This window comes from Homalodisca vitripennis, chromosome 5 (assembly GCF_021130785.1).
Source record: "Homalodisca vitripennis isolate AUS2020 chromosome 5, UT_GWSS_2.1, whole genome shotgun sequence".
NCBI classification, from domain to species: Eukaryota; Metazoa; Arthropoda; class Insecta; order Hemiptera; family Cicadellidae; genus Homalodisca; species Homalodisca vitripennis.
The window spans coordinates 61439674-61511762 of NC_060211.1; the positions used below are offsets into that span (position 1 = coordinate 61439674).

Here is a 72089-nt window from a genome sequence, read left to right on the forward strand (position 1 = left end):
TTGTAAACAAGCTTGGACGTATCCTAACCCGCTCACCATCCTAGGTAAGCGACGGAAAATCTGTCAGCGATACGACCGATTGAAACAGTGTATACGTAGACAAACACGACGCATCACCAAACAGCCAAGGTTTGTAAAATCAAATAGTGAATTGCTATAGAGTAATTTATGGACACTGTAAATTATGCTTCATGTAAAACTTCATGGCTATAGGTCGGTTTGTTTCGAAGATATCATGCAGACAGACATATATACAGATACAAAAATTAAATCTTTCCAGCCCCTGGAGTGATAGGCTTTAATAACGCTCACCCTACAATTGGCCTTGATATACTTCTTTTTCCTACTAACTGTCAGTGCTTCTGAGACTTTCAAAAACAATTATAGTTTATATGAGGAATAAAACTTCTATGTAAAGAAGGGAACGTTTCATAGACCCTGAGAGTTTCTTAACTACTTGAGTTCTTAACTATCGAGTCAAAAGGATGTGTTTTCCTTAAATGAAGCTGTTCAAACTAGTGTTGCAAATTGGAGTTTACATCACAAAATATTAAAAAACAAACAAAAGGTGTTACAGAAGAATAAAATAACTTGGTTTTACAATACAATATTTTAATTGACTATATTGGCAACTAGTGTATAGAAATGTCGGGTCTATCTCGGTTTCCAATTCAGCAATTCATTTGGTAACAAACAACATTTACTGTCTGTGTTCAAAGTCCCCCAAAAATACACTCATGGTTTCTCAGTTGTAAAGAAGAGAAGTCAAACAGATCTGGAATGTTTTAAAATAAAAATAATTTTAACAATTTTAATTTGTTTTCAATATTTTAGTTTAGCTTTGAGTTGCGCAGTTGATTAGAGATATTTTGTTGCATGCAGGAGACAATTCTCAATGGAAAAGAAAAAGAATGAAAGAATAAAGTGTATTTTTTTTATAACGTGCAAAAAATGTTCTTGTGGAAAACGAAATCCTGTTTTAAGCCTGTGGCTTTAATTTTCAAATCTCGGAACACCAACTGTTGCGTTGACGTACAAGACCTGTTACTATAGAGTCCTTTACTCTTGAGTGACTATATTATATCTCCAACTGGACGGACGATCAACTCGTTAACCTGTGAACACAAGAGAGTAATTAATTACTGTGGTTTTTACTACACTTATTTACTATTATTGTAGTAACTAATAAAACATTATATTATCCCACTGTTGTTTCTGGTGTACAGTAACTGAGATCAATTGAATGTATCTACTGTATTATAAATTACAAAATATTTTTGAAGTTAGGTTTGATACTATGTTATATCCGACGTATTAAATTGTTACCAGGGCCGTGCGCAGAATTTTATTTAGGGGGGGGGGGGTTCTATACTTATTTTATGAAATAAAAAAGAAGAAACTTAAATAAGTAATAGATTAAAAATTAATACGTATGGAAAATGAGTTTATTATAAAATTGTAAAACTACATACTTTTAATACATTTGTAACTCATTCTTTAAACAAAGTAAAAACTTTTTCAAATAAAAACATATGTGATCTACTCTTTCAATAAGTTGATGCGTCGAGGTACAGAAAAAAATTCATCTAATACTGAGTTCACATCTACTTCAATGTCTCGATGAATGTTCAGTGATGCCAATCCGTTCAATCGATTTTCACTCATGGTAGAACGCAAATAATTTTTCAACCTGCGTAATGTTGAGAAAGAGCGTTCGTTTGTCGAAGTTGTTACTGGTAGTACAGCCATTACCCTCAAGATTTTATGGACATTAGGAAAAGCATCCTCATTGCAGACATCAAGAGCATCGAGAGAATTTTTGATATTTTTGTCCAAAATTCGTCTTCGCCAAATCCGCACTTCACTGATCCATACTTCAGGAGAATCAGCATTCAAAATCGTAGCGTACTTAGAAAAGAGTTGTTTGCAGGCTTCTTTATCTAGGGTTGAAGTTTTCGATGGAAAAAGACATCCAAAATTTGTTAGTATCTCGCGATGTTTGAGAAAACGGTCTTCAAGATGAGTGATGAATAAATCAAGGTATGGTAAATACGTAGACATTCTATAGTAATCTTCAATATCATTGCAACGTTGAGTTTGACGGGAAGCAAGTCTCGGCTTTTTTACTTCAATATCGTGCTTTCCACATGTCTGGCGAACTTCTTCAAAAATCGTACTGAAATTTTCTTCTGCGTGCTTTCTCATATTCATTAATTCTTCTTTTACAGCATCGGCCAACTTTATAGCTTCAACTAAATCCTGATTCTCAGTTTGAAGTACTCGACTTAATGATAAAGCCAACGAATGAACTGATTGAAGAATTTTTAATGAAATTTGAAAATCCAAGGTTCCTATTGCAGATAGAAGTTGAAAAGCGTTGGCCGTCGTTTTTGAATCAGTCCAAGAACTTGAGATGACTTCCAAGGCGTCTATAACTGCTGGTTGTAGATGAAAATATATTCCAACTGACTCGGGCTGTTCCACCCATCTCGTCGTACATGATTGTTTCAATTTCTTTTTTTTATCATCACGAAGGTAATCATTTCTAGCAATGGCGTCTTGAAGTGCAAGCAGGCGTTTGGGGTAGTTGAAAAAATTATATACGCTCTGAATAGTGCTTAAACAATGTCTGGTCGGAACAACTTTGCACGCGTCACTAACAACCAAATTCAAACTGTGAGCTGCACAATGTGAATACAGAGCTAAATTGTATTTTTCCTGAATATAAGCTTGAGCTCCGTGAAATTCTCCACTCATATTTCTTGCTCCGTCGTAGCACTGACCGAAGCAGTACGTACAATCAATCTGTGAATTTTCCAGGAACGATAAAATCACATCCGCCAGTCCTTTCCCAGTAAGTTGTGTCGTTGGAATAAAACTCAAGAAATCTTCGCAAATTTTAAATTTACCGTGATCTTCGCTTACGTACCGGATGCAAATCGAAATTTGTTCGACCCCCGAAATGTCCGCTAACTCATCTGCCATAAGCGTAAAGGCCTTAGAATCATTAATCTTATTGATGAGCTGTTTTTGTATAATTTGATTACAAATGGAAATTATGTCATTTTGAATACGGTTGCTAATGTACATCGCATTCTTCGGAGAATGCTCTAAATGAAGTTTTAATTTCACATCAGTTGCCGCACGATATCTCAAAAGAGCTCGAAAATTCCCGTCATTATAATCAGGTCCTTGCAGAACGATTCGACCAGTATCATTATTTTCTCGGAGTGCCAATCCTTGTCGACCACAAAGAATCACTGTTTGAACTATAGTTTCCATATATTCTCTGCTTTCGGCTAAGAAATCTTGTTTCTGCTTCAATAGTAATAAATCGATCGACAACGTAGCTTGATTATCAATATCACCTCTTAATTCTGATTTTAATAAAGATGTTTTGTGGTATTCCAGTGACGAATGGTTGTTAAAGCTTTCTATAGCTTTCTTCCAATTGGTGAAAGGTTTTGATACTAGGTTACCTACTTGTTGTCCATGAACTCCTGCCTTCGTGACACCAAACAATACACAGCATTTGCAGAATGCTCCGTTTTTTTACCGCCGAATATGCCAACCACTTATACTTCGTTAACCAAGACCTCTGGAATTTTAAATTTCTTGGGCCCGATGCTGGAAATTGATAGGTGTCTGGTGGAACCCAAATATTTTCTTGAAGTTTCTTCGTAGAATCAATGCTCGAAGCTGCAGGCTTGTCAACGAACAGTCCAATATCGTTTGGGTTTACTACTTGTATTTCAGTTATAGTTGTCGAGGCAGATTCTTCATTTGCATTAATTTTTTCTAAACGAGCCAAAGGTTGATTATTTATCTGTAAATACCAAATAAGAATAAATACTCGAAAATTATATTCTAATTTCGCATAATTATATCTGCATGCGCGACGAGAAAACCTTTAGTGCCAAAGAAATAAGCATTTTATACTTACATTTACTTCATCATTCTCAAGTCGTGGTTTTTTACTCAGAAATTTCCGAATGTCCATTTTGTTCCAGTAGAACGATATGTTAACGTCGTAACGTGCGTCTATGAAAACAAACACTGCAGCTTTCTGGTGTAATTAGTTCAGTCTGCGCCACTCAGTATACAAAACAAAGCTTGTCGTTAAAACGGCGACTTGACAACGACAACAGCGACGACAAAAACTTAGGGCCGGCCGCCCGTTATCGCTCGCAACAACGCACCTATTCACATCTATTCGTGGCTGCAGGAGGACTGAGCGCTGCACGCTCCGTCGCTCTATCGCTCTGTCCGCGCATGCGCGCTCCGTTTTTGGTTCCGCGCGACCAATTGTGTAGCGCGTCGGAGCTCCAATTTTTAAACAGTATATAACACAAATCAGGCGGAAAGCGCGCGCAATCAAACGATTGGAAATATTTGCGCGCGCATGCGCGTAAACTGACGGCGCAATAGAGCACAATTAAACTGATATATGGAAACAATATGATATATCCCAATCTTCAAGGGGGGGGGGGGGGTTGAACCCCCAAAACCCCCCCCCATGCGCAAGGGCCTGATTGTTACGATTTGGCATGGTGGCAAGACGACGTAATTTTTCATTCAACACTCTTTTAATATATAATAAGTTTATTTAAAGATTTTATTTGCTTTATGTTCCACTACAGTGCATAAAGAAAAAAAAAATTATGGTTGCCTGTAAAGTCGGTTTTACGGGCGAAGATTTTACGTGACAACGTCTTTTTCTCGGTAGAATATTTATTGATATGAATATTATTAAATTGCACAATAGGAACAAGGAATTGAATGAAAATAAGAATTGCACAAATTTTAACTATAGAAATATATTTTGTTTACTAAAACATTGTACATAATTTGAAATTAATTAAAATTTGTTATTGTAAATGGTAAAGTTGAATAAAACATTTACTAAAATTGGAATTTGAAATTCTTGCTAAACACAGTTAAATTCTAACTCCGCGCGTGGTGATTGGTCGGTTTAGTTCGTTTGTTTGGTCGCACTGTTATGACAGGTTAGAGGTTATAATTTGTTATTTTAAATGTTTGACTAGCAATACGCGCTGTTTCTTCTCAATCGACTGAATTACGATTGATTGCAGAGTGATTTAAACTAATAATTTACTTAACACTATCAACATTTGTCAATAGTATGACATAACCTATAAACTCAGTTTCTCAACTTTTGTGTCAATCTAACAATTAATCAATCAATCATAGTTTACGATAATGAAATATCAGTGTACAATTATTTACCTTTATTGTTGTAGTTGTTGTAAATGACGAATCTAAGCACTCCACATTTTCACGAATAAACATAGTTATCTGCTTTATCCCGTGCGGCGGACCCACAGTTTATCTGCTTTATCCCGTGCGGATCCCGTGCGGCGGACCCACTGGACGGGCATCGTAACGTTACCGGGCGTTACACTTTTTCATGAGTGACTCCGAGCCGCAACCTAATTTAAGACGTTGTCACGTCAATAATGTATCGCCGATAAAGAGGGAGCTGAGGACGTTCGTAAATTACAAAATCTAAAAATAAGGTTGTTGTCCCGTATCAAAAATTACGGATAGATGTTGTTACGTTATCAAAACGCACTTTTGTACTTATGAATATTTTCTGATTAGAAATGAAAACAGCGCATTTGCGTTAGTTTATCCCCGAGATTAAAACAATGTCCTTTATTGATGTAAAACTAACAAAGTAAACAACAGGTTAAATAAAAATCATATATATATATATATATATATACATATATGTTTAAATATATAAGTTTAAATGTTTGAACAAAATAAATGACATGAATAAATTCAAAATGCTGTTGCATTACATAATCAAGATTTCAGTTTTAAGTTGGGGAGTGGAATTTCCGAATTATAACGATAAGATAATTGAAGCAAATAAGTAATCTGAAAATTAGAAAATACTGATAATTCTTTAATTCCTTACCAGAAATTGAGGAACTTGTCCAGTATTTAAACTATTCGTTAACTTCAAACTAACAATACTTGTAGATTGCCTTAATGCTATATTTGTCCGTAGACTGTGAATTAGCATTTAATAGTGACTATTTTTATTCGGAGTTCACATAATACGCTTTAGGCATCTTTACATTTTAAATTTACTTGAATAAGACTTCAATTCAACCATTATTATCAAAGAAAGAACAATAAACGATGAATAATACACTAAATAGAAATATGGTAGTGCAAAGACTGAGTTCCTCTGTAAAGTGTTTTAATAGTTTGAAATAATATGACAATTCTTTAAATATTAAACGTTAAAGCACTTACATTTCATTTTGTTTGTTAGAACATGACAATAAATTGATCTTTTTGTATGTTGTGTTTAGCTCCAGTTCACCTTCCTTTCATAGAGATCGTGTCAGAAAAATCGTGAGACAATGAGACTGCCACTTAACCTATTTATAGGGGACTTTGATGTCAAAATGACGTAAAAGTTCGTTTTGATCTTCACGTCGCCGACTTTCTTTGGGTCTCTTCAGACGAAAATGACTCCAGACTCCAGGATTGAAGTCTGAGACAGCGTCAGATTCCATATGCTGCTATAAAAGGAAGGTGAAATGGAGGTACTAAACTAAAAAAATATAAAAATATACTAAAAATAAATATACAAGTTGAATCAACCCTTCCTACCATAGCTATGTTATGTATTGATTGATCTTCTTATCAAAATAATGAGGTGATGATGCCGTCGTAAAATTTTCGGGCAACCTAATGGCGGAAGGTCTTATTGCCAACTGATAAAATAATACAAAAGAAAGTAATACCACATACTACAAAAAATCATGATTTTTTCATTACTGAACGATGACAAATGTCCGGAAAAATCCTGTTTCCTTCACAGTCCTTCCATCGTCAAAAACAAACTTCAAACAAAGGACCACATACTAATCGGTTTTTTCTAAATATGATTTTAAAATATTAAAGATTATTGGTGAATCTCCTTTTCTCTTATAGAGCGTATCATATATCGTGGACACACCCCACGGAAAACACTGAGGTGATGTGTAATGTTGTAACTAACCCGACAAAGATATTAATTTCTTTTAATTAAATCTGCAGGCAGTATAGAGAGTGTTTACATGCTGTACTGCTTCTGAGACAGTTTTACGAACCTGGACGTTGGGCGGTGTTGCCAGAACATAATGCACAGCATCAGCAATATCCTTGGGCAGAATGTGGGGCAAGTGGGAGATGTCCATGGGTTTACTAGAAGTAGAGTTAGCACTAAACAGCTCTGTTGAGACGAGTCCTGGACTAACGCTCTAGGGGATAAAAATACGAGTAGTAATAAATTCACTAAATATCTAGTACTGACATAGTGATTTAAAGACTTAAACGTAATCAATAGTAATGTTCCATTCCAATGGAAAATCATTCTACTTTTGTACTTCACAGGTGGAAAATAATTATGATCGTAAGAATTTAAAAAAGTTTAATCATAACTTACTGATACTTTTATTTTTGACTTTTGTCCAGCGAGCTCTCTTCTAAGACCTTCTGTGATGGCCTTAGACGCGAATTTGCTTGATGAGTAGGGAATAGAACCGGGAGCCACGGGAAGTCGATGGGAGGCGACACTAAAACAAACATATACATGAATTTAACGAATTAATAAAAGTTTACATAAATAAAATATAGATCTCATTCACAGTTTGATGGACCAAATTCTTGAACAAAAATTTAATATTTTTTGTTTCAAAGAAAAGAAAGAATATCATAAATCACAAGCCGGTCTCTTATATTGAAGACTTATTAAGAGTTGAATTAAATTTATTCTTTGGAAAAGCCTTTCAAGTTTTTCAATTATTCAAGGAAAAATTAATGGCATAAAATAAAATAAAAATACCTTTATTAAGCCAGCATATTTCAACTTAAAATTTCTTTTCAAATCAACTCTTGTCCATTAAATTAAAAATAATTACACATAAATAAAACAATACTTAAACTAAAAGATAAAGAAATTGTTGTGGTATTATAAAGTGAAAATACTAATCACAAATTAATTGTTTGAACTTAAGGCGTGTTAATTTCATGCGCGTGTACTTTTCAACTTACGTTTAAAGTTTTCATAAGAAACTACGCTTTTGATTTGCAAAGGGAGGTCATTAATCAATTTGGGGCCAAAGTACGAAAAGCCCTTCCTCCAGATCTCAAGCTTCACTTTGGGAAATTGGAGGTTACGGTTCTGTCGTGTGATATGTTCGGGGACCTCCTGCAGTTATAGGAGCCTCTCGCTTAAGTATTGTGGCTCTTTAAGAATATGAACTTTGTGAATCATGTAGCATATCAGCATTCCGCATACCACTTATATGGACAGCATTTTGGAAGTTTCTCGAAAGCGAATACATGATCAAAGCGTTTTAAAATTGACTTTACCGCTGAGTTTTGCCTGAAAAGTCCGGAATATCGCTGAATATTGCAGGCATTGTGAATGCCTGCAGTAATTGAGATTCAATGTCCTAAAGCTATAATTTATATCACACTAATCATAGCTACACTATAGTTCTACACTATCAATATTGTTTATTAATCTTGCCTGTTAATGTTAATAATATGGCCATCATCAACTTGTCGTTCCTTCATTGAGTTGATGGCCTCCCGGGAACAAGCCCCGAGAGCAAACACGTTTACGTCATACATCTTACGCCAGTCCTCAATATTACCGTCTGAAACATCAACCACAAGATTGTATTTCTATTATGGGAACACCCTTACATGAACATGGTGAACTCAGATTAAGATCAATAATCTGTGCATAAAAAGAAATGTCCTGACTGACTGATCCAAGCCCAGCAATAACCATGAAAGATAGTCATAAAATATGGTATATACATTTATCTTCTATTTTTATATATTTAGGGATTGGGGTATACTAAATAACGGAATATTTGCTTGGGGGAAATTACACACAAAAAGTGTTTATTTTTATCATTAAATTGAAAAAAACAGTTACCTTGCTGTGATATGTTAAAGTACTCATGCATGTTGGAAAAGCTCCTTCTAAAGGACAAGTCTCAGATTCTTTTAAAAATTAGTGTGGAACAAAATGTTCTACTACTAAGCAAGACTAATAAATTTGGCCTTAAATATAAAACTTATTCTCAAACATCGAAAGGTTTTTTTAGTAATACTGCATTCGGTTTTATTTCTGGTATCATATTGGTGAGTTCGTTTTGCTGTGACTAAATTTTCAAATGGTAATTTGTAATATTTGGTATTTATTTTTAAATTGAGGTAGCTTAAAGGTTGTTTATTGATTTACTTATTAGTTAATACAATAATTATTGATTTCATTAAAATTCGAATGAATTATAATTGCAGACTATTAATATAATATAGTTAGTACATTATAATGATTATTTCCGGTATACCTACGGTATAAGTGATCAAATTAAATGTTTACCGTAGAATAATTTTAAATCAAGCAAACTTATATAAACATTTGTTTCTATGTGAATGCAATACGTATGCTTATACACAAATAAGTGTACACTATAATAATCTATTGAACAGCTAATGTAATTAACTAAAAAAAGTGTTATATGCTCTAGTTTCAGAGTTTACTTTTATTGTAAACAAATTATAAATATTTCACTTACCGGGTGTAAATGTATTTACCAAGACACCTGCATTATTTATTAATACATCCACTCCACCCACATTGTCTTTGATCCATTTAAACGCCTTTTTCAAATCTTCTTCTTTTGAAATGTCAACCTTTACAGCATGTAAAGTACCCTTATTCTTAAGTTGATTTTTCATTTCCTGAAAGAAAACATTTACATTTATTAAACTCTTGTTTTGTACTATTCATTTTTGTCAGTTATGAGTTAAATATAAAATACTGGAGGGCAATAGTATTGTTGAAATGGTAATTGCCACCGTGAGACCATCAAATGAAAGAATATCAAGGAAATTTAGAATTATTTAAATGTAGCTCGTATGTGTTTTGCCTCTATGCAAATTATAATTGGATTAAATTTAAAAGATTAACTATTGAGTTCAACAAAAAGGTCCTCCTCTACACAAGCAAATTTGGAATTCAGAGTTATAAGCTTCTCTATATTCGTTACATCACTAGATCTATTATTGTATTGTATAAATGGAACTTCCATTTTATACGGTTTAAAAAATTTTCCCAATGTAATTAAGTAGTTAAAAAAGTAGAATATGCATTTTTCGGACAAGGTGGGGAATTTTGTCAAAAACCATGATAAAATGTCTATATTTATGATAGACGAGTGTAAACCATCATGATGAAATAATGTAATTTCGGTTAGTGGACTGATAGAAGAAATGCCTGACCAACACGTGTGATTTAATAAGCTTTTTTTTTTAAAATGACACTGGAGCTTTTGAAACCGGAAGGATTGATTCCTCTGTAGTCGAATGTATTTCAAACCCACAAATGGCACATTTATAGTGTAAGAGCTTCCAATTAGAACCAAGTATCTACGTAAAATTAATTATTTGAGATACCCAAAATCATCATACAGAAATGAAGAAATTCTTTTATAATATAGAGGATAAAGTTGTAAAATTTAAGTATGCAGGATTCAGTGTTTACGATGTGTAACTTTCTCATAGTAAACTATGAAATTGTTTTTAGGGATTCAATTTCTGTTAATAATTTGAAAACTCTGAATTTTAATTGCTCATATTTTGAGAAAAGGCCAAAAATAGCCGCTATTGCTAACTATTTATGGCATGACCCGGAGATTACGGTTAACACGGTAGGCCTACGCTTTTTACATGCTGTGAATTAAGAGCCCTCTTGCTAGTTTTCACAATGTATTGGTTTGTGATTGGTAAATGGTAGAAGTCATGGTAGAAGTTCATCTCGGATCATGCAAGCAGTTTTCCTTTGTGGGTTGGTTCAGTTCGACTGATTACGGCATCACGACTAGAGTTTTTCTGATGCAGCCATACGACATTTATTAGGCGTAAGATGATCATTACTTCCGGTTTGGTAATCGGTATAAAGTTGATGTGCAATCCTCTACTGGCTTATTCCGGACAAGGTTCTCTCAATAAAACATAATTGCTGATTACACCAGTAATTTTTATAGTAACCAAACAATATGTAATAGTAACCAAACAATCTAACTATAATTTAAGACTTAATTAAAACCCGAGAGCCAAATTGCAATGTATAAGCAAACAACCTGGTTTTTCTAAAAATTGATAGATGCACTTTTCCAAAAAATAAATCGAAAATTAGCCGAGCTGGTTTTTTAAAGAGCTCGAAATTGAAGGATATCAAAAGGGTTAAAACCATGAAACGATCGTTTTCATTTAATCTATCTTTCTACCCTGATAGATTAACAAACAACCATCAGAGATATAAATAATACTTATAATAATATCAGATAACTTGAAAAAGAGGTTTAAAATAACCACTTTAAAGGTTTTTATATAGTTAACTGACGCTGATGTAAGGATTAAATTAATAGGGTTGAATGAGTAAAACATGTGTCCTTTTGTGTTCTTTCAAATCAGTGGATCCCAGAAGGAAAGCATGCTGATTTCTCAATCAACCAGTAACAATGACGCTGGTATAACATTTCTTTACGTGTGTAAACGTCGGGTTTAAGTGTATCACGCTAAAAACATATGACAAGAGAAAAAAATTATCGTTTCATAGTTTAAAACACATCTGATACCCTCGAATTCTGACCTTCACCAAAACTAACGCGCATGATCATCTATTTCATTCTTAGGGGGGAATTTCTATCTCGATTTCAAGATAAATCAGAACGTGTGCTTCTATGCAAATTTGCTCTCGGCTTCTGGACTATTGTTTTAATTCAATCCAGAACAATACCAGAACAATAGCCCCGCAAATGTACAAAAAATTGAAATGTAATTGCTAAAAAAGTTCTTTGACAGGAGAGAAAAATTATCGTTTCACAGTTTTAACACATCTGATACCCTCGCAATAATGGAAATGTTTAAATAATTAAATGTTTAAATCAAACAAAGTGAGATAAAACATATATGAACACATCTGATACCCTCGCCAAAATGGAAATTTTTTAATAATTAATTGTTTAAACAAACATTGTGAGATAAAACATAATTATATGAACACATCTGATACCCTCGCAAAAATGGAAATGTTTTAATAATTAAATGTTTAAATCAAACAAAGTGAGATAAAACATATATGACCACATCTGATACCCTCGCAAAAATGGAAATGTTTTAATAATTAATTGTTTAAACAAACATAGTGAGATAAAACATATATGAACACATCTGATACCCTCGCAAAAATGGAAATGTTTAAATAATTAAATGTTTAAACAAATAAAGTGAGATAAAACATATATGAAAACATCTGATACCTTCGCAAAAATGGAAATGTTTTAATAATTAAATGTTTAAATCAAACAAAGTGATATAAAACATATATGAACACATCTGATACCCTCGCAAAAATGGAAATGTTTTAATAATTAAATGTTTAAATCAAACAAAGTGAGATAAAACAAATATGAACACATCTGGTACCCTCGCAAAAATGGAAATGTTTAAATAATTAAATGTTTAAATCAAACAAAGTGAGATAAAACATATATGAAAACATCTGATACCCTCGCAAAAATGGAAATGTTTAAATAATTAAATGTTTAAATCAAACAAAGTGATATAAAACATATATGAACACATCTGATACCCTCGCAAAAATGGAAATGTTTAAATAATTAAATATTTAAATCAAACAAAGTGAGATAAAACATATATGAACACATCTGATACCCTCGCAAAAATGGAAATGTTTAAATAATTAAATGTTTAAATCAAACAAAGTGAGATAAAACATATATGAAAACATCTGATACCCTCGCAAAAATGGAAATGTTTAAATAATTAAATGTTTAAATCAAACAAAGTGATATAAAACATATATGAACACATCTGATACCCTCGCAAAAATGGAAATGTTTAAAATAATTAAATGTTTAAATCAAACAAAGTGAGATAAAAACATATATGAAAACATCTGATACCCTCGCAAAAATGGAAATGTTTAAATAATTAAATGTTTAAATCAAACAAAGTGATATAAAACATATATGAACACATCTGATACCCTCGCAAAAATGGAAATGTTTAAATAATTAAATGTTTAAATCAAACAAAGTGAGATAAAACAAATATGAACACATCTGGTACCCTCGCAAAAATGGAAATGTTTAAATAATTAAATATTTAAATCAAACAATGTGAGATAAAACATATATGAACACATCTGATACCCTCGCAAAAATGGAAATGTTTAAATAATTAAATGTTTAAATCAAACAAAGTGATATAAAACATATATGAACACATCTGATACCCTCGCAAAAATGGAAATGTTTTAATAATTAAATGTTTAAATCAAACAAAGTGAGATAAAACAAATATGAACACATCTGGTACCCTCGCAAAAATGGAAATGTTTAAATAATTAAATATTTAAATCAAACAAAGTGAGATAAAACATATATGAACACATCTGATACCCTCGCAAAAATGGAAATGTTTAAATAATTAAATGTTTAAATCAAACAAAGTGAGATAAAACATATATGAACACATCTGATACCCTCGCAAAAATGGAAATGTTTAAATAATTAAATGTTTAAATCAAACAAAGTGATATAAAACATATATGAACACATCTGATACCCTCGCAAAAATGGAAATGTTTAAATAATTAAATATTTAAATCAAACAATGTGAGATAAAACATATATGAACACATCTGATACCCTCGCAAAAATGGAAATGTTTTAATAATTAAATGTTAAAATCAAACAAAGTGAGATAAAACATATATGAACAAATCTGATACCCTTGCAAATATGTAAATGTTTTAATAATTAAATGTTTAAATGAAACAAAGTGAGATAAAACATATATGAACACATCTGATACCCTCGCAAAAATGGAAATGTTTAAATAATTAAATATTTAAATCAAACAAAGTGAGATAAAACATATATGAACACATCTGATACCCTCGCCAAAATGGAAATTTTTTTAATAATTAATTGTTTAAACAAACATTGTGAGATAAAACATAATTATATGAACACATCTGATACCCTCGCAAAAATGGAAATGTTTTAATAATTAAATGTTTAAATCAAACAAAGTGAGATAAAACATATATGACCACATCTGATACCCTCGCAAAAATGGAAATGTTTTAATAATTAATTGTTTAAACAAACATAGTGAGATAAAACATATATGAACACATCTGATACCCTCGCAAAAATGGAAATGTTTTAATAATTAAATGTTTAAACAAATAAAGTGAGATAAAACATATATGAAAACATCTGATACCTTCGCAAAAATGGAAATGTTTTAATAATTAAATGTTTAAATCAAACAAAGTGATATAAAACATATATGAACACATCTGATACCCTCGCAAAAATGGAAATGTTTAAATAATTAAATATTTAAATCAAACAATGTGAGATAAAACATATATGAACACATCTGATACCCTCGCAAAAATGAAAATGTTTTAATAATTAAATGTTAAAATCAAACAAAGTGAGATAAAACATATATGAACAAATCTGATACCCTTGCAAATATGTAAATGTTTTAATAATTAAATGTTTAAATGAAACAAAGTGAGATAAAACATATATGAACACATCTGATACCCTCGCAAAAATGGAAATGTTTTAATAATTAAATGTTTAAATCAAACAAAGTGAGATAAAACATATATGAACACATCTGATACCCTCGCCAAAATGGAAATTTTTTAATAATTAATTGTTTAAACAAACATTGTGAGATAAAACATAATTATATGAACACATCTGATACCCTCGCAAAAATGGAAATGTTTTAATAATTAAATGTTTAAATCAAACAAAGTGAGATAAAACAAATATGAACACATCTGGTACCCTCGCAAAAATGGAAATGTTTAAATAATTAAATATTTAAATCAAACAAAGTGAGATAAAACATATATGAACACATCTGATACCCTCGCAAAAATGGAAATGTTTAAATAATTAAATGTTTAAATCAAACAAAGTGAGATAAAACATATATGAACACATCTGATACCCTCGCAAAAATGGAAATGTTTAAATAATTAAATGTTTAAATCAAACAAAGTGAGATAAAACATATATGAACACATCTGATACCCTCGCAAAAATGGAAATGTTTAAATAATTAAATATTTAAATCAAACAATGTGAGATAAAACATATATGAACACATCTGATACCCTCGCAAAAATGGAAATGTTTTAATAATTAAATGTTAAAATCAAACAAAGTGAGATAAAACATATATGAACAAATCTGATACCCTTGCAAATATGTAAATGTTTTAATAATTAAATGTTTAAATGAAACAAAGTGAGATAAAACATATATGAACACATCTGATACCCTCGCAAAAATGGAAATGTTTTAATAATTAAATGTTTAAATCAAACAAAGTGAGATAAAACATATATGAACACATCTGATACCCTCGCCAAAATGGAAATGTTTTAATAATTAAATGTTTAAATCAAACAAAGTGAGATAAAACATATATGAACACATCTGATACCCTCGCAAAAATGGAAATGTTTTAATAATTAAATGTTTAAATCAGACAAAGTGAGATAAAACATATATGAACACATCCGATACCCTCGCAAAAATGGAAATGTTTTAATAATTAAATGTTTAAATTAAACATAGTGAGATGATAGGACAGACTTACCCAAATTCAAATAGTCAATATGCTGTACAATAAAAGAGTGTAGAGATTGAGAGATCCGTATCAACGGAAAAAGAAAGGCCACATCTTCAGGGGATAAAAGTTCCTATAGATCGGTTAAAGTCCCGTAAGCTTAACTTTTATATATAGTGTTAAAAAAAGGGTTTAAGGTACTGCATACCAGTAATCGGTCCTCCCTCCTGGCCAGACCCACCACTACCATGCCACTCTCCACCAAGTCCTCCACTATGGCAGCTCCTATACCAGCACTGGCTCCGGTCACAACAGCAACTCGTCCCTGCCACCTCTTCATCTTGCCTAGTGATTCTAGAAGACACGGAGGTATATTACTTCAATTAACATGACACAGAAAACAGCTAAACGTATACCTCAAGTCATTATAAAATAACCCATTGCTTCTGAGCACACTTAAATAAAATATTTAAACTTATACGAACCATCTAGCTGATATTTTTGGATTTGTTCTCCGGGCCACCGAAAACAAATAATGTAATATAAACATGGGTTGTAGATTCATACTTTACCGTCTGTCTGTCTGTGTTTTGTTTTAGAATCAGAACAGATAAAACATTCAATTTTACACAATTATTCGTTTTTTAATCTAAAATCAAGATAAAGGTTAGTATTATATTATTATATCACGTTCCAAGATGGTAGAAAGTTGAAATTTTTCAACACGACTAAGAAGATAATGAAACTTTTAAGAAATAATAATAGTTTACTAGCGGACCCGGCGCGCTTCGCTGCGCATTTCAATAAGTTTCCCGCGGCTTCGCACGCAATTTCCCGTTGAAAACAGTACACTATATTCACTTATTCATTTTCTATCACATTCTAAACATTGCTGAGATAATTGATAGTCGTTCCTTCGTGAGCTTCTTGGGCGCATTATGAAGGTATGTACCACATTCCTGATACTTCTGTCAAAAAAAAACAACTAAGGTTGATTTTATAACATTCTTTATATTTGTAGCCAACGTAAGATAGTAATTATGATATCTGCATTGCTCTTCTGATCAAGCATGAGCATGGTTTATATTAAATAAATATTGCAGTTAAAGGTGAATTTTTACGTCAAATTTGAATTGTATTATCTGGATAGTAAAGTCTATGTTTAACAGTGATTGCAGAAACAGTTTAAACAAAATTTGTCGTTTCTCTTAAGCTTACTCTATGCTTTAAAACTATAAGTGTAGTAATTAAATTATATATAAATATATTTTTGTCGCATTATATATGTTTACAAAGAACAGCTGATTAAAAATTTGAAAAGACTCTTTCACTTAATAACATATGTTTGCTGCAATGCATTTTCTTACGGGTATTTCTGTAACCAGTGGGGCGGAATCCTGAATCGGGAAAGGGATAAAAAGTATCCTATAACCTTCTACAGATCAAGACGAACAAATTAAAAAAAAATTAGGCGAATCCGTCCAGCCGTTTGTGAGTGATGCTGTTACACACGAACAGTTTCATTTTTATATAATAAGATAAATATTAATAATTCATACAAATGTATTTGTAAATAATGTAGATGCACGGTTAATGGTGCCGTAAACATGTAGACAATGATAAGTTCACGTGCATTACAACAATTACATCTACATTTTTTTCCTGTCCGATTTTAAAATTCCTACCATTAGCTTGCAAACTTTCTCTATGTGTATATCGTCATACATTGCTAAAATGAATCCATTTTTCTTCATTCAGTCGAGCATAAATTTTGCTTATAAATTCAAATCCCGTGACATGTTATATAAAATAAAAATTTGAACAATTAAATTATCCGGGCTGCACCCCAGTGGCCTCTAAAGCTGAAGACAGTGGTCACATGTTAAAATTAAACTTTGCTTCACTAGAGTGCTTTTATTAATAATCTGTTTTAGATTTACCAGCTGAAACATTGCGTATATTAGTCTATATAATTTACTATTCTGCTTGAAATGTATGTAAGGCGAGTTCGTGTATTTTTATATTTTCATCACAAATAAACATGAAACCGTATACATGTATTGTGTATACAAGCCATTTGTTATATTATTAACTCGCTTCTCTCTATTCTGAGCTAAACCTACATGCAGTTCTATCACAATTAACTTCCTTTTTAACTTCCTTAGGCTAAAACCTAAACCTAAAATCACCCTCTGAATTACATGGAAAGGATGATGACATCTTAAAATTCTTAGCTTTTTACGTGTGATTTTCAAAGCGCCAATCCACGCATCAAATTACCTAACTTTAACGAGAGCTAACATGATTCGAATGAGCCAATAAGAATTTAAACGGAGATGTTTATTTTCTATATGCACGAGTTTTTCACCTTCACTGGGTTTCTGAAGGTCACAGGCTAGTGACCAGCATTACTATTTTGAAATTCTTGCTCAACTCCATGAAAGACTAAGAAAATATCCGTACATGTAGAAAGCTGAAAACTTACTCACCGAAACTTGTACCATATAAATGTTATTTGTTCCCAAGGTCAACCCTCTATTAAAGGGAACCTAACGGACATGGCTATTAAATTCAATTACGAAACAATTATTTTTGATAATAATAAGATTTATATTAATTTTCAAACTTACACAAATTTCCCTTTAGCATCACTGTCTTCTTACATTTTATGTAGCTTGTAAATATTCAAGACTTTGCTGTAAAGGTAATTTAAATGTTAGTACAAAAATCATACTTCAAGATGAACTTTACGGAAGTTCACCTCTAGAAACACGAAGTTAATTGTTATATAATTACATGTAGAGATAGCTCAGAATAGAGAGAAGTATAACAATAGGCTTGTATACACAATACACGTATACGTTATAATCTACAATACCTGAGCGAGGTCGTACACGTGTGAGGTCTGGCGTGGGAGTACTTGGCGAGGCCAACCTATATAATTAACCGTAGAGATAACAACATGATATAATATCAACGTAAGATAACTACGGTGTCAAGAGTTTTCAAACTGATTTCGTATACAAACAACATTGTTGGAAAACATTATTGCACAATATCTCCTAACTTTGGCGCCATTTTAGCTGCTTATAAGATTAACACAAGAACAAAATGAGGTTTTCTAATTTTAAGTGGTTTTTTTTAATTAGTAAACGTGGTGAATAGTTTACGAAAAAACTTGCCTAACAGGAATAATGTTGAAATTATTGTTAAGAGGCATGATTCAATAACTGGATAGTTTCTATTAGTTTCCTTATAGGCTATGTTTTCAATAACGATAAACTACGGTTGCGTGAACCAAACTTGAGAACATAATAACCCATTGATAAAAGAACTCATTATTGTATTAGCAAAACAAAACCCAAAATCTTCTTGAGGAATTTTTAAAATTTTGGTATGAGTTACTGCTATAACTTTCATACATTTAATATGACTTTAATTCAGAGCATCTTATGAGAGTTATGCCCTATTGTATCTCGGCATTACATTTCATAGTTTCATACAACGTTCAATGGCCAAAAATTTACCAATTGACCAATCTCCACTTGAGGGTGTGCGGTACACCTATATCCATTTACTGCACCCATTTGATTTGCTGGGTATAATACACACATTTTATTCGACCTAGTTAGGTAGTTTTGAAGATTAACAACATTCATTTTTACTTTTGGTTCCTCTCCAACTCTTCTAGGATGGTATATCCAAAGAACTTCATCTTCATTTACTTAGTCTGTTGCACGCAATAATCAATAATGGTTGTCCAAGTTATTTGGCCCAAAATTTTGTTTTATGTCTGATATTAGTGCTCGTAGAACTCGTATAGGTGCGTCTTTATTATCAATTCCGATTCATCGAACAACCTTATATAATCAATATTTCACTGATTCCGCACGTAGATTGGGAACGCTCTCCCAGAAAATACCAGAATTGTTGACACGCGCGATCGCTTTGGGGCTGAAATTAGAACCTTTCTGCTGCGGATATGGCGATGGTGACAGTTGGTGGTTCTTGTGGTCGCACTTGGGATAACTGCATGTAAGCTGAATGAATGGATAATGAAAGCTGATAAGGATGTCATAATTCAAATAGTTGCTTATTGTATTAAATATATTAAAATTTTTGTTAGAGTTCAATCAATATACTAAATTTTTAATTTTAAAGCATCCATTTATATGTTGTATCGTAATTAATAATTAATTAATAAACATAATTTATTTTTACATGCCAGTTAAGTATTGTAATAGACATTATTTTATTTTCTTTATTTGTGTTTAGAGGTTAAGTGGAAGAGAGAACTTTTTAGTCATAACTTCGTCTCTATAAATAAAGAAATTGTTCATTTAATTTTTCATTTCATTTATATGGCATCCGGGTTATATATGGCATTACTATCTAGTCATAGTAAAGACAAGTGGTTGGCTCACTACAACTCGCAAGGTGACTTAGAAAATGCCTTCAAAATGTAATGCTTCCAACAACGCCGTGGTGTCACGTAAATTGCCAAACTATTATTGCAGGGGTTAAATATTCTTTCCTGTCTTGGAGATTAAATAAAATGTAAAACGTATTAAGTAAAACTATAAACCATTCATACAGGTATAATGATGTTGGCGTTGCATCGTGTTTGAAACAAGGTGACACACTACCCGCATTTAAATTAGCGACATACTGACAATGGTATTACGGCCGTTGAAATATAATTAACACAAAGCGCAATCTAACCAGTCGATTCACGATAGTAATAATTATGACTATATTGAACCATAGCCGCTTTGTTTATACGTTTCGGACGCGATTAAACTAACAAATTCATTTTGGTCACCTTTCGATGACATACATTTATTTGATAAATATCCTAAAAATTACTATTTCCATTTTAAATTTACGCTGCCTAGATGCAGTACATGTAAATATCAGTAACTGGTGAATTTTAGTATTGAACCCATGTTCAACTTAACATATTCCGAAAAAAAAACCTAAAACATAGAACATCCAGAATTTGTTTCTTAGATGTTTATAGTTATTCAATTATATAGACCATGTTGTTCTATTAAAACAAGTGTTTTTACTTTTATTAATTCAAGTATTTTAATACATGTTGTGTTTGTTTTATCCAATTTCTATTATTCTATTCGAATTGAACCGCTGAGCCAAGCGTCGAAATATTCAACCTTGTCCTTCGGCGTAACCCGTGAATGTTATGGCAGTCAACCAATATTCCTTCCACGAGTACAACAACCCCGTCTTCTGAGAAGCGAGGGAATGTCCTACCACCTATTTAACTACAACTACATGAAATCATTCTTCGATCATGCCTTAGCTAAAACCGGTTTTAAACATTGTCTACGACTAGCAAAAGCAGGCGGAAAATTCAGCTTTAGATCACCGTTGTACAGCATCTTCCAATGATCGGAACAATATTTGGGGAACGATGTTCATTATCCTCCCAAGTGGTTCGAGAGGTTCAAATAAATTTCTCCCTGAAATTAATTTACATAACTATTCTTAGTTAAGGGGAAATACCCAAGGGCACTACTCGGCGAAGCATCACGGTCCAATTAATATGCATCTGCGTTCGTCACATCCGGGAAGATCACATCAGTAATCTCCTCCCGTTATCAGTTTCTACCCGCAGCATATTTTATTAGCTAAATTAGCATCCTGAACACACTTATCGTACACTCTGCTGCGAAATAACTGATTTATTGATTTGTGATATATATATATATATATATATATATATATATATATATATATATATATATATTTATTTATTTATTTATATATATAGATTTTTGAATAGATTTTTCTAAACTTTTGTTGTGCATCAATTGTTCAGTAGTTTATATTATTTACAGCTTTTCAAACAATACCAACGTATATTATTGTACATATTGATAAACAACATTGAGTTTATTATTCTATATGTAATTGTACGGGATTTCCTGTGTTGTATCTCAGATTATTCTAGTTCTAACTTCCTTTTCGATAAAGAGGATAAAGGGTTCGTTCTCCTCTTGCTGTTGCACAATCGTACCCAATCTCCAATGCCAACTGATCAAATATCGCGTTCATTGCAGAAAATCTTTTAAACTGTTGGTTTTCGCCTCTTAAGTACATTTTATATACGTTTTATTATTTTCCCCGTGTAATTGTTTGAATAAAATAGTGTTGTCTTTAAAGAATCGAATATAAGGGAAACCATAATTATTATAGTCCTACCCTCCACAACCACCCGCCCCGAGAGTTTTTTTAAAGATTTGAAAAGCTAATATATAAATAAGTACTAGTTAAATAACTAACCTCAATTCCGGATCATTCTATCAAATCAACACGTGTTCGCAAGTATTTTTTGTGGTTAAATCTTTACTGTAATTAAATCAGGCTATAGCCTTTTATACAAATGTAATTAAAATGTAAACGGTTCTGTGTCAGATATTAGGTTTTCTGATAATATGTTAGTGTGGTTATTTAAACACATATGAATCAGAAACAGTTCAATACCAAATAATGGAATCGTAAAAAGTAAGGACTCTGTGGTGTAATGGTGGCATGTTTACCCGGCAAGTGAAAATCCGGTTTTGAGTCCCGGTGGATGAAGTAGTTTTTGTGATTAAATCTTTATTTCAATTATTAGCTGTATACCGGGTGAGAATTAAATCTTAGGACGACTTCACAAATTTTAAACGACAAGAGATATCACAACCAAATTTGGCATACCATTATTTGTAATAGGAAGCTACTTTTTTGTGTACACAGTGATCAGATGCCACCTTGTGTGGGGAACAGTGTGTGGGAATACTTATTTGAGTGTACTAATTTCAAAGTCGGTGTTTAAAATGTTTTCCCTCTGGTCTTCTGAAAATGTGCTGAGCGTTATCAGAAATACCTGCTGCTAAAAGAAGTAGACTGATATGTGAGAGTAGTGGGCACGATAGGGTTTCCCATCCACTGGACTTCCCCACAATGCGCTGTTATCTCTCTTTATCAGTCTATCTTCTTTCCTAAACCAAACACTTCAATAAACAATAATCACCATTTTGTCATGACATTTATTCAATTCAACTTCGAAACACAACACAGAATACAAAAGATTGCAATCGCAAGAACTGCCAACATACACTCAGCTGTCCAACAATGCTCAGCTGTTCATTTATCTATCTTGATTCGTTTCTAGAATAGGGGTTACTGAATGACATTTAAACCGCTAAGTTTGGGGTGTTATACTAATCATAACGTAAATAGGCAAGTTGCACTCAAGCTACAGTAGTAGTTACAGCCAGATCCTGCTACTGTAAGTTACAAGGTTTTACAGAGATTTCATAATTTTTAGCATGTCGCTTAGTGAGCATGAAAGAATTACACTTATAATAATGCGCGGCTGGGGTGATAAATGTAAGACCGTATGCAGAAGTTACAGATTGATTTAATAATTCCTTTCCTGTTACAGCAACTGAGCGAAGACAAGTTTGATCGTCGGATGGAATTCTGTGAAATTATTTTTAACAGAATTTATCAAAGACAAATACTTTTGGACGATATTGTATTCTCAGATGAGACGACTTTTATGTTGAACGGCCATGTTAAAAGGAAATAACTGCCGGTATTGGAATAATGTTAACCCACACTTGATGTTAGAGTTCACACATAATATTCCCAAAAAGGTAACGTCTGGGCAAACATAATACGTAGTTCAATTATAGGACCATTTTTCATCGATGGAAATTAAAATTTCTAACAAGTGTGCTCCAAAATGAGATCGTTCCTATATATAAATATATTGAGTTGGGTTTATGCAATATTACCGCATTAATTTTCAATTATCTTAGACTAAACTTGGTACCGAAACTACCCAGACTAAGAAATTTCAAAATAGCGCCCATTTGCTATTCCCTATATTGGCACTAAAAAACGGTGTTTAAATATTAAGTAATACTATTATTTCAAAACAACATACTATTATTACTAACTTGGTAACTACTAGGATTACAAAATGGCAACCGTTACAATTTTGGTAAAGGATTGGTTATAACTTGGTTATTATGCATCAAGGAGTAACACAAAGAAGTATTTAGAATTCTCAAGTCATTCAAAATTACGTATAGTCTTAAATATCTCGTAAGAATATCCAGATAGCGGCCGTACAAAGCTTTTAAGAAGTACATAAAATTATGAACACCATAACTAACGTAATTTTTATTAGTTCTAGGTTGAACTTGGTACAGAAGCAGTCTGTGTACTTAGCTTAAAATGAGTTCATTAGCCAGTCTTAACCAATAAAACGTATCACTTGGTGGCCATTCACATTTGTAAACGAATTGCGCTATATAGGCAAAAATTAGTTATTTTTTGTAATGTTAGGTAATTATAAACAAATGAGATTCTTCCACATTTCCATATTTTATTATATATATATGTGTGACATATGGTATTTTTGAAATCAGTTCATAATCTAGTTTATTATGTCTATGTAAAAATTGGGTCACTTGATTTAAAGAATCAACTTGAATCTCTACATCTTCTCCCTTAACACTCTTAAAAAGTTTGTAATTATAATACCTACAACCTAAAAGAAATTTAAAGCAGATTTCATACAAACAAATCTTTTTGTCTTGCGGTGTTTCTAAATGATAAGAGTTCCTAAATATTTTTAAACAGTATCGAGTATGTTATAACATGCCAACCTTGAGGGTAAAGGTACAAACTATTCGTCTGAACTAATACATCTTCAGTTTGAGATGTATTATTAAATTTTTAGATGATAGATAAACGTGAAATTTACTTTCTTTCAACCAATGTGGAAGATATATTTTATTTTTAAAAGAAAGTGTAAACCATACAAATATTAGGTGCTACGTTCGCCAATCACAAAATTGTTTGAATTAATTAATGGTGTTGCAATAGATTTTTGGTAAGGAAAATCTTTTTTTAAGATATTTTCCGTGAAGACAGGAAAACAGAGAAACAATTTCTTGTTCACTCTGCGTGTAATTACTGGTATTTAAAGTAGAAAATTTAAGGACTTTTGTAATCAGGTACAAATAATGCTTGACGATAAAACTGTAAATTTTTAAGGTACTTACATGAGTTATAGCCTCGTTGAGTGTTATGAGTTATTTTATTTATGATTGAAGGAAATCGTATTTTTTATTTAAACATTATTTAAGAAATTATAACTTCTTCTCATATGGCATTAAACGTAAGACGCCATTTTAACATCTTTCATAAGGAAATTACCCTTTATTTAAATTTTAAAAAACATATCACTCCCTCCTGTCATCCTTCATGTGCATATTGTAAAATGTTCATATCGTTACCTTCAATCATGTTTATTTGAGTTAGATTATAAGACGTAACTAGATTCTGCTTCAGATGCCTACAATGCTTTATAGCGAAGAATTTTCAAATACAAGTTTATACGTTTCCTGCCTTCAGAAATGGTAGTATCTTAGAGAGCTGTGGCTAAAGCCGATTGCACCATCATAGTTCTAGTAACTTAGAATTAAGAATGACAGGCAAATTGTAATTGGATGACAAACGGTTATGATTTTAAGTTTAATGTGTTTATATTGTCAACAATAATGTACAGGCAGAAATGCAGCAGCACATTTTAAAATTGCATTATGCTAATTTATTTATGAATACATAAATAAACTATGTAAATAAATTATTAATTTTACGTTACAAAAAAGTATTTAAAACACATTGTGTCAATTACATCACAATTAAACACAAGCTTCAAGTTTTAACTACAAGGTCAGGTGATTCAGTTGTTGATTACTCGTACACTATGGAGGTCAATGTTATCTGGGCGCGTCATGTTTACGTGCGCTGCGTCAGTACTGTGACTTCCGGAGCAACAACGCAATAACATTAGTTGCGTCGTCAGTATTTTATGCTGAATGTCGTTTGTTTGCAACTCTCTCAAAGATTATTCACATTACCATATCTCGTCTCCTCTACAACTGACTATTGCAACAGTTTTGTTAAAGATTATGTAGTTATTTTAGAATTTGTTTTATTTTGGTCTATAAAAAATAAATTTCAACAACGTACCTTATGTTATATGGTTTCACTATCACTGATGATCTAAAATGTAGTAGTGTAAATCCTGAGTAGCGTTAGCTTGACACAGTAAATAAACAGTAACGTGTAGTCTATGCCGTTCAATAGCTGTTTTATAAATTACATGTTATTTTATTTAAATAAAAAATAAAAATTATAATATATGTACTATAATTTCCACCATTAGTAATATCCATTTCCTCTGTCAGACTAACTCTCATTGTTGGAATGTTGGCCCAGTCATTTACATTTAATAGCGCGTAATATAACAAACGGGATTCATTCATCCTTAGCCAGTACAATGCAACAATTAAAAACCATTGAAAAATATACCACTACACAAAATCGTAGTATGGTGTCCTTCAGGGGCCAACTCTTCGTCTTATATTATTTCTTATTTATGTAGGCTAGATAACTGTAAAATACCATAAAATCCGGAAATTTAATAAAATACACAGTTTATGCCGATCTCCACTGTAAAGATGGTGAAAAAGAACAAAATTATGTCGAAAAATCACACCAATATTTGAGTAATAATAATTATGACCTTTAAAGTCATTTATGGTCTTGAATAGCGATTTTTTATGATGTAGCAACATCTATTTCATAATCATTTGTAAATTTTCCTAAAACAACTCGGAAATTATTTCCGAATGAAGTTGGTGTGAAACAAATCAATAGGTTCACTGAAGGTCATATGGATCCTAAATAAATCAAATCTTTGACACCAGGCGCAGCAGTTAACGTATTGAATATTTGTTTTTATTATCAGTGTCAACTGTATTATTTAGAATGAATATACTTTGATGCAACCATGCATACGATAGGTTATGCAATCAAATATATTATTAGACAGGATGATTAATCGGGATACGTGGTTTCTGGAAAAACAATCTTCACAACGAAGTGTGGTTTTCGTCAAGGCAGGTCAGCTACTGACAATCTAACGGCTTTGAGTGGGCAATTCTTATGTCCTTACTCAAAAGAAACAGATCGCCACCTATTCTTTGACAAATCGAAAATTTATAACACAACTTGGAAAAGAGGTATTGTATTCTATAACTCTTGGGACGTGGCGGATACCATAATTGCGTTTATCAAATTGCTTTCTGTCAGAAAGAAACTATTGAGGTTAGGATAGGGAAAGTCGTTTCCAATACTTTTACACAAGAAAATGGAATCCCGCACGGGAATGTTTTAAGTTGCACACATAACTATTAATGAAATTACATTTTGCTTTGTTCGTCCTTTGCTCTCTTTTTGTAGAGGACTTCAGCATTTTCGACTCGGCGAGTGAATTGGCTTCATCGGAAGGAGATCTTTGAGTTAGGGTCAACAGATTGGAACAGTGGAGTAGGGTAACAGATTATTCCTTTTCTCCATCAAAGACAAAGTTCATGGTTTTCTTCCGACTTCGTTATGTCTTCCAACACTTGCATTGATGGGAGGAAAAATCGCTACTTAAAAAGAACATTAAATCTCTGGGTCTCATTTTGATACCCTTTAACTTAGGTACCACATCTCCGAAATCTAAGGGGGAAATGTTTGAAGCGGCTCAACATTCTTAAATCTCTGAGCGAAACGAATTCGGAGGGCTGGCAGGAGCTAGGTGCTCAGGTTTTATAAAGCCACTATTTGTTCATTCATAGATTATGGATGCCAAGCACACGGTTCAGCTAGACCCTGAGCCCTCAGAATACTGGACGCAATCCACAATTTTGCCTTAAGACTGGCGACTGAAGTTTTTCGGTAAACTCTTGTTGTCAATTTTCCAAGGATCGATTATCATACACTCGAGCTCATTTCCAAATAATATGAATTATATTAAATACTATATCGTCACTTTCTTATTCCTTGTCTTTACAAAAGGATATACTTTGACATTTTCAGTGCTCTAGACACATGTAGAGCAGTAAAGCCCGTGATCGCTGTATCGCATTCAATTTTAGTTTTCCTTTTGTTATGTTTTCGCGCTTTCCACCAAATGTGTTAGTTGTTTTCTTCACGGGAATCCATTAAACAACTATAAACAAGAATAGCGTTTGTGTGAAGGGATTTATTCGGCGTAAAACATTACAGGTCATTGAGACGCAGTGGGTGGTTTGTAGTGTAGAAGACTGCATTTTTTCTTCTGCGAAAAAACAAATAGTCATAGTGTACCTGTAACACCCCCAAACCCTACAACACCGTTTCGTTTACTCACAAAAACAAATATACGGAAGGAGAGAGTAAAACTCTAATAAACAAGAACAATAAAATAAAATTAGTAGTTGTGCAATTTAAAAGAACGACATTCGCCCACTGTCGAGTCGATTGAAGAATATGTTATGAATTAATTGTTTCAGTTTGGTTACGATTTAACATTTCCAACATTTTGAATTATATCTCAACCGTTGTTTTATCTAAGAGATTTGTCATTGAAACTGAAGTATACGTGATGTTTATAAAGCATACGGAATATAAAACTAAGCTAATTAATCTACGGAAGGCTTACTTTATCCAATCTATATGTTTTTAACATCTATGACGAGCGTAGAGGCCAGAAATATTAGACAGTAATTAAATCATTCTGTTACACAGTGTGGCCTAATCTAGACATAATGAGGTTATGTTTCACAACTTGGTGCAAGTAGAAACTAATGTGTCAATCATTTCCACGCACCTTCTCCAACCTCTCCCCTTCCACTTTCCCGCAAATGTGGTTCAACTGCGAAGCAGGGGTGTACTATCTATAACGGCGCCCTGGGTTCGACACTCTATCAGACATTATTTTTATTTTTATATTCACAGTAGTAATATATAATATAATAAAAAAACACATCTCGTGTCCCCACCACACCAATTTTATTATTTTATATATTGAAAAAAAAAAAACATTATTTTATCCGATATTTCACAAAACTGACAGTAAAACATTAACAGTACACACCTTAATACAGATTAAATTTTTTAATATTATTCACAGAAGTAGAAATATTTGTCAAGTATGTTTAAATAGCAATCACACTAAAAAATCCATCCCACATTAAAAGTTTGTTACAACAAACTTATTATTGGCACGCGTTAGCTAATTCTATGACTCATCGAGCACGAATAAATTTATTTCTGGCTATATGGCTATCAGTCTGTCTGTCCGCACGATATTTTTGAAAACGGACTGAATTGAAATTTTGCATGAAGCTTCATTTTAACATAGGCAACAGTCAGTTTGATAATGGTAACGTTACTGTATGGGACTTGGCTGGGATTTAGCCTAAATAAACCGAGTACAGTTATGTTATAAGATTGTAACATATAACGTATTAACACATCTAGCTAGTCATACAATAAAATGAAAATATAATAGTTTTTAAAGAGATCTGACTTCAGGGCACACTTGTGTTGTAGTAACCTCCCTACCGCATAGGAACTTTTATTATTTATACACTGTTATATACCCCAACTCAATGAAAAAAACACGATTATCTTTCTCGATTAACTTGTACATAATCATGTACAAGATAATTGAGAAAGATCATCTATAATAGGCTTTAGATTTGGTGAATATTCGGTAATGGAATTTGGTTGAGCGTCATTGAAGCGTCATATTACTTAGTAGGCAGACACAATTTATCATTTGTCCTCTAGGAGGATGTAAGTATTTCTTTTCATTATTGTGTATGTCTGTCTATCTGTCCGTAGGACATCTCGAGCATGAAATTATCTTTAAATTTTGCTTGAAAACCTTAGCAAAGCCTGTCACGCGACACGTGTTAAAAAAAACACACGTGTATTAAAAAACAGTTTGGAGAATCCTAAAACAAATGGAAAAATTCAAAACAACATATTCATATTCATAAACATTCATATTTAGTTTTGAATGAGATTGTTAATTAGTTTTCAATTAAATAAGTGATAATGTGATTTTTTACAGTCTAAAATAGCCATTACGAGCCAGCAGCTTAGATGAACACAAGGCATAACGGACGGACGGATTTAAAAAATTAAAAAATGTGTATTGTTGATGTTTCAAAGGTTAACGCATAGTTTCGAAATATATAACATTTTTATACACATATTGAAAATTTGAGTCTAAAAATTAGTTTGGAAATCTCTGCTCTGCGTACCCTTGCAAACTTGGTGGGCCATGTGATTTTGTGAACAGCCCACTTTCAGAGAACATAGGCGGTGCAATCGATTTTGGGGTTGGAAAATATTCACTATGATAAATTCATAGCTCTTTAAGATAAATACCTGAGTGCAAAAAAACAATTACAATTAAATTATATGCATTTTAAGTAGGAAATTTAAGTACTTGTAATGTAATCAGGCCTAGATAAAAACAACTGAAGATAAAAATGTAAAAATTTGAGTGTGTACATGAATTATAGCTGTAGAGAATGACATTAATATCATGTTTTTTTTTAAATATATCTCTTTTAAATAATATTTGTATGGATACAAAATGTCACTCCATGAAAATATAACCCATATAAATACTGTAACATTTATCCATTTTAAGATTCAGGCGTTTTTTATTTCAAAACAAACGTTCCTGTGTCCTACTTTAAATGCCTATAATTCTAGATAGAGGAGGCACTGTCGTCCTCAATCTTCAAGGGCTATAACAATTTAACACAAAAATATTCCAAACACAAAGTAGATTGCGCAACCTTAAAGAGAGATGTTGTATTGTAGCTCGGGATAAAGTGACATATAATTGTTGCAATAGGTGTACGGTTGGGCAATTTTTTATTTCATATTCCAAGCCCTTAAAGATAAAAATTTTTTTTAAATTCCTCAAGGAGTTGAAGACATTTATATCAGTAATTGAACAATTTCGAAACCATGCACTTGGCGAAACCAATAAAAATAAGGATATGAATGATTTACTACATACATAATTATGAAATAGCAGAATGAAATGCACTTTTTTTAGTACATGAAACACAATTTACTTTAGTAATATAATCATTAAAAACATTTCATTTTTTTAAGTAATATTTCGATAACAACTGTATTTTCTTTATTTATAATTCACAAGCATACTATTCAGCATTTAATATCCTGCAGGATAACCTCGGTTGTTAATGTTTCAACCTTGTTAAAGAACCTCTCAACATCTCTGCTTTATGTGACTGCAATTCCTTTTTCAGTAGTCAACATACTTTTCTATTATACCTGTATTCAGTTAGGATATATTTGTATATTTGTAAATATTTACAAGTTAGTATTTGTTGATTTTTGTGAAAAAATAATCCCACACGAGGAAGAAAACCCATCAATTTAGGGAATTTAAATCTTCCTACCTTAGATGTAAATACTAATATTTTAGCAAATAAATATTTAAATAATATTATACTAAAAGTAAAAAGTTTTATTTCGTTAAATTATATTTTTAATTTAACAAAAACTTATATAATCTAACTACCTGACTGCCACGTATATCTGAGGGCCTACTACCCTATCTGAGGGCCTACCACACCACCCAAAGGGCTACCATCCTGCCTGAGGATCAACTGTCCTATCCGAGGGTTTACCACTCTAGCCAAGTGGGGGTTTCTTCCTTTAGGGGGATTTACATGTTTTAGGCCTTTCTTCACTTTTATAACACACTAACCAAAGCCATTTATTATAAGGTACAAAAATGTTAATTGGATCTTGTAAACTAGTACCTTTATATTAAAGGGTTAGCCTATGACAATAGCACACCGACTTTATTACTCAAATAATTTATCAAAATTGGATTTGCCCCCGCGCTCTAGATACACTACTGTTCCAATGCACTCGAGTGCATGGTCACATAACTCCGGAAGAGAGACACAGCTCTTAGGTGAGGAAGGGAGGGGGGGCAGTATTGCACCGCGTTTACACAACGTTTTGTAAAACTGCCAAGTCAGTATCAACAAAAGTTAGATTAGTTTGCTTATTAGATAACATATTATTATCCTCTATCAGATTACCTTGAAAGCCTCGTAGATATAAAACTTCTTTGTATATATATGTAAGTCAGTTTTTATTGGACGCTTTTACGCAAAACAGTACACTCTTTTTGACTCTCTTGCGATTTTATAGGTAGGAACTGAAACCTTTTTTAAAATCGTTAATAGTAGAACAGACTACAAATGCATATCTTTAAGAATTTTTATTTGGCAAGTAATTTTACAGTAAGTTTTTCGTCTCTATCAATAGTTCCACTCTAAAAGACATCCTGCTCGAGAAGTTTCTGTCGATAGAGCAAAAACTGTAAAATTGACAAATAAAAACGTCTGAAATATATATATATATATATATATATATATATATATATATATATATATATATAGTTATAAACAAATAAATTCCATAGTTTGATAGCTAATCCCGAGTTTTTAGTATTTATTTTCATGTTTTTTGTGGAGTTTACACTTATAATAACTGTGTTTCCAACCACCATTTTGAATAATATTGTATAATTTATAGATAGTAAATTCATTTCATCATTTAACATACACGCCGAAAAACTATTGTTGCTACAAACTGTTCGCGGGTTCCCTTTTTGGTAGTTCTGTCTAAGTATGTATAACCCCATTTTACTGTATACGTTTCTGTACTACTAGATATGTTTTCAATTATATAGGATAAGTTTTAAATATGTTCACTCTTCTACTTTTTCACTAAATTTACATACAAACCGTTTACATTTACACTCCCTCGTTTCAACTGAATCTTCAAAATGCGTTCAAGAACATAATCGGAACGTAATTTTGCTGTGTACATTACTATTGATAACTTATTTTGTAACATTTAATTTTTAAAATAAATGATAAAAACTTTTGTTTTCGTTTCTGATTATCATCATTATGTGCCTATCTATTGTACCTTCAACCTGTAGAAGTTGGGAGATACGGCTATCTTACTCGAGAACATTTATCTTAGTTTAACGACCATGAAATTATACACATCATCATTATTCATTTTAATTGATAAGAACTGTTTTACAACAAAGGGACAATAAACGCTAGTGTTTGAATTTAATCATGATATATTTTTTTTATTGGAAATAATAAACGGCAATTGAAAGTGATGAAATATTATATAAGAAGTGAATTAATGACCTTACTCAGCCTCTATACTCTTGATGTCACCCTGTACTGCCGATTCAAATGCGAACTGGTTCAGGGCAGGGACGTCCACCAATTTGAGACCACAGTCTACACATCTACAGGACCGAACAGAACGAATATATTTAAACACTTGCCTTGTCGTCTCAATTTGAAGTCAGGATAATCAGTAGCTTTGAAGATCTCAAACGAATAAAGAACCAAAAAAATTCAAATCTCGATTAAGACACTTTTTGTTGTCAAAGACATTTTACTCTGTCGATGAGTTTATGATGGCCGCTGGGGTAAATATTTGCATTTTATCATTATTTTATTTACTCTTTTCCTGATATACGAAACTTCCAAAATACAAATATATCATTAGGTTCACACATTAATATGTGGAATTGACTGCACTTACGATAAATTAAGATAGGGTTAGTTTATATATATATATATATATATATATATATATATATATTTTAATCAATATTACGAAATGACATTTGCAATACAATTTTTGCCAATTGTGTTACTGCAATATATAATAACTATTAATATATTTCTAGGTAAAACAAAACTTCCAATGAAGTATCTCAAGGAGAGCCCCAAAACATAAATCAAAAGAGAAAAATGTATAAAAAATCAATCCTAATTAATTTGTACTTGACCTAACTCACAGCTATAGGCTTAACTGACTTTGCTCCATTGTTTATATAAACAAACATCTGGTAACACCCCTTCGCCTCCTTGAAAATCGGGTTTCGCTGTTAGAAGTTTTTGTGACGTTTGAATTGTTACAAAAACTCAAAGGAACTTTTTTACTTAAGCGCTTCTTAATAGGAAATCTATACACACTACACAATAAATCCCTATAGTATTTAGGTGACCCCTTGAACTATTAAAAAAAATTACATAACATTCTATGCAAACAAAAACAAACCCCCCCCCCCCCCACCCCCCCCCCCCCCCACCCCCCCCCCCCCCCACCCCCCCCCCCCCCCACCCCCCCCCCCCCCCACCCCCCCCCCCCCCCACCCCCAATTAGGATTGGTGGCGAGATTATATTAAAACTTTTGTTTTAAACTGGGAAAACAAATGTGCCTCCTTCTGTAGGACATAATTTTATTTAATACTCTATTACAACTAATTTTTATCACGTATAACCTCTTCAATTAAATTTCTTAATAACACAAAAACTAACCTTATGATAATTCTATTGCTAACCCTTTTCTAAAATAGTGGTATTTAATTTACAACATTATCATTAAATTCGTGAAAATCGAAGACTATGACTTTAGAATAATTTAAAAATGTTCCGGGAATATATTTTTTACTATTTGATTTGTATATGCTATTAAGAAGACAGCATGATAGATCACGTTAAACTCTTTGTTTTTTCTGTCTGTCCTTTTGTCCGCCCGTCTTTGCGATCACTGTCGATAGAAAGGTCTTAGAGCCTTGAAAGGTCCATGTGTTCCTCTTGGTCCAAGGAATAACCCCATTGATTTTTCGATAAAAAAAAACTATGGACAGTCCGTTCTAATGTGCTGTTAACTCCTGACAGAAAGCTTAGAGAGTTGATACTTAGTACATCATTTTGTCTTGGAAAAAAGAGCCCTTTTGGTTTCTAAGGTCTAAAGGTAAATAAGTAATCTGTCTGCCATATGTGCAATTTCTCTTATGTATGATCTGTCAGATCCTTCGATACTACATTGTAACGGTTTATTTATATTATTTTTAGACAAAATTGAACTCGGTGTGCACCTACTTGTGTACAGATTTAACAATAAATGTTACAACACATTTCTCAATTGTAAAATCTAGAGTTGAGCGGAACAACCCTTTTCCTTCCTGCGAGTAGCAGAATAGCAGGTATCTGCTATCCATTTTGAGTATAATCTTTTTAATTCCTATTTTTTTTTTTTTAATTCTATTCTCTTAGATCCATTCCTAAACTGTAAAAGTGAAGAACGGTTTGTAGCTTGCTCTTTTTATGTTTGTAAATAATTCTCTTCTGCACTCGTTCCTGTACAATTTTCTAATAGCATTTCTCTGATTCACAAATGCCATGTTAAAAGTTCTTCAAATGTTTTAACCAATTTAAAAAAAGGTGGCATTAACTTTCGTATCTCAAATTAGAATTATTTTTTATAATTCAGTTTCTTGGTTTTTTAAGTCGGTATAGTTTTACTTAAAAATTGTATTTTTAGTTGTTCCAGTAATAAAAAATTTAGATGAAGATAGACTAGAATGTAACATTTGGGAACTCTATTTAGCAAATATGTTATTTTGTTGGAGAAAGTACCAATTCTTAACGGGACATAGATTTCATCAAGGTAACAAACCTTGACTTATTCCGTTCTGTTTTACCTGTTATGTTAAACAGAAAAATGTGAAAAACATTCTATACAATATCTGAGGTATGTGGCCACTTGAAAATTCACAATCTTTGTACTCCATACTGCCACACTATTATATCAATATATTACTCACTTACTCCAACTCAGGTGTCATCTCCAAATATTAAGAAACTTACATTCTTACCTTGTTTTATTGGATTCAACATTCTGACACATCATACTATTCTGTTTACTGTGGGTATATGAACCATAAACATCCCTTAATGATTACTTAATAAGAATTTTAATGAATTAAATCACATCTATCTATTCTCACATTAATTTGTATTAGAAAGGATATTTCTCGCTAGACTGAATCCCAATTTGCTTTAAAGTTACACAACGCAACACTTAACTGACTCCTAAAACCACCCCAAGTGAAATAATTCTTTATAAACGTGAGGTTACAAAAACGAGGATTAATGTATATTCCATATCTTGGTTCTTTTCATATCCAAAAGCCTCCTAAAGGAATACTGAGTTAAGTAGAAACATTTAGCAAGAGCTTTAGGTAGCTTTCACCAAAAAGCGAGTTAATAATTGCACGTATAACGTACTCTAGATAAGCTCAATAAAGTAGAGGTTCGATAAAGTGATTTAAATTGGGTTCTTATACATTATTTATGTCAATAGAGTCCCAAAAACGATTTATGTCAAATAATACGGTTATAAAACTCAAGAATTAATAAATCATAATCACACAACTGACCTTTAAGAAATAAAGAATGTGTGATAAAATGGTGCCGATATGAAAAATTATAATATTATTAATCATTGTACAAAATGGATTTTACCAAAAGCTACGTTGTTAAAATCTCTTCCAAAATAAATGCTATCTCAACCGAATGAATAAATGGTAATTCTTTATTTACCAAAATGAAAGTTATAAATAAATTTACTTAGTTTTTAACTACAGCATTATTTTATAAATATAATTTGATAAATATAATCGGCCCCCTAGGCTTAGTCCTTTTGAGGTTACTTTCACAATATTAGTGGTAAAGAGGAAAGTGAACCCAACTGTTATTTATATGTATATCAAAGTTAATATTGAATTCAAAATATGAAAATATCTGCTAATACATATTTCATTACAAATTAAAATTGCACTCTACACAAGGTATTGACATACACCAAAAAAACATACCCACAATATTAATACTTACTTACATTTCTATTAATTCTCATTAACATACATTATCATCATATTAAGCCATTCTATTGCCTAATTTCATATAAATATATATGTTAACACACATACACACACTTCGTAATGCAATGAATTCATGTTGAGAGCTTTGATGACGTCAAGTGACTAAGAGGACAACAATGTCAATAATGCCACTTGTACCATCTCCCAGGATACGATAGTGGCGATGTAAACTATCAGTCAATACTGTTTGTGGGTCAGAATGACTCTTATTTTGTATTAGAGACATGTCCGAAGATTCTAAATATCTCAAATTTCTTTGCTCCGCCGAATTATGGCTGGGAATCAATACAATGAGATGGTACGATATCCAGCAAACACTTTCCAGAAAACTTTACTCTTGCTTTGTGTTAATCGTTATGGTGATTTCTTTTGTGATCAGGACTCTCCAGCTGTATCCAACCAACAGAACCGTCATTAATATTATGAACACCTTGATAATATTTAACAGGTTGATTATTATCTATACTTTGATCAAAGTGCTCTATGATTCTAAAACAAAACTATGTACGATTTTTAACTTAAATTCTGTTAGGAATCGACTGGTGTTAGAAAATATCACTATTCAACATTTCCCATTGCGGCATGTCATTTGTTTTTTAACTTTGATTGTGTACATTTCTCACATGAGTGCAAATGGTCTATGTGTAAATGAAATGATAAAAAATGGTATTGATCTGAAAAGGCTATATATTGCTATAGGTGTAATGTACTTGAATACTGTGAGGTACACCCTGTTTTATGGGTGCTGTATTATGATATTAGAGTGCTCCAGTATTCAAAAAACAATTAATGAGGAACTTAAAACACTTGTTTCCGTGCTGCAACAACAATCATCAGTGGTGTATGGAAATAATTGTTTTCAAAGAAGATATGCCTGGGGTGAAGATAGTACTACCCGGTGGGAGAGAAAGCTAAACCTACACAAGAAAACTTTAGGCATTATAACTTTCATCGAGCTTCAAATTCAAAATCATTACTGGATGCATGTCACTTGGTTTACTATCATTGCAGCGGTCTACACACATTTGTACACAATCATGGCAACCAACGACTTCAGTCGCTCTGTAAACTCCAAAATCTCTCTTAATACCTTTTTATTCAACGTTATGGTGATTGTTACTGTGTATTCCAATCTCAAACTAGAGAAGTCAACAACGTCAAGACTGATGACAAACATGATAGTCCACAGCGGTAGAGAGGCACTTCGTAAACACACTAAAATTCAATTGCTGGCTTTGCATCATCGTTCTACATTGGCCTCCAACTATTTGTTCAGTGTAGACTACTCACTTGTAACCATGATATTAGACACCGGCCTCTTGATCATATGCTCGTTGCTGAATGCATGAACTGCAGTAATCTCCATATCAGTGCTGACTTTGCTTCATCGCCTAACACTGCTCGCATGCCAAATTTCAAAGTAGGCCTCGGCGTGTAGTCATAATATTATACACAATCCTCTTGATCGTCTGCTCGTTGTTGACAGCATCATGCATCATCGCTTTAACAACCCATCTTTCAAATGCCAATCTTTCACGACAATAGAGAACAGCGTCTTGGCCATTTGCTTGTTATAATCGCTCTGAATTATACGGTATGCTGAATGTGCATCATCATTCTACACTAGCCTCCTATACCTGTTCGATTTCGACTTCAAGAGTTTTTGCATGATATTAGATATTAGTCTAGTTATCTGATCACTCTTAACATATGGTTAATTTTTGGACAAACCACAAATGATTTATGATAAGCAATTCGTACTTTATGATATTCATTCGGACTTTAACTACAGGGTGTATATGCAATATTTATATTGATTCGATATTGCAAGCCTTGAGCTGTCCCGAGTTAGCAAAACTAGACTTCACCGGGTCTTCTCAACCGCAACATGAGGTCTCGGAAGCGCGCCCCTCCCAAACTCGGAGCAAAACATAAAAAAACAACCACATGCCACTAGTGGGAAGAGAGACAAAACTTCCAGAACATGATATAATTAATTATATGGCAAACATTTTCATACAAAATACAATTAACTGCAGCACCACGGTGCACCGCGTACCTTACAAACTAAATAACAAAAATAAATAGAATTTCGGTATATAAATAATATAATAAATAGAAATTTGGTATATAAATCACATAATAAATAGAAATTTGGTATATAAATAACATAATTTCAGGTACGGCATGTAGTAAATATAAATTTTAAACTGTTAATTATTATGAACTGAGGGGAGGGAAAGGAATTTCTAGGCCTACTATTTTTAAAAAGTAATTTTGTTTCAGGTTTGTAGCCAAAAAAATTTAAAGTCGATTTTCGAAGGAGGCGGGGGCTTAGTTGCCTCCACGAATCCGAATTAAAGATGAAATCCTCCCCTACAGATCATGTCACTAAACTAAATAAATACTAGTTAACTTAACACTGGCCCTCCTCCAGATATAATATCTGGCAGCGCTCCATAAAACCCAATCCTCTCAATAACAGTACAAGAAGAAGGAAAAAAAATTTTTACATCCAACCTTGTTCAAGACGAAAAGAAGTACAGACAGTCCAGTTGGATGACGGTTCAGTAGCGCTGGCAGGACGCGGGCATTGATTTTGGTTTAACAGTGCTGTTTCATTGGGCAGACTCGCCGCACCAGTCATGCTGACGGCACTCACGGGGACCCTATTGAATGCCAACATAACCGGTAGATATTCAGAAGAGTTTATGTTTGTGTTATATAATTATGTTTGGCACAAAGTAAATATAAAATATTTAAATTTAACAATTAAAAATTACAATCTGTAACTAAAGTACATTTTAAGTATTGAAAAACTTTTTCCCGAAAATAACTCAAGACACCAAGTATTATAAGATACACTACTTGGTGACAATATTAAATATTACATACAAAACAAATTTTCAAATATTTAAACATTTACTTATAGGCTAGAACAGCCATACTAAATTATTCAGCTTGGTAACATTTACTTGTAAAAATAATTCACTGTATTTTAATCATTCTATAATAGTTCACGCTACTATAAGGCAAATAATTAATTAAACAATAAAATGGAAATCATGAATGTTGCCACCCAATTTTTGCACGCAACACAAAACATGAGGTAACAAAATTTGCAGTCTGTATCGTCTCGCTTACACTAAATAAAGACAAAGTGATTACTAAATAAATAATTTCCGTTCGCCGAACGGATCAATTAGAAAGCACTAGCGCAAAATAATAAATTTAACTGGCATAGTAAATAAATTAACAATTTAGAACGTAACGAAAGACAGGATAGAACACTTTGCGACAAGAAAACGTACACAAGGAACACAAATTACAAAAATAATGAATATGCTACTTTTAATTAATCAACCAAAATATGTGTCTGGGTGGGAGAGAAAAACCGCCAACTATATTAAGTTAAGAGAGTGAAAGAGAAAAAAAATTACATGAGAATTAGCCAGCCATGGGCATCAGGACGAGCAGTCAACAGACAGAGATTCACGTCGCCTCTGCCGAACGTGTCCGACCGCTCCGATCAGTAGCCGCTGCCGGTAAACAGCTGGTCAGTAATCAGTCAAGATCAACCACCTGACCTGGACCAATCAGTCCATCCAGGCAGAAAATAATCAATACGGTCACTCCCCCACCGACTGAAAAAGTGGCCGAGGTGGGAAAAATAATAGAAAAAAAATGTCCAAACTGAGCCCCGGCTCAGAGCGATAATTGCCATATAGCTTCTGATGTTTGCTACTCGTCAAAAGGTATTTTATAACGTTAACCATACTTTTAAAGAAACTGTTAGAAGATGCTACCGAATATTTGGCAATGGTTGGAACTTGCTAGAATCCTGTTAGGTCCGAAAAAAGCAGGTTCGTATATAAGGACAGCTTGAATGCATCATATCCATTTTTAGACTACTGAATTTGGTGTACCTCAGAGATCAGTGCTGGGGCCGATTCTCTAACTGATCTATGTAAATGATCTACCGAAGGCCCTGAAAACCTATAACACTATTTTCTTTGTGGATGAAAAGGTAGTTTGCAGTAAACAGACTTATGTTAAACAATAATAAATAAATATTAATTAAGTACCTAATCAAAAACTTCTGATCAAACATTCTTGAGTAGTTCTCTACAAAAGAAATGTAGCTTATTTGTCCTCTAAACTAAGTTCTGCGAAAACTACGCTTATGTGCTTTCGCACATTAGATGTAGGGGGGTGTGGTAGAAAAAATGCAAATGATTCTAAAGACGTTTATAAAATCTTGAAAAGAATATTAAGAACCATCTCTAATTTGATTTTTTAACAGTCTTGTAAGCAATATGTTATTAATTAAAACATTTTAACATTGCCTTCAACATACATGTGGAACTTATGTCTCCTGAAATTAAATTTCCCAAATATATGGAGACTAAAGAACATTATTAGTAGTTACGCCAAAACCTTCTCCATTACCCAATCCATCGGTTTTCATTCCTTAAATAGGATTGAGGTTATATAATTTTCCTACCCGTATTTAGGCACGTATTACTATGTGCTCACGCTATGATAAGCAAGATATGGGGTGCGGTAAAATAAAACTTTATTTTTATATTCATAATAAAATATGTACAAAGAATTAAAATAATTGTTTTAGAGGAATCCAGCGTCGCATCGCCGCGCTGCTTACTGCTTTACTACACTTGGATCAAAATGTATAGATACCCGAGTTTGAGCACACTACAAGTTTCAGCCACGAACAAACTTGTAGAGCTACAACAGCTGGAAATATATTACAGTCTATCTTGTTTATTTCTGCGATTAGACATATAAATCAACAAACAATAATTTCTTCTTTTCATTTCTATTACAACGAATAAGATACCGAATTTGGCGCTTTTCAACCAAATTTAACTATTGAAAATTTGAAAACGGAAACTTATGATTTGATTAAAACCAGATTGTTAATAAAAATACTTATGAGCCTAAATTGTATGACTATGTTAGTTTTTAACCACACAAATAGAAGTTATAAAACTTTTATTCTTGAACGGTTGGTTCAAACAATTCGGTTTTGGTTATGTTATGGAGATATTACAAATTAGATATTAAATCAGTAATGAATAACTTATGACCGATCTCTTTGCTTGCTGTTGTATGAAATATATTGGGAAAATGTATAAAAGTCCAATTTATGAATTATTTATAGAGCGGAAATTTCCTTTTTAAGTACTCAGTATGGCTTTATGAATATTAAAAGTACATTAGATGCCCTTTTTGATTTAACAAAATTCATATCCTCTGAAATTGGTTCTAAAAACGAATAATATTCACCTTTCTTGATCTTTCAAAAGCTTTCGACTCTTTAGATACGCAAGAAAGGTATTAAAATTAGAATATGTTGTAGTAAAAGTCACGCTCAATTGGTTTTTAACTATTTCATCAATAGTCAGAAATTTTTTTATATTAATGAAGTTAAGAGTAACTAAACAAAAGTGGTCTATGGAGTGGTTGAGAGAAGTACCCTGCAATTCTTCTTCCTGATCTATAAAAATATAACTAACATTGATATAATTAGTAATTTGTTTCTGTTTACTGACGACACGGCTGTGGTACCCTCTAGCTGCACGTGGCAGAGGCGTATGGGCAACCTTATTTAGATTTGTGAAAATTCAAAAGTTCGTTTGGTCATAATACTCTTCCTATTAGTTTAACAAAAACTAAATATTTACAATTTTTTTAGAATTGATTGTAACCCCACGGGTCAGATATGCATCAGATTGCACTTCTGTGGTGATCCTCCGAGTCCTGCGGTTGTAGTGTCATTTGCCGTGTGGACCAACATCTTCAAAATCCCTTTGCCTAAAACGATTGTTGATTGATTGTATTGCAATATTTTATTACTACAATAATGCATAACGTTCCAAATGTATATACACAATTTACATTATTTGTATTGTGTAAAAACTGTTACAATATAATTATACACTCATTTGCGTACAGGTTTTGGTTGTATTTTTGAACAATAATGATAATAATATTCTTTATTGCAGGAAACAATTAACAATAATTGTATTGCAAGCGCCATATAGAAATAAAAGTCCTAATCTAATAACTAACACAATTTTAAGGATAGTCCTTTTTAAAAATTGGAATGACTTTTTCTGTCTTCAAAGTGGACGGGAAGACGCCCTGGGCGAACGACAGTTTAATCAGTTTTGTCAGTTGTACTAAAATGTGCTTAAAGCAGCGCTTAAGTAACCACACAGACATCCCGTTGATGTCACCAGACTTTTTCGGCTTCAGCTCCCGCACTATACGGACCAACTCCGCCTCGCTCACAGGAGACAGGACCATTGACGAGACCGGTCCCATCAATGAGTCCTCTCGGGTGCTGTTCCCATTAAAACAATGTTAATAATTGTAAGTAAATTATACTACGCTATGCTTCATAATATTTTATCACATTATGTTTGCGACTGAAATTAGGCTATATAACCTGAGTTCCATAATTTTACTGACGAATCTATAGTGCCGCAGTGGACCAGGGGGCACAAGGATAATTTATTTCACCCGCAGTATTCCCTACAGATGCAACATGAAAGGATGAAGAATATACGAGATACCGAGGTGATATACGGCGCTGTAGTTGAATAACCAATGTGATTATGGTCTCCTGGTAGATACGAATATTGTATTGCTTTATTTTTGCTTATCGGACAATATCAGAATGAGTTATAAAGTTTATTCGTCTAAAATATTGTTTTTTAGATGACAATGTTTTAAATACACATAAATTTAACTCAGTATACTTTCTAAATTACATTAACGTGTTTCGCACAAAAAATGCCTCATATAATACAGTGATATGCAGTCGACCCATTGTTATAAATTATATAAATTATATGAATACCACTGATGCATACTTAATCTGTCGTGGGACTCTTTACATTCAATTTGTATAAACAACGGGTAGTTCCGAATCAACTGTTTAAAATACAGATATTCACAGTTAGCAGTTAGTGACGTGGTCATCAATTAACCAACTTCACGGTCGTTAGTTATTCTCCTATTCAATAATGCCGCTCGATAAGCTTAGATAAAATCGACAATTTTTAGTTTTCCAAAATCGTCCAAAAAAGGTATACATTGATGAATCTCGTATATAGTACTTATTGGTCATAAAGTCATTAAGGATTTGACTGAAAGCTGGTAGTAAAGGCAAGATAGAGAGCACTTTGCATTATCAACATGTTCTTATTCAAAAAGCTCATATCCACAATTTGAAATTTAAGGTTTGTAAAATATTTTCTTTCAGCTTTATACATTTTTCACGCGTTTTAAACTAGTTTAATTATTGGGAATAATAAGCTAATAATTATGTCCTAGGATAATTATACACTACATATTTAATACCCCGGTATAACGTTATAAAATAACAAGCACATGCAACTGTCTTAAATATCACTTTTATATGGAAAATAAATATTCCCTTTTACAGAACTAACGATGAATTTTACTCAAGCAAACAAGAGTAAAAGCGACTCGAAAGAAATTCTGATTGTTCCACTTTACACTAAAAGGTCACTTCACCTTCCGTTAGAAAACAATGTTTCTCCGTTGTAACATTCCTTATTTTCGATCTTTCTTTCTGCTTTTAAAGTACGTTCAATAATGAAATAATATCCGTTAGTAATATTAATTCTTGCTAATGCTTATCGATTTTGTAATAAAAAAATATTATACTGCTTTTACAATACTAATTAATGGTAAACTATGAAAACGTTTTCTGTTAAGTCCAGTGAAGATGCATCAATCAGTTACCAAAAAGGAGATATTTTTCGTAGATCTGAATAATACAGGAAAGATTATAATTATCATAGATAAACGTAATACAATCTTAAAACTCTTTTACGGAAAAGGAAGGAGTTGTTTCTATCTTTAGCAATTTCCATTATATCTTTTAGAATAAATAACGAACGAGAGTCTAGACGAACGCATTAGTACTACACTAATATAGGAAAAATATATTTTTAAGTCATTTATTTATACTCTCTGATTGAATATACGATTATTCTAGAAACTGTGAAAAACAAGATAAAGTAAATGACCTTTTTAGTTTTATTGATTTTTCCTGTTTTAAAACGTTTGAAATTGGCATGTTATAATTTCACGTCAAACTGCTTCAATTGTAGGAAATTCTGTTCGGTCTTAGTTTCCGGACATTGCAATCATATGGAACTTCACACAGGACACTGCAGGTTACGACTTATACTGTAATTGATATACTAAAGAGGCTACTAATTTCTCTTAGGCTGAATTCCCTGCAGACGAAGGTCTGCTTTAACTTTTTAATTTCAACACTTTCATTAAATTGTATTCAGGCTCTTCGGAGGCTCGCAGGATAGGTGCAAAGATTATCACTATTATAAATAATTTTACGTATGCAAATAGAACTTTATCTCCTCAACCTGTTTTCATTTTGAGATTGTAATGTTACATATTTGTTAATAAATACTTTTTTTAATAGTGTATAATAATAGCCATGTAGCACTTCAATTTTTACTTTGAGCAAGTAAAGCAAGCAGTAATATCCACTGGATTTATAAATGTAATACAATTTTCAAAAGAATGCTTCTTACTTTTCTTTAAATCTCTTTTTCCGCCTTAGGTCAAAAAAGAAACACTATTTTTTTTAATGTTGTTTTCAAAAGTTTATATACCTCTTATCAGTCTGTAAACACCGATCGCAAAGATTTCTTTTGGATAAGAAAATTTCTTCGCGATAACTTACTCTTTGAATTAAAAATACAAATCCGTTAGAAGTGCTAGTTTTCTTTGAACATAGAGAGCACACATTTATAAAATCTATAACATCCTGTTATGTAGTCAGTAGCCATGAAATTTTGAAACCAATAAAAGGTTTTGATGCTTTAACGCACTGAAATATTAATGCACGTTAATGCTACCCTACTTATAAACCAGAAATTTTAAATAAATAAATTGTACATTTTTATTTTTTATTTTACCATCTACACCCAACTCAATAAAGGTTTCGTTATTTTAATACTACAAACAATGTAAAATAACAATTCAATTTATATCATTTAAAAAGGAGTTAGTTTAAAGTTATATAACTTCAAAATAATGTTATTTTCATTTAATGTAAAACGTTTTGACTGAAACATGAAATAACATATATAAACCATATTATTGTCAATGTATCATATTTTTGTAGCTTCTGGGCAGTATCTGATTTTAAGGATTATGTACTGTAGCAACTAAATTCTATATATTGATAAATTAATAAATAATTAATTCGTTATAAATATATAATTGATTACACATATCTAACAACCAAAATCGTTTCAAGCAAGTTAAGACGTTACCTAAATAGTCCACTTATCTGTAGAAAAAATATATACGCAAATACCTGAGTGCAGCATGCGCCCTCCTAGAGTTTGTGACAATGGACGTCACTACAGTTGACATGTCAAACTGTCAGTACAGGTCACCTCATATGTACATACGTGTACGTCACTAGAGTTGTTTGCACTACGCTACCAAAGCGTCAACCTGAATATTGTTATACCATTGGGAATACCTTTAGGAATACAATAGGGAATATTCCCAACTTAATGGGATTACCATTTTGATATTCATGCACTAAGATAACCTTTGTTTAGTTTTATAACGTTATAAATGAATTTAAGGTAAACGACTGAGGGACTCTGGGAAGATAGCTCCCATTTATAGTGGGTCCATCAACTTATACACAACGGTAATAGGGTTTAGTCGCCTTCGGAGCCTATACTTGTAATTTTCGGTTGAAAATTTATAAATAAATTAAGTCAGTTTCTTTTTATAAGAATTTTTTCAATAGATTTCGAGGCTAGCTCTTCAGTAAACGGCAAACAGTAACGGATAGCAATAAACGGCTGTCTTAGGGCATATAGACGAAAATTCTTTTATTTGCAGTTTACTGAATGTTGTAGTGCACAGTAAACTATATTGAACTTCTTTCCGTATAGTACTGTATTTAAATGGGAATAATACCAAACAATATAAATTAACCATTTACTTCAAGTAATAGTAAGGTTTCACTATGTTTGATAGGTTAAATGGCTACTTCGAAGGAGAAGACATATTCTTAAACATGTGCATTGTTAATAAATCCTCTCCGACGTTAGGTATTTATCCAATTAATTGAATACCAAAATTTATAAAAGATAAAATGGGAGAGCAATAAACTAAATAAAGAGGGCATCGCAAGAATTTTTCAAATGACGAGCATTTTATAAGCATCAGTTCAGGATTACATCAGCTTAGGATTTTGCAAACTGTTGTTTTAGACTTCTACAAAGGAACCATATTAGGATTTGTGACGAGATTAAATTAAACCACTTGTTCGAAACTAAGGAAAAAAGGTACCTCCTTCTGTAGAACTTTGTTTTAATATTCAGTTACATCTATAAGTGTTATCACGTAAAACCTCTTCAATTAAATTGCTTAGTAACACAAACCAATCTCACTATAATTATATTTATAATAAAACCCTTTTTTTAAATGGGGTTGTAATAGTTAATTTGAAATTATAACTAAATTAGGGAAAATAAATAAACCTGGTTTTAGACTTTAAAATAATTGTTAAATGAGCCAACAATGATTTTTTTTATTTTTAGTTTCAAATTATTTTTGTTTTTCATCTGCCTGTCCTTTTGTTTGTCCGTCTTTGCAATAACTCTCGATAGAAAGGTCCCAGAGCCTTCAAACTTAGTTCGTCAGTTCATCTTGGTCCAAGGAAGAACACTATTGTTATTGGGATAAAAAAAACCCAATGGGCAGTCTGTCTGTCTCGACCATTAACGCTTGATAGAAAGATGTTAGAGACTTTAAACTTAGTTCATAAGTTCTTCTTGATAAAAGGAAGATTTATTTTGCTTTTTGTTTCAAACATTAAAGTCTGTAAAGGTTTTTTGAGAGACAATTGAACTCGGAATGTGTCTACTTGTGTAAAGAACAAGTACAAGAACCTAAGCAATAAATTTATCAATTGTAAAATCTAGGATTGTGCTAAACGTATTAATTTAATAATAATTAGCTAATAATAATCCCACCCACCAATTATATTTCTTTCTGCGTGTTTGACCTCTAGTATGCATGATAACTTTCGAAAGAGTTAACTTGGAGGACTGAATTTTAAACTAACTTCCACCTATACTACGTCTGTTCTAAAATATTTAACATCTGGACGCAAAATCATTTCTCGCTCACTCAAAGCCTACTGGTGTGCGCTCAATTCTTGTATAGTTTGCTTATAATTCATTAAAACAGTTTATAATGTAGTATTTTAGATATAACAATGACTTATTTATGTTATGTGTCTTTCAGCCTGTACAGGAATAAAAGCTTACTTTTAGTATTTTAACGTACTTACATAGTTGAAGATGTAGCCGGGTGACAATTTATTGTGTCCTATTATTTCACTGACCACTCGCTATAAATCTGCCGCAGTCGGAGCCGATACACTCCCCAGAGAACCGGCTTGGAACGACGTTTGTTACAAGTATACAGATTTAGTTTTGTATGCTAGAGTTTATTATCTTTTTTCTTCCTAAAAGCAATGCTAATTACGAGGAATAACTGATAATGTACAGAATAATACTGTAATTATGGACAGTACAGTAATTTTAAATTCCATCAACTGTTTAGGCTGATGAAACATCAAACCAAAATATTCAGTTTCCAGCGTAATTTAATCGCATATTAACTCAAATCTGAGTATTATGGTTATAAAAAATCTATAGTAATTTAATCATTATTTTTTATGAACTAGTTTCTAATCTCAATGTCTCTATGTACAGTTTGAAACTAATATGAATATTTAACTTAGATTACTCAGAAAATAAGTCAATTTTTGTTTTTAGGTGAAACACAAAATATTTTTGACCTTATATCTTTATTATATATAGATATTTTTCGAATTTCATTCTTATAACACAAATAGTTTTTAAGATAACAATCGAGCTCCTCCTTTTTACACTGCTTGAATTAGGAATGGCCAAAAGGAAAATGTTTTGTTAAGACATAAGGTATTTTTTAGAATGCTACAATTTTGCCTAAAAAGTGAACATTATTCAGTTACAAAACCTTTTCTTAGGTAAGCGAAACAAACTCTTTCCTTCCCGTGAGCAGAGATCTATCCTGAGGATAATCATGTTAATCCTTCTCTCGTTTGAACAATTTTACTCCCTTAGATCTGACTTTAAATTGTCAAAATGAATAACGGTTAGAGAACTTTTCCTTTTTATATTTGTAAATAATTCGTTACCGTACCGTTTCTTATAGACGTTTTAATGGCATTTCTTTGACAGAAGCAAAAATGTTTGTCTCATTTCCAAGTATATTAATGAAGTATTAATATCTTTCAGTATAATATAAAAATATGATTTTAGGAAGGAGGGATTAAATTTCCTTTTGTGAAATTAAAATGACTTTTTTCCTTTTGGATTTTTTTGTTTTTGATAATGATTTATTTTTATTTTAAATATTCCAATTTTTATTTTTAGGACCTAATGTTATGAATACTCACCTGTAAATCAAAATGTAGATTACGATAATTAGGGGCTAGAACATTTAGCGGTGATATTTAGCAAAAGTGTTATGTTTGTGGGAGAATATGCCAATTCTTAGCATAAATTCCAACAAGGGAATATTTGACACCTTCACGGAAGTACTGTTGTTCCATGTTGTGTCAATCAGAATCTCTAATCGGCACTTTCATAAACAAAAATGAAACAAATTCCATACCTGCGATTTGTGTCAATTTAGGAAAACCACAATTTCTGTACTCCATACTGTCACACTGCTCCATAAATATATTCAAAATGTACAACTCAGGTGCCCTCTCAAAATATATAGGAACTTAAATTCTTATTTTGCACTGTTGTATTTGGTTATCTTCTATGAAATTCAATTTTCACTCTTTATGCTAATCTGTTCTCAACTGGGATATACATGAGATATGAATCTCTAAACCTTTTTGCTTTTCTACACAAATATCAACTATATATTTTCTCTCATGATTCCTAGCTGCCTCACACACTACTATGAAGCATTTGAGGTGGCTATAAACTAAATTGTGAATGATATTGTATCACAGCTCGTAAAGCAAACAATAAAGACAATCTCAGCGCTGTTATTTTTACAACCATCACCGGGCTCTAGTTTATGATTGCTCCTTATTGCATATTTTACTGCAAGCCTCAATACTCTGTTAGTTATTACTTCAACCTTGGATTTATTTGTAATTTCCGTACAATTTATATTGATAATGGAGATATATGTTGAATTGTTTTTGATGTTCAATATTTCAATTAACCGATTCGACAGGGTAAACTGATTACTGATATTTGCCATTAATATGTGTTGTATCATATAAACACTTATATCCGTGTGTTAAGGAAGCTTGTAATATAACAAACACTAACTTTCCATAGTGTTGAGAAGGAAATTAATACAGGAAATTATAAGTAGGGTAGTGTAGCATTGGTTCAGTTTGAAGCATTAACGTGCATTAATATTTCAGGGCGTTAAAGCATCAAAACCCTTTATTGGTTTCAGAATTTCATGGCTACTGACCACATAACAGGATGTTATAAATTTCCTAAATGTGTGCTCTCTATATTCAAAGAAACCTAGCACCTCTAATGGATTTTCATTTTTAATTCAAAGAGTAAATTATCGCGATTAATTTTCTTATTCAAAGGAAATCTTTGCGATCGGTGTTTACAGATTGATAAGAGGTAAAACCTTCTGTAAACAAAAACATTTTAAAAATATTTCTTCCTTTTGGACTTGAGGCGGAAAAAGATATTTAAAGAAAAATATATCGCTCAAATTAGTAGCATTCATTAGAAGATTGTATTAAGTAAAACGCTATAAAACTTAAAGTACGAAATTGAAGTGCTACGTGGCTATTATACACTATTAAAAAAGGATTCATTAACAAATATGTAACATTACAATCTCAAAAAAAAGCCAGGTTGAGGAGATATAAGTTCTATTTGCATACACACGTTAAATTGTTATTTATAATAGTGATAATCTTTGCACCTAGCCTCCGAAGAGCCTGAAAACAAATCAATGAAAGTGTTGAAATTTAACTTTTAAAAAATACCTTCGCCTTCAGGGAATTCTGCTTTAGCCTGCAGAGTCCTATCTGTGTGAAGTTTTGTTAGATTGCAATGTCCGGAAACTCAGACCAAGAAGAATTTCCATCGATTGCAAACAATTTGATGTGAAATTGTAACATAGCAATTTAAAACGTTTTAAAACAGAAAAAATCAATAAAACTAAAAAGGTACATTTACTTTATATTGTTTTTCACAGTTTATAGAATAATCGTATATTCAATCAGAGAGTATAAATGACTTAAAATATATTTACCCTACATTACTGTAGTACTAATGGCGTTCGTCTGGTCTCTCGTTCGTCATTATTGTAAAATATATAGCGGAAATTGCTAAAGATAGAAACGACTCGTTCCGTCACCGTCAAAGCGTTTTAAGATTGAATTACGTTAATCTATGATAATTATAATCTTTCCTGCTTTATATGAAAAATATCTCCTTTTTGGTAACTAATTGATGCATCTTCACTAGACTAAACAGACAAAGTTTTCATCGTTTACCGTTAATTAGTATCGTAAAAGCGGTATAGTATTGTTATTACAAAAACGATAAACATTAGCAAGAATTTACATTGGTAACGTATATAATATCATTATTGAACATACTTAAAAAGTTCCGGACATTAGTGAAATCATATAGCTCAAAAACTGTACCAAATATGCTTACATTTGTCTACTTTCAGAGTTTGGGCTTGCAGGTCCCTTTCATTAAACTGTCTATTACCATACTAACGCATACTACGTCGCCAACAGATTATACAGTCGCCCTCTGTGATGAGAGAGACCTACAGGACGAGCCTGTCAGCGGCTTCAAGCGGCTGGTTATTGCCTGACCTCGTATGGTCGGTCCAAACGGTGCTGAGGTCTTGCTCTCCCCCAATTACCGCTACCAATGAATATGAATATTGTATTAATTGTTAGTGATATAACATGACCGATATAGTTATCGACCTCCACTCGTTACTATCATCCATACTGCTTCGTCTCTGCGATAATTTATTTTTAGTTTGTACATTTTCACAATATTTTTTACCGTATTTTATTTAAATACGTTCTAACACTTAATACGTACATATTCTAGAATTAAAAAGAAATTATTGGAATTTTTTGTGTAATTTTAATTAAATATTATATTTAAAAATTACGTTTAAGTCAAATATTTATTTTAAATTAATTTTTTGTTCTTTCTGTTTTTATACATACAATACGGAAATTTATTGAAATGAAATTCTGCTATTGCCATTATATTTGTATAACGGCAATAGCAGAATTTAATTAATGTGAATAAAAGTCGTTTGACAGGTATTTGGTTTTTCTTTTCTGTAACATATAAATACAGTATTAAAAACATGTATTTAATCATCCCCATATTTGATCGACGAATAGTTTCTGAGCTGAAACAAACTAGTGTTTTACCAAATTAAAATTTAAGTTCACCTTTTTCTATTAAAGACATTATTTTCCAATTATCACACTATTATTTTTTTTAACTAAGATAAAAAATCAAACACATTAAGCTGATATACAATCATCATAGGATCCTTAAATGCTACCTAAATACCATCCTATAAAAAGCTAGTCATAAGTCATTGGCAGAAACATATATAAACTTGGCACGATTTAGAAAAAGGAAAAGTTCCCACTACATGTCTTCCAATCTTTCGTAATTAAATTTGTGTAGGTAATGGAAAAGTTGGCCAACATTCTATTATGTACACGTCCATAATCAAAACAAACTGCAGTTCCGAGTTGCGAACTCATGTATAATGCAGTATTACAAAGTTTGCGAACTTTTATATTCAGTATCAGAATTGAGCACAGAAATATAGCAATGAATGTTTTACCTTACCAAACCAAGTAATTTTACGGGAAACAGTCATTATTGGGTGAGTTCGATAATGGTGCATGCCATTTCATGCACATGAACGTTAGCGAATAGATGGGTAACCATGAAGATATAAAGAAAATATAAATAGTTTTTTTAAACTATGTAAGTATATAGTATTTTAACATGTAAAATTTTGCTGACCGTCAGCAATTTTATTTCGTCAGCCGGGCGAATGTCAAAAAATGTTTTTTGTGTCATTGCCCGTTTATTTTTTCCGCAGGACATCTCGTGAACAAAATGAGCTGTAGATTAGAAATGTGGCAGGTAACTTGAGCGAAGCCTCTAATGTGACACGTTATGTTGCGAACTCCTACCTTGTTTAAACAGAAACCAGAGGAATTAGTTGGAATTATACAGAGTGACAAGTTGCCCTTAGATGAGAATAAAACATAAATTAAATGAATAAAATGTACTTACGTACCCCTTGGATTTAACAACATACCCAAATCTCACAAGTTAAAAAATGTTCTTTTTGTCTTCAGATGATATGAAAGTGCCATAAGATCTGCCCTTAACATTCTACGCTTTAGATCGCGAAATCTAATTAATAAGCCCAAAAACAAATTATATTATACGAATATGTACAGTTTCGGGTACTCTACAAGATAAAATAAAAACTTGAGGCATAGAATTAAAGTCGCAATGTTTACTTATCAAGTACTGACATGAGCTCAAGAGGTTGGAAGGGGAAGGAATTAGTTTTTTATTCTTGTCACATAAAACCTCTCTTTTACTGATAGACTTGAAAAAATCTGACCATCAGATAACTAATACACAAAAATACGTCAGACTAAACTGCGTAGAGACTAATTTTTAAAATGATTAATACAACTAATATCAATGCTTACTGTACTCCAGAAAATGAGTGCACCTCAATACATTGGTGATGCTGTGGACCACCCTCAATTCGTACCTCCGGCGATAAAATGGATGCTGCTGCTCCTTCCTCTGACCCTCCTCTTCGTTCTCCGAACAATTATTGCCTAGACCTTCTACGGCTCAACCGGTGTAGACCATTGATACAGATGAAAAAAGCCTCTTTAAAGGCCACAACATGACTTCTTAATCTGCTCAGCAGACAGCTGCCCACCTTCTCAGGCTAGTATTGGGAAACTATACAAAATATTATTGTTCTGCTCCAAAACCTCTCCGACCTTTTCATGTCCACTCGCCTTGCGCAAACAGATTCTTATCATTACGTGGAACTGCAGATCAATCAGAAATATATGTCATGAACTCATTCATTTCCTTCATTACTGTGACGTCGTCATTACATTTGTTAAGGAAACTCACCTTTTTCCTCAAAATTCCTTTACTATTACAAATTATGTTGTTTACCGTACCGATAGGCCAATTCAACCTGGTGCTCCTCCATCTAGCGGGAATACTATTCTTGTCCATTGTCGAGTTTCGCACCATCAAAACCTCGTCTAAACTTTGTCACTACGGTTGCTCCTTCTAGCGGCTGACCTGATATCCTTCTACCCTCAATTTATATAACCCTCCCCGTTCACAGATTACGCCCACTGAATTTATCAGCTTTTTCCTTCTGATCATTTTCGGTGATTACCTGAATTCCTCTAAGAAAGCGGCTGCCCCGTCGGCATTGAAGGCGCTGGCATCGTTCTAGGTTTCCTGCGGACAGTGCTGTGTTTCAACGCGTCTGATAAAGTTCAACGGCTTCTGCAGGAAAATTCTGCAGGGAAATAGAAGGACCCAACCAAATACTATCGACGCTGCGGGCAACTCCCATTCCCTCTGGCGTCTGGCTCTCTGCAGTCTTAGATGCCGGTACACCGCCTCCTTGTTGGTAAACAAAGTCTGGTTTATAAATATATCCCTCAGGACGAAGTTGGTCTTTGCAGACGCATTAAAACAAAAATTTTTACTAGGACCTTGCCGTCCATTTTCAAGATCTACCGACCACGTACATATTCTTCATTGTTCATCTCCCTGTTGTCGACTCCATTCTCCCCCTAGTTGTTCAGTTGAAGAATGTTCTATTTTTCTGTTTCAGAATAATGGAACATTTTTCTCCCTCTTCAGTTCATTGCTGTCATAATAAAATGTTTACTCAGAACAGTTGATTACTCTAAGTTAACTCTCAGTTCAAAGTAATAATAAGACTATATTCATTTCAAGTGCCCGAATAATGTAAAATTTTACAATCGATTGAATAGTTTGTACGTGAAAGCAAAACAAATTAAAAATGTACAATTTTCACATTTATATTTATAAGGGTATAGATGTTACATGAGCTTTTATTTATCTTTCCTGTGTACATTATTAAAAGAATTTCCAGATTTTTGTGTCAATTTAAGGTATGTAAACTATTGCTTTACATACGAAAATAGTATTGCTCTAAAGCACTTGCACTGTAGATGTGTCAGTTGTAGATTTGAAATATAATGCATTTTTCTAAAATGAATAAAGTGAACGTATTATATGACAAGATATGTCAAGAAATATTTCATATTTATACTTTAAATTTCATCTGTCTACGTGTCCGCAGGACGTTTCGAGGATGAATTGAGCTATAGATTTGAAATTGTTCGTGCAAACTGAGTGATGCCTATTACGACGCAAGGTGCGGCGTATTTCTACCCTGTATATTTTCACATGGTTAATCTAAATTCTCGAGGACTTATTTTGAATACTCTGTATATCTCAGTAAGCTCCATTTGGTCATAAGGCTGGTTTTCAGTTAATATTAAACATAATGTAGAAGAATTTAAATAGAAGTGCTACTAAAATGAGCTTTCAGGCTCTTGTGAGACAGGTACACATGCATACATAGGACTATCTGTTTTACGCATAGAGAAGGGGGATAGAAGTATCTCGAGATGAGTTCAAATATAATATCCTGTTACGCCACTTCAAACTATTGAGTTAGTAACAACCAGCTGGGACTCAATTATGCCAATAAACCAATAGGTGTGGACACGATTGATTAAATTTTGTTACTGAGCTATATTTAGTACCTATAAAATTTATGTTACAATTTCTTTTTAATTTTAATTATTTATTTAGAAATTCGTCATTTAGGCTGATTAGGCACAACTACTTAATAAGCTGGGGTGCGTTCATACTGGGAAAATTAAGTAAAAGGTGATCTCTTTGATTGCCTTTGATTGACTGGCCAAAGACGTTCTGTTTTATATTTTCTGTGCTTAAAATTGTGAGTTATATTCACATGTGTTATTGGTATAATTGCTATAATTGAATCTTTTTTTTAATCTGGAATTTTCTTCACTCTTGCTCTTTGACAATTCATGATTGAGCTTTAGATTATAATCTTACTTATTTTCTACCTCTAGACTGCCTTCAACTTAGACTGATTTATTTCTTACATTTAATGCATGACCAGCGACATAACTGGTAAAGAAAATAAGTAGGAAATTTTATTTCTGCTTATTCCATACGTTTTATGGAAATTCCATACAAGTGGGGTGGGTGGATTTACCGCTTAACTTCATGCAGCCCTTACTGGCTGGCATCTATTCGTACTTTATCTGAATTTATATTGATTACTTATTACTTTCTATTTAAATAAATAAATACCATAATGAGTATTTTAAGGAAATGTTTATTCAAATCGCACATGGAAATTTATGTTTAAAATAAAACCTTCAATCAACTTATTTAATGGAAAGACGACGACATTCTAATTGTTTAAGTCATATTTAAATATTAATAGAACAAATTAAAATACTTTTTAATGGCAATATAATTAGTAATCAGACTTCCTTAAGTTGGGTTTTTACAAAATATTTAGCTCTAAAAAGTGCTTTTTGATTATTTTCAAGGTTTCACTTTACAAATTTCGGAGATGAAGATCTCCGACATTTCTTGTCTTAAGGATATTTATTTCTCCAACCCCACCTTTTCCCACGAACACCTCCTCTCTCCCGCTCATCTAACGTTGCTAGGATTTACAGTTAAGCTGAGATGCTCCCAAATATAAATGTCTTAAGTCGTCGCTGCAATTCTCACATTGTATTCAAATTCTTAATAACATTTATTCTTTCAGAACGCAGAAGGTAGCCATGTCTACATAACACGGTGTTGCATCACATTAAGAGCGTTCTACATAAATCTGCTCTGTCTGTGGAATAATAACTCTCGTGTCGCTACAGCCTCTGATTCACTGTCACCACATATTTTGTCGGCTCGGTATACTCCCCGGTAGTTTAATACAAGCAAAATTAAGAGTAATTTCTATCTACCTCAACTAAAATTTATTTGATGAGATAATGAATGAAAACCAAAACCTTAATCACTGAAGTAATATATTATAAATATTGCAGTTAGTAAATTATAATGTAATAAATAAATATTTGCTAATTTTGAAAAATATTTATATAATTTTATCTCTCAAACACTAAAACTGGAATTATACAATTTATACAACCGGGGAATCAATATTGTAAAGTTAACTAAGAATTTAAATCAGTGAGCGATATATTTGATCGATCAATCAATAATCAGATCGACCCCTACGAGGGGAGCTACTTAACAGATTTAAAAATCTTATTAAAACATAGAGGATGTAGCTCATTCATAAGAAATAGTTTACTACCTATAGCCCATTCATAAGAAATAGTTTACTAACTATAGCCCATTCATAAGAAATTGTTTACTAACTACTTTATCAGCCAATACTTTAACGTCTATCAGAGATTTATCTTTATATTAAAATTTAAGATGTTATCATAGTCAATAATAATTGTGATACTTTAGGCAGTATAAAAAATGTATAATTTTGGGCACATTATAATAAGTAATATTTTGGTAAAAAAATAAGCTTATAATGTCTTACATTAACCAGGGATGATGTATGAGAAAACTAATAAAACAGTTTTTTTTCTGACTTGAAATACTGTAATGGTCCATTTTCACATGAATATTAATTTGGATGGTTCCAGAAGCGCTTTACACTTGAAGTTTGATGCACTGGTACAGATAGGAATAACAGGAACTCTGAATTATCAACATTTTGGTTTTTATATTATGATTGGTATAGATTTCTAAATTTGTCATTACAAATAATGGGATAATGTTGGTATGTATTCCTTAAAATGACATAAGAGTTGTATGCATATCTGCTGAAAAGCATACAATTAAAAAAATCAACTTATTTCGGTTTGCAAGCTCGAAAATATATAATATTAGTCTCGGATAGATAACTGAAATACCTCAAAATAATTTAAAAGAATTCCCATAATGAAATAAACCAACTTGGATTTATTTATAAAATTTAAAGATTTTGTAAATCTTGGATCCTGAAAATAAATGGAGTGCATAAAATAATTTTGGTTAGGTAGGTAAACATTTAAAGCATTTTAATACATTGATACTTTTGATCGAAATATAAAATATCTGACTCCATAAATTTTTCAATCGTCTTCTAGCGAGTTATCAAAAGATGATATTGGTGTAAAAGCTTAAATACGGCGATTTTAAAAAGAGTTACTGATTAACATTAATTATAGAAATCCAATCATAGAGCTTTCCTATTAAATGTATACCATTACATTTATAAACGTTTTAAGAGCTTGGGTCCTGAAACTATATATGTGTATTTTTACAAATTTTTATGCAGAACATTAAAATCATTCGCCCTATTGCTTTTAACAAAAATACAAAATATCTACCCCCATAAGTTTTTAAATCATCTGGCTCGTTATAAAAAAATTATATCGATCTGATAACTTCAAACGCGTTAATTTTAAACTCTCTTATGCATTTATTTATTATTAGTTATTATTTTATTATGTAATACATAATAATTTCATGTATAAATTATTTTATATCATAAGAGTGTGGAACAAAATATTTGGATATAAATTAGTGGCAGGATACATTTTACAAAAATGCGACCAATGAGATCGTTAAGCGGCTAACCAATGTTACCAACATAATACAGCACCATTCATCACATGGCCCTGATATATATCCCTAGTCTATTTATCGATTGGCAGGAACGGGAATACTGGTATTATTTTTGTTTAACACGTTGTTTTAAATGTTTATTCGAATAGAAACCATCTTCTAAGTCTACAAACTTATATTAATTTCCTATAGTACTCAAGGGTAGACAAAATATTTCAGGTGTACTGTCGAATACAAAATATATGAACAACGTTGAAAAATCAAGTAAGTTTTTAAACACTTTTTAAACTACCTAACTATAAACGATTAGTAGGTAAAGTGACTGAGGAGTATATACTATTTTCACATGACGGTGCAATAACCGCCGAAAGGATTGTAAAACTTGGTACCCACACAATACAGTAACATTTATTCATAGTTGCATCGGTAATGGTTTATCAAATGGAGTCATCATCAGCGAAAACGTTACATGGATGACTAATATGAAGGTTAAGCTGGTAACTTTTGTTACTCACACAATAAAGTTAAACCTCGTTTATTCGGATCTCGTTTATCCGGACCTCGTTTATCCGAACCTCGTTTATCCGGACTTCGTTTATCCGGATGTTATTTATCCACATCCCTGGATTATCTGGATCGGTTTTGTGGATGCAGCAATTTTTCGAAGAATAAATCTTTTTTTTTAATTTGCAACGTGATATGTTTTAATTTAAACGCGTTAGGAGTAATTTGTATAATACTATAACAAACTAACAGTGGTATAACAGGCCTACACGACGTTGATAATTGTAAATTTGGATAATTTAAATGATTGGTCTTAGACCAAAAATCGCAAGGTATACCTGGATGGTCGACTTAGAAATCAGTACAACTTTTTCTCCAACGATGACAGAGGACAGTACAAACTATTCGGATAACCAGACTTGGACAACGCCATGATTTAGTCGGATTGTCATGGCGCCACTAGATGAACCGATTGTCAGTTGTTGTCATTAGTCCGATAAGTTTCACGGGATATGTATGTGTGATCTTTCTTACCGGAGAAACAGTGGCCCAAGGTTAAATAATGGACTGCGAGTCATTTTTACTTCACAGTAAACAAAATTCATTTATATTTTTAAATTAAACACTATTTAAATTTTAACTTGTTACAAATACATCCCTTATCTGTAATTTAACGTGTACAAAGCTTATTTACGGATTATCTGGATTTTCACTCGATCTCACCGGTCACCATCAATTCGGATAAACAAAGTTGTACTGTACCCGTAGAACCCATTTAAACCCATGTTAGAAACTCATATACAAATGGGAGACAGCGATACTGTTAAACTGGTGATAGACACAAAGAACAAAACATGTTTGAAAACTAATTATCTTGGTATAATTATGTGACACAGAACAAAAATAAAATAACTATTAATTCTATGTTTGAAAACTAATTAGCTTGGTATAATTATATGACACAGAACAAAAATAAAATAACTATTAATTCTATCAGGTTTAGCAACTAGTCGTACAATCACTTTGTCATTTATCAGAATGTTTTTAACTTACTTGCAACATTAATAATTAATAAATGACGGAATTCTTTAAAAATTCAGAAATTGATTCAACAAAATTAATTTTATAGTTTAAACCACTTTTTCCAGAAATATTTACATAATTTTTAAGACTTAACATTACAGTTTTATGAGGCAGGTAAGTTTTTGAATGCTCATGATGGAGCCGTTTTGAATGCCGTTCACATACACAATTTCATATCGTCAGTCTTTTTTTAGACCGTCAGTCAGTAGACAAAGACACTGAAAACCAGCTGTTTTTTGTGACACTGACAACTAACCACTTTCAGCCATATAGTCAATCTTCATACGAGTATTGTTGGTTGACACTGATTTAACTTTTATGTCCACACTTTTTCTTCTAGTTCTTAAGTACGTACAGCTATACGGTATATAATCAATTATATAGGGCTGCGGAATAAAGCTAAAAATATATGTATTTTGATAATAATTTCTTTACCCTCTAATTCAACTCTCACATATATTGGGGTGGCTGACAGGCAATTTCTTTCTTAAGGGTAATCGATCTTCCAATTTCATAAAAAATTATGTTGTGTTTTTATACGATGAAAATTAAATCTTGGCTCATGGACTGATATAAATATTACATAATTGGATTACTAATATAATATTAATTCAGCAAAAATATAATGCACTTAGCTATTAGTCTATGTAGGAAATACATTCTGTAAATATTGAAACAGTAAATAGTTGGCAATTATTCCAAAACCACTATAATTGCTAGTCTCGGTTCCATTAAAAACAACTATTTGGCCTGAATCCAAGGAACATCTGCATTATCAGATATGACTGTTTTAATTTCTAAAATTAGTTTTGGGAATTTTCTGAAGGAAATGGGGCATACTATTTTCTAAATATTCATGAGAACAACAAACCGTCTTCATTTGACGAAAACTTGTTATTACTTTGATTGCAATATTGACTTAGTATCATAAATTAATCAATTTCATATAAATTATAAAAAATATTGTATGATATTTCTGTTAGTAGTTTAATTTTTCTATTAATTCAAATGGAAAATTTGATAGTCAAAAGGCTAAATAAACACTGAACTTCCACGCACTCACTTCGCGGCTCACTGGAGGTTAACAAAATTATTAAAGGTTGAATTTAACACATTCAACCATCGGTTAAACAAACTAACCAGAGCATTATTTCACAGTAAGATCTCAAGAAGTAAGATAACTAAATTATAATGAAGCCTACGAATAGAGAGTGAGGCTTCATTGACTCAGTACTTTTACCATCTAAAAACCAATATTGATTTTTACATAAAATATTTAAATTTTAAAAAAGTTTAAAGTGTACATGCAAATCAAACAAAGACACTTTCTCATTTGTAATATTAAATATTGGGATAGGAATTTGCATATACAGTTTTTAATAATTACAACAAAAGTAAAATCCTCTGTTGCAACGGTTCTAATATGTGAAATATGAAAAAAGTAAGTTAATTTAACAAACAGGCAAACATTTAAATAAGGTTTAATAAGTTATGAAAATTTCTTCATGGTGGCAATTACAGCACATATCTATAAAATGAACTATGGAAGAGGTGCGAATTACAACAAAATTATAAAAAGAAGCATGCTACGCGTACATCCACCTTATTAAAAAAGTGGTCTTACACTCAAGCTTTTAAGTGCAACTAGAAATTTATTTTTAAGACAAATATACTTCATAACTTAGCGCCTTTAAATAGTGTTTGGCAATTGAATACACGTAATTGTCTAGTAATTGCAGTTTATAATATGAAGGCGCTTTGAAAACTTGTATCTTTTATTTACTGAAGTTTGTAACTGCCTAAATTTATAAATCTAAACCATTCTCGAATACACCTGTATACACAGAAAAAAATTCATTAAAACTAATCAAGCCGTTTAGGAGGAGTTTGCGTCATTTCTTGTGCGCGTATGTGTGTGTGTGTGTGTGTGTGTGTGTGTGTGTGTGTGTGTGTGTGTGTGTGTGTGTGTGTGTGTGTGTTGTAAAATTGTAATTGTAAAATGAATTATCTTGAAATCTTTTTAACAAAAATTCGGACTTTTGAAAGATAAATCATATACGTACTGGGTACAGGCACCCGATTGTAAACAATGATTGGTTTATTGATTAATATTTATGTCGCAGCTCACAGGGACACTATATATCTCTCTATCCGATATCTTAAGAAATTAAACATACGTAGGCCTATTCATTCCATTGCAGGTTGTTACAAATGAATGCTTTGCGTGTTGCTCAGATGGGCTCCGAATTCCGATTATGTAAGCCAAAATTGAAATATAGATTTGAATTAATTTCACTGCAGATTATCAGTTTTTAAACATATTATAAATGAGTGTTTTATTAGGTAATACTTAGGTCACAGTTCAGAGGGATACTAATTTCAGATTCCTTAAACCAAAATTGAAGTATATGTACCAATTAAATTCACTTTACCTAGTTCAATTGATTTTAACGTTGTTTTCATATTAGAAAACTAAGATACTAATATCATAGACGTTATTAATGTCTCATTTCTTTTAAAATTTTATTGTAACATTTACAATTCAATTATTTATTTATTTATTTTTATTTATTATAAGCTTCACATAGGTTTATAATTTTCAGCATTGCTAAAGATAAACATATGAATTGTCAATGTTAAAAATAAACTAAACTAATAAACTAACCTAAACTAATCAAGAAACAGTTACATATATGCAAAGCTTAATAAACTTGGTCAAAAAATTCAATAATAGGGACTAGTAAACAACTTTTATTCATTTAAGTATTCATTAACTGAATAGTATGCCCGGTTAATGAGGTAGCATTTTAGGGAGGTTTTAAATGCGTTTATGGAATTCTCCTTCTTTAGATTTGGAGGTAATTTATTATATATTTTAAGAGCTGAATAATAAGGACCCTGCTCGAATAGTTTTAATCTGTGTATGGGGTATTGTAAGGGTTGATTTCTGATGTTATGATGGTGTAATACTTGATTTTTTTGAAAAGAGTTGTTATTAGTTTTAAATAGTAATAGGATTTCTAGAATATATAGAGATGGTAAAGTGAGAATGTTATGGTTTTTAAAAAGTGGTTTGCAGGATTGTCTCTTTTTAAGTTTGAACATGATTCTAATGATATATTTCTGAGTTTTGAAAATTTGTTTTGATAACACAGAATTTCCCCAAAATACCACCCCATACCTCAGATGCGAGTAAACATAACCATAGTAAACTGCTTTCACAGTATCTAAACTAGCCACATGAGAGATAGTTCTCAATGCGAAACAGGCTGAATGTAACTTCTTTTCTATAAAGACTGTATGTTCTTTCCAGGATATTGAATTATCCACAACTAAACCCAGAAATTTACATGACGATGTTACTTTAATATTAGTTAGGTTAAAGTTAGTATACGTGCTTGCCGATTGATATGTTGAGAATATTAATAATTGGCTTTTATTTTCATTAAGCAGTAGCCCATTTGCTGAGAACCACTGTCCTGCTTCGTCAGTTGCTTGATTAATTTTATTCTCTAAATCATCAAGAGATTTTGTTTTTATAGTAAGAGTGGTGTCGTCAGCAAACAGAACTACAGATGAAGTAGTTAGGTTCTGTGGGAAATCGTTCACGTAAATGAGAAATAGTAATGGACCCAGCACCGAGCCCTGGGGAACGCCACGATCATTGAGTTGCCAGTGGGAAGAAAACTTGGCAGAAGAGCTATTTTTAATTGTAACCTTTTGTTTCCTATTTAGTAAATATGAAGATAATAAGCTGTGAACTGAGCCTCTTAAGCCATAAAATTCTAATTTCTTTAACAATATACTGTGTTCAACACAGTCAAAAGCCTTTGAAAGGTCGCAGAAAAGAGATGCAGTATGATGTTTTTTGTCAATTGAATATAAAATTGTGTCAATTAGTTCAAAAACTGCTGAGGCTGTTGATGAGTTGGGTTTAAAACCAAATAGATTTTTACACAACATGTTATATTTAGTAAAATGTTTAAGAATTCTGACTGCGATTACTTTTTCGAAAATTTTGGAAATCACTGGAAGAAGGGCTATAGGACGGTAGTTTGACATGTCAGTTTTGTCATTCTTCTTATGAATAGGTTTAATTAGTGAGTATTTTAGTTTTTCAGGAAAAATACCATTTGAAAAACAATTATTAATGAAAAGAGCTAATGGCTTTGATATAATTGAGGCTGATACTTTTAATATGTGAGTTGGAACTTCATCCCATCCACATGATTTGGAATTTTTTAAATTTTTAATGATGTGAAACACTTCTTCAGCGTTAGTGGGGTACAAAAACAAAGTTGGATAAATTTTGTTATCTTTGTTCAGAAAATTAATCGATAATTTTTCGTTTGGTATTATTAATTTACTTACGTTAATAAAAAAGTCATTAAATAAAGTGGCTATTTGGAAATTATTGACTATGGGAGATTTATTAACTATCATTTCAAGGTCCTCATCCGCTTTAAATTTTAACTTACCAGTTTCTCTATTAACCACATCCCACATCGCTTGTGGCCTGTTCCTCGCATCCAATATGAATCTGTCATTTGCCATTTTTTTTGAAGCAAGAATTACTTTTCTTAAGATTCTGCAATACTTCTTATAGTATTTAGTGAGCTCTGGACTGTTCAGTGATTTCTGAGCTTCATATAATTCTCGTTTTCTCTTGCATGATGTTTTAATTCCCCAGGTCATCCAACCTGCTGTACTCCTCTTATCTTTTACAGTTGAGAGTTTCAGTGGGAAACATTGTTCAAAAAGTTTTAGAAATGTTGAATAAAAATAATCAAATTCAGTCATATAATAATCGAAAATATTCAGTTGTAATTCAAGGTTATTTAAAAAATTACTAATATTGTAATTATTGAATTGTCTTTTAAATAATTTATTTTTTTTTATTTGGGTTTGATTCTTTTTTATTAAGGGATATTCTAGTAACAGCATTTGGTGGTCAGATAATGAAGGCTCCATCAATTTGCATACATCGGGACTAAAACTTGTGAGAATATTATCGATACATTTTGATGACACTTTTGTTATTCTCGTTGCATTTACGAAGTTTATTTTCAGACCAAAAGAGGTGATAACGTTTTTAAAGATTTCGCATTGTTTTGATTGTAACAAAATGTCTATATTAAAATCTGCCGGTATAACTATGTGTTTATGTTTTTTAGAGATTAGGGTGAGCGCTTCCTTGAGACTAGATAAGAAATCTAGAGCTTTGCTCTCATGATTTCTGTACAAAGACATTATTAGAAACGAATTACAACCTTTAAGAACCTCAGCAACACTGTACTCAAATGTGCCGTCGATACATTTAATTCGATTCATATTCTTAACCGAGTTAGTTTTTAGATTTGATTTGGCTAGTATCGCGGTCCCTCCTGCCTTTTGTTCTGAGCGTGAATAGCAAGAGACAAGTCTGTAGCCAGGCACGGTATGCAGCAGAGCCTCCGTGTCAGCATCAGTCCAAGTCTCCTGTAGACACAGCACATCTGGAGATCGAGGAAGAGAATCGAGATATATGACAAGTTCAGGAATTTTATTTTTAACACTCCTAATGTTATAGCTAACTATGATTAGTTTCTCGAGATGTTGCCCAGATCGTCGCCATCCAGAGCTACACAAACTTTCATCTCCTCCATTAGTGACAGGTTGTTTCTGGTCTGCCCTAAAAAAGTGTTGTCAGTGTAATGTGTTGCGTTATGAAGGGTTTTGTTATTGATTGAAGTGGTCGTGGGTAAATATTATTGTAAATATTATATGATAAGTATTTAATTAAAGATAGACTTATAGAAACGTATAAAAGCAACAGGTTCCTAATGTCTCTTTTAAAACTATTCTTTTTACTGGATATGTTGTAATTAACAATGTTACCTAACACTTCATTAAATTAACACCTTTCATTTTTTATATAATATTGAAATTAATAAATATCAAATTACCTTACAGAATTACTTATACTTATTCAAAATATAACTTAATTGAACAATACTTCATGCAAGCAGTTCGTGAATCAAATACTTAATCGAAGAAATCACGGCAGTCAGTAAATAATCCTATGAAAGTGGTAGCCGGTGGGGGAGGGAGAACAAACATTGTTAGCACAATTCCAAGTCTAACCTCGTTATTCCAGAATATCAGTTAGAAGGATGGCAAGCAACAACTGTCACAATCCATCCCCAGAGTAATACGATATTCTATATCTCTGTACGGTCCCGTGCTCACTCTATACAGAAGACAAACACAGTTAAAACAGTGTCAGCTATAACCTCATTATTGTACGTTAAGACAAAAATATTAGAATATACCTTAATAATATATTATTCATATAAGATAATATACAATATTCCTGATCAACGGCTCTTTTATGATTCGAAGACAAACATTGTTAGCACAATGTCAACTGTAAATGTATTCTTTTAATACGTTTAATTAATTTCTGGCTGTGTAGAAAAATAAACACTGCAACTTATGAAACTAAATAAAAATTTTAATGTGGATTAATTAGTATTATAGTTTTTTACAGAATTATAATGTTTATTTCCAGATATCAATTAGGATGATGGTAATGACAAACATCCGCTTAGTAATGATTCTATATTCTTGTACGAATCCACAAGTCACCTGGAAACAAGTATTGCAAGCAATAGGGTGCCAATTGTAACCTTGTTATACCATAATATCAATTAAGATGATGGCAATGGCAAATTTCACCATCCATCCACTTAGTAACACAATATTATACTTCCTTACACGTTTCCATAGTTCACTATAGAGACAAACATTGTTAACATAACAGAGCCAAGTCTAACCTCATTATTTCAGGATATCTGTCAGGATAATGGGAAACAGCAACTGTCACTATACATCCTCAGGCTAACACAATATTTTATCTCTGACTTCTGTTCACTCGGCGCAGTTGATTTGCAGTTCTGTTCTAAATTACGCACTCAGTGGCGTAACTAAAAAAGTATGAGAGGAATTTTGGCCATTTTCTTTCAATTTCAAATTTTTATAAGATATTCTCATAAAAGCAGTTCTTTTTGTATGAAATACAGCAGTTTTATTTCTATTATGCCTATCTAATGTATTGAGATTTAGATGTACTTAGATTTATTATATACACCCTGCTTGAGGTAAATTCGTCAATAATATTCATCCCCTCCCTCCCACCAACCAAAACAAGTCCTAGTTACGCCACTGAAAACTCTGTCATAAACACAATTTTAGGAACTCAAAACTAATTTGCGTTGTATGGGTACAATAATAGTTTCTTATGAAGTCAATAGAGTAAAAAATCTAAGTCCTGAAAGAATCTATTGTCACCCATGTTGGTTACATTTATATGTGTTATGATGAGAGAGCTTCAATAGAGTTAGTAAGTAACATTAAATTATAATTTGTCTCACATATTTTAAAACAACAACTTTAGCGACTAATTCTTATATAGCTTTTAAAAATATAGCCAAGCTTCAAAATGAAATTTGAATGTAAGTTAGAAGTGTAAGCTTTAGTTTGAAATACATTTTACAGTTGTAAATTGAAATAACTGAGAGAGAAGAACCAGAGAGTGTTATAAGGAGAAGGGAGAGGAACCTGTCACTGTTACAGACGCATAGCAGAGTAACTGATGAGATGCAGGAAATGAGAATGTCAGAGCTGCTAGATGAGTCTCCTACTGCGGTGTAATCATCCTTCTCCGCTCGTACCCGTCAGCGTTCTCTCTGTACGAGTAATACTGTACCATTCTAGGTCAGTAGTGATCATCTCGGCTCTTGCTCTTCAGTGATTCCTCTATACGATTAACACTGGATTGTTACCACTATATATCCGTGCTAATTAACTCCATTCTTAATCGTTCACGTTCTCCCCGTACGAGTATTACTATAATATATAGCATTCTAGGTCAGTACTGATCATCTACTCTGCTCTTATTGGTTAGTGATTCCTCCATACAAGTAAAACTGGACTATGTATTATTCTACATCCATACTAAATCACAACTCAATTCTTAATCTTTCATGTTCTCTCCGTACGAGTATTACTATAATATATATAGCATTCTATTATTATAGTAATAATAGAATGCTAGAGGTCAAGAAAATAAACAGGGGAACCTAGTCCGGGTTCCTCGGGAGGACATTTTTCTGCCTCTTTGAGCAGCCTCTGAAAATCGAACTTAGAGGCTGAAAGAAGGAATAGAGAGGTTAAGCCTGTCATTTGAGAGAAAGAAAGTGACGGTCAAGGAGATGTTGGACCTAGAGGAAGAGGAGACTTGTGGGAGGACCTCCTGTGAAAAATAGGATTACGAGACACCTATTTTGAATGCATTATAGAATATATATATTAATAGTACAGTTATTACCTGTTATGATGTTTTACTTTCCAGATAAAAAATGCATATAAGTTGTGGTGATGTCCTTCTGATAAGACCATGATAATAAGTTGTCTCGATAAATGGCCAATTTCATTGCGATTTTGTTTTAGGCACCTCAACCACTTCAAATCCCCTAGTTGCATGTTTCGTAAGCTATGATATTTGAATAATTGATGAATTTTATTACGATAGTTGTTTAACAGTTTGACACAGTGACGTGCTGCGCTTTATTGAAGGATTTTATTGAATTTTCACGGTTAAGCGTCTGATTTTACTACTATAACTAACTTTAAACAATCAATTTTGTTTCAATATCTTGTTTCAAAACCATTTGCATGAAATAGAGATATGAGACCGATACAGTGCAAAGGCTGGTTTATTGATGTCATTGTCATTTTAAATTTTAAGAACGATGGTAAAAATGTTTTATGTTGGGATTAAAATTTGTGGCTAACTTTAAAAGCGCAGTAAAGTTTTTGTCATAATATATTAATACTCATTGGTTTTTAGTGCAAACATTACAGTCAGAGAGAGTGCTTGGTCACGATGACCATCATGACATTCGATTATTATTGAAGAGTGGAATGAATAAAACCTATTAGGAATGCACTCTCCTTTGTCTTAGCTTCACTTTTCGAATAAACCTCACAATCATACCTTCTGTCCTATTGAAATTAGTTTCCCAGTGATAGTATAGGAGAAACTATTACGGAATCTCTATTAGTTAAGTATTGTTGCTGAAAAACTGTCCCGAATATACGTGCATATGTCTACTTTCGGCGTAAATATCACTTTTATACCACCAGCTTCTTTTACATCTGTTTTCTTTTCTAAACAAGATCTGCGAACATTGCTGAAATTTTTTAAGTTTATTAAGTCAAGGACCTGCACATCCCGATGGAAATGAACATAGGTGCCAAATACTAGTTTCCTAGACAATGTAGCATGTTACTTAAAAAGGATCCATGCACGTTCTCATGCGCTTTAAGCAGTTCAGGATGAAAATACATTTTATATGTATTCAAGCTTATGAATAGAGATGAAGAGGAATTCGTTAATCACTGAATTAGAAACTAAGAGTTTATTAAGTCATAGGACTCAATATGATTAGATGATAAAATGTAAACCATGGTAGATTTTTTTTAATATGGACATTTAGAGCTCTGAGGGTTTTGTATTTTATATATATATATATATATATATATATATAAAATATATATCCTTTAGTTAACTCCTAGATCTCGGAATTCCAGTGATCCCTTAAAATCATTAAACACAACAAAATAAAGTTCTTTTAAAGAATAAACAGCAATAAGAAAATTGTTTTGAAATGAACTTTTAAAAAGTTGCGCGATAAAACGCAGATAATAACACATTACTATTTTGTAAATTTTAACATCCTGTAATTTTCATTAGGATGAACCTTTTGAGGTCCGGTTTGCGGCATTGTATTTTACTTACAGAGACCTTTAATTTGATGTGCATATCAACCTATGCTTACATTTAAGAATCTCGGCTTACTCCTCGTGGACCGTCCCCCATTGGAGGTGAAGAGTCAATGAACCTATGAAAAACAAGATATTTAGGTCTAACGAATATGTACGGAGTTTAAACCTCCTAACTTATACGGTTTAAAAAAAAATAGGGGGGGAAGGGACTTAAAACTCACCCTGTATATATATATATATATATATATATATATACATTATACATATACATACACACATCATGAAATGCAAATACTCAATATTTTTTCATAGATAAGCACTTATACATTCTTAAATATTTATACATAAAAATACGAGCATGTTATAGATTGAGCTGGATAACAATTTACTGTCTCCCATTATTTTACTGAACACTCGCTATAAATCTGTCACAGTCGGAACCGATACAATCCCCAGAGACTCGTCTTTGAACCACGTTTATCATCAAGTCTCTAGAATCAGAGAGATTTAGTTTTGTATGCGCACTGTATCCGAGTCCATTCCGAGACAAACAGTTTATCATCAAGTCTCTAGAATCAGAGAGATTTAGTTTTGTATGCGCACTGTATCCGAGTCCATTCTGAGACAAACAGTTTATCATCAAGTCTCTAGAATCAGAGAGATTTAGTTTTGTATGCGCACTGTATCCGAGTCCATTCCGAGACAAACAGTTTATCATCAAGTCTCTAGAATCAGAGAGATTTAGTTTTGTATGCGCACTGTATCCGAGTCCATTCCGAGACAAACAGTTTATCATCAAGTCTCTAGAATCAGAGAGATTTAGTTTTGTATGCGCACTGTATCCGAGTCCATTCCGAGAGACAAACAGTTACTTAATGTCAAAATGAGTTAAATTGGATCATACGGCTTTTACGGTTTCATGTTTTTTTTCTGTATGATTAAAAATACTAGCCCTTATGGTAGTTTATGTCAGACGATAAAAACATTGCTTAAGTACACAACGGGAACAGTTTAAAAACTGTTAATCGTTTCGTAAAGTGATAATGAGTATAATCCAATATCAGGGATTACTTCAGTTTTATTGGGAAATTCCTGTGAAAAACTTAGTGATTGCACTTCTAATGACGGGAAAGGGGGGTGTAAAAATTCGTATATACGTTTGCTATACAGCAGAACCCATTTTGAGTGAATTACAAACTTTAGTGTATATTCAATTTTAAACTTTAACTTTATAGAAATAGAGACAAAAAAAATCGAAAAAAGCGATCTGAAATAAAAGATACATATTTTCTGTAGCACTTAAAGGTGGTTATTTGAGTCTTTTATTCTATTATAAAAAAGTTATTATGAGTTGCAGATGAATAAACATCAAAGTTTCACCGATATATTTTGCATATATTCTGGAAATAACCATGATCTATTATTACAGTGTGCAGTTTTACCATGAATTTAGTGTAACTAAAATGCGCATTTATAAATTAAATTATACCTTTATATTTTTTTAAATATTTTTCTGTTAGTGTCCTGTGCAAGTGTCTTACTGCGCGTAAAATAATGCGTCAGGTCTGTTTTACAACAATTAAATGTTATTGCTGTGTTAGTTATTGTTTTATCATGCTAAATACACCTGTAGCCGCAAAACATATCTAACAATATTTATTGTAAGTATAAACAGCATAACAATTAAAATACATATTTAAAATACATAAATAATGTAGCCAAGCACTGCATTGAATCAGGACACAGAACATCAATTACAAATCTAAAATTAATAAAAGAAATAACAAAACCAATGAACTTGAATGCTTGGGAAACACTATACATAAACAGAAGTAAAGAAAAACTCATGAACAATGAAGAGGGCCCTATTGAAAATTCCAATCTTCTTTCTTCTGAATTTATTCAAAAATTAAACTCTAGTCAAATATAATTTTTTCATACTGGCTGAAATATTTCCAAAATTTTTGTATTTACATTTTACACCATATGTTAATTTAATATTAATTTTAACAAACAATATGTAAATATGTATTTGTGGAGTTGCCTGAAGATGAAACCTTTGGTTTTGAAAGGCCTCGCCCTAAATAATAAACAATTTGGAAAAGTAGTGTTTTTATTAATATTTAATAATATTTAAAGAATTTCCAATTGCTCCAAGAGTCTACAATGAACATGGCACTCAAGCCCAGTGAGCTGAACAGACTTCACAAATACAAACAAAAAGTAAGGTTATTAGAATTAGATATCCAGT

At 32.2% G+C, this 72089-nt stretch overlaps 1 protein-coding gene across 1 annotated transcript; it reads right to left on the minus strand.

Annotated features, from left to right (window-relative positions):
* Positions 1–912: 912 nt before the first annotated feature.
* On the minus strand, positions 913–18661 carry LOC124362279 (farnesol dehydrogenase-like). Its single transcript, XM_046816635.1, has 7 exons — positions 18617–18661; positions 15947–16092; positions 9621–9786; positions 8558–8687; positions 7469–7598; positions 7134–7283; positions 913–1115 (listed from the first exon to the last, which is right to left on the minus strand). Exons 2-7 carry the CDS (start codon positions 16076–16078, stop codon positions 1074–1076), a joined length of 750 nt encoding a protein of 249 aa, XP_046672591.1. The 5' UTR covers positions 16079–16092; positions 18617–18661; the 3' UTR covers positions 913–1073.
* Positions 18662–72089: the final 53428 nt, after the last annotated feature.

Bases quoted from the DNA above. Each gene is read 5' to 3' on its own strand.
- LOC124362279 (XM_046816635.1), bottom strand. From the start codon at position 16,078: ATGAAGAGGTGGCAGGGACGAGTTGCTGTTGTGACCGGAGCCAGTGCT. The intron at 8,688-9,620 runs GTAAGTGAAATA...TTGATGTTTCAG, and splicing joins GGTAAATACATTTACACCCG to ACGGTAATATTGAGGACTGG. The intron at 7,599-8,557 runs GCAAGATTAATA...TGTTTGTTTTAG, and splicing joins CATATTATTAACATTAACAG to TGTCGCCTCCCATCGACTTC.